At 38.4% G+C, this 61,407-nt stretch overlaps 1 protein-coding gene and 1 pseudogene across 1 annotated transcript; both read left to right on the top strand.

Moving 5' to 3' along the window:
* The first annotated feature begins 3,096 nt into the window (after nucleotides 1-3,096).
* On the top strand, nucleotides 3,097-6,871 carry LOC107617965 (putative serine/threonine-protein kinase PBL26). The gene is made up of 5 exons (XM_021111074.2): nucleotides 3,097-3,807; nucleotides 4,088-4,263; nucleotides 4,471-4,660; nucleotides 4,796-5,181; nucleotides 5,590-6,871. The coding sequence occupies exons 1-5, from the start codon at nucleotides 3,696-3,698 to the stop codon at nucleotides 6,442-6,444; spliced, it is 1,719 nt and encodes a 572-aa protein (XP_020966733.1). The 5' UTR covers nucleotides 3,097-3,695; the 3' UTR covers nucleotides 6,445-6,871.
* A 566-nt stretch (nucleotides 6,872-7,437) lies between these two features.
* On the top strand, nucleotides 7,438-40,860 carry LOC148545428 (uncharacterized; annotated as a pseudogene).
* The last annotated feature ends 20,547 nt before the right edge of the window (nucleotides 40,861-61,407 follow it).

Here is a 61,407-nt window from a genome sequence, read left to right as displayed (position 1 = left end):
ATCAAGCAAACATGCAATCAAACATGCAAATGCGACAACTAATTAACAAAGAAAATTAAACATTGGTGTTGAGAAGGAAGTAACTAACCCATGGAAGTCGGTATCGACCTCCCCATACTTAAAGATTGCACCATTCTCGGTGCATGCTAAGATGTGCAAGTGGACGGGTTGCTCCAACTGATGCTTTTCTCCAAAGGCTGTGCAGAGGGACTTGTCTATTGCCCCATGTAAAATTCTTCCGTTTCCCTTCTTGATGGCCATCCTGAAAGAAGAGAAAAGGGAAGAAAAGTAACCCCGAAACAAAGATAGAAAATAAATAAAATATGGGTGGGTTAATGCCAAATAATGAGGGTCTCAATTACATGGTAGCTACAACATGTACGTGAGAAAACAATAGAGGCAAATGGCATATCAATAGTGCAAAAATTACAACAATAGGGGAGAGAGTGTGGGTAATGCAAGATAGTATAAGTGCATGTCAATGCAAATGGAGTACAAGTATCATAAAAGATTAGCATTGACTTAAATAATATTACCCAATCAGAATAAAACAAGTTATGAAGCACCAGAGTAAATAAAAAAAATGCAACAGTTGAATAAGGATATTTAACACCAATAGAAAAATAATAAACTTAGAAAAGAAAATAAAAACATGAACAAAATTAAAATGCAAGGAAGAAAAGTATGCAAATGCAGTAAGTAAAAGAAATTGAAAGAGAATATGGATGAGAATGTAAAGAAATGAAGATGAAGAAAGTAAGAAAGGAGGAAGAAAGAAGAAGAAAGGAGAGAAGAAAGAAGAAGAAAGGAGAGAAGAAAGAAGCAAGAAATGAAAAATAGGGTGTGACGCGCACGCATGCATCACGCGTAAGCGTGAAAACTGAGTCGGCCATGCGACGCATAAGCGTCGGCCACGCGTACGCGTGGGTGGCCAAACATGCACACTGATGCGTGAGGGTGAAGCTCCTGCAGTCCATTATCCTTAGTGATCCTACTCAAAACGCCACAGACAAGGTCGAATCTTCCGGATCAGAGAATACTGCGCATTTGGTTCTAGCCTTTACCACAAAGACACTAATCTCCCCATACCTCGACTGAACTGGTGTCTCGAGAAGTCCCCAACGAAGTTGTGGATTAGCCGTCTAAGAGATGTATAATCAAGCTAGTGGTTCATCATTGTCCGATGAAAGACTCACTCTGAACCCATGTAGAATGAGATAACCTTGTGCCGGTTCAATGCATTTATAATGATAAAGAACAACGATACATCTTAGAATAGAGAATCAAACACGGATTGAGATAGAATAGTAATACTTTATTAATCCATAAAACTCAGCAGAGCTCCTCCCCTCAACCTAGGAGGTTTAAGAACTCATATTGATTGAAAATACAATGATAAACGTGTAAAGTGTCAAAAAGGTCCTTGAAAAGTATGAAATTTCTCAAATAAATACTAGACTAATGACTAAGGATTACATAAGAAGGGTAAAACAGTCTTTTGGTGCAAAAATCCACTTCCGAGGCCCACTTGGTGAGTGTTTGGCCTAAGCTTGATTGAGATCCACGTGCTATGAGGCCTCTAGGGTGTTGAACGCTGGCTAGGGGGTCCTTCTTGGGCGTTGGGCACTGGTCTCTCCTATCTTGGGCGTTGGACGCCAGAATAGGGCAGATGGCTAGCGTTGAACGCCGGTTTTGGGCCTTCAATTCTGAAGCAAAGTATGGACTATTATCCATTTCTAGAAAGACCTAGATGTTATCTTTCCATAGCCGTTGAGAATGCTCCATTTGGACTTCTGTAGCTCCAGAAAAGATCTTTCGAGTGCAAGGAGGTCAGATCCTGACAGCATCTACAGCACTTTTTCTGTCTCTGAGTCAGACTTTTGCTCTAGCTGCTCAATTTCAGCCAGAAAATACCTGAAATTGCATAAAAATACACAAACTCAAAGTAAAATCCAAAAATGTGAATTTTGCACTAAAACCTGTGAAAACATAATAAAACTCAAATAAAACATGCTAAAAACTGTATGAGAATGGTGCCAAAAAGCGTATAAAATATCCGCTCATCAGTGAGCAGAGAAGCCATTGCCTTCTTCAATATGAGAAACCTGAGTAGAGTATGACGAAAAGTGGTTGAGGGTGACCCACGATGGCGACCAGGCGACAAGCACGACGATGAACGATGGCAAAAGCGCGGCTGAGCAGAGGTAGACAAAACGACAGACGTAGAGAACGAGAAAGAAGTTGCGATTGGTGAATGAGGAAGGAGTTGGAGACTTGGAGCACGATAACCACAACCAGACGAGGTTTGAAGCTCCTGAGCGCGATGGACTGCAGGGGAAGCTGCTGTAAGCTAGGGTTTCTTTTTGGAGGAAGAAAGCTTCGTTTGAGAGAGTCAAAGTTGAGAGGAGTTCGAGTGAACATAGGTTGGAGAGCTCAAGAACGACGACGGCGTGACGGACGACAACAGTGTCTCCCTCATGCAGTTGTGGAGGCTGCTGTTAGGGTTTTGTTTTTTGGGGAAGAAAGCTTCGTTACTGAACGTCTGAAGGCTTTTGCCCTTTTTATTTTTATACAAAACGTAAAACGGTACTGTTTTAGAAAAACTGGCCGGTTCAACGATTTTCATGCAGTTTTGTGATTGACGGTTTTACAGGTTAAACCAAAACCTAAAGACGTCTGGTTTGAGGTTCGACCGGTCGCACTGACTGGTCTGGTTTGGGTTTTAGAACCATACAAAAAAGTTTTTTTATTATCCATAATAAATTATTATTTTTATAAATAGTAACCTGAGATATTTTTATTTTTGATACGTGTTTATCTCGTTAAATTGCGTCAAACTGTGATAAACAATTTTTGAATATTTCAATCACAGAAATTCTAAAAATTATTTTACAAAAAATCAAATTAATATAGATCTATTAATCATATCAAAATGCATGCTAGTCTCAGTTTCTATCTATCCTTACAAAATATAAAAATGATCACTGTTAGGTGCTTATCATAACGAAATTTACTTAAAATTAACTCATGGTGAAGTCCATAAATGATCTTAATTATTACTCAAATAATATAAGTTTAAGGGTGAAAAAAATGGCTGGATATCATGCATATATGACCTGGAGGAAGACAATAGTAATCACATTCCCCTAACTGATCTGAACCCAAATACTCGAATTTGAATTCCACAATTTTTGGAATCCATCTAAAATGACACCTCATAATTAAATCCAGTAAATTCTCCCGCTTTTTTCTCCGAGAGTTTAGAGAGAAAACCTCACTCTTTTTTTCCTTTTTCCTTTTTTTTTCTATTTTCCATTGCTAAACCAAAAAAAAAAAGAACAAAAAAACATGCATGGTTTTTAATCTTCATTTCATCTTTCTTGTTGCTTTAATTTCCTGGCCTTTTCTTTTAGTTTCCTTGCTACAACCCTCTCGTGGGGGTCCTTCAATGTGATTTGGGGGACCCTAGTCTTAATTTGATTTGGCCAATTCTTGTCAATTAAATTAACACAATACACCATCATCCAAGACAGATATTTTGTTTTGCCATTTGGTTTTTTAGAACAAATTAAAGACTTAATTCTATAGAAGAGGAACATAAATTAATTAATCATTTTGTTAATTTAATTAACTTATTAATTAATTTGATCCTCTTGGATCGGAGCTGGAGGGGTGTTTATTTAATTTGATCTAGAATGGTTGATTGCCTGAATTGCTTCCCGTGTTTTAGCTCTCAGAAAAGTAAAAAGAGTAATAGCAAGAGGGAAGGGTCTCCTGCGGAAGATAATTTTGTTGCAAAACCACCTGGTAAGTTCCTTTGCATATCTATTTATTATTCTATCAACCAACGTGATGAATAACTGAATATTAACATGCATATGGTTGGTTTTACTTTTGACGTACATGTGCTTAAGCTGGAAACTATTTTCCAGCTTGAGTTACATAACTAGGAGATAAGAAGTGGCGTAAGTGAACAAAGGGGTGGAGACAAGACAGACCAGTTCTCGTGCATAATTATAATAATTTGCGGCAGAAATTTGAATTTATTTATTAATTGAGATGTTTCTTATTAAATCTATCTTCGTAGATATGAAAAATAAAAGACCTGAAGATGCAGCCGCAATTGATCCTGCAAACATAAAGGCAAAACATTACACATTCCGTGAGCTGGCAACAGCAACAAAGAACTTCCGTCAAGAATGCCTCCTTGGTGAAGGAGGCTTTGGCAGAGTCTACAAGGGCGTCATCCCTGCTACCGGCCAGGTCATGTCTCATTTCTCTCTTGTATAATAACACAGAAAGAAACAGATATTCATATCTCTATTGTAACTAATTTTATGTAATTCATAGAAAAAGATCGTACGAGATAGAAGACAAAACTTAGGAATGGCCTAAAATAGATCGAAGCGTCTGAGACTTTTTTTAAATAACAATAATAATAATTTTGAGTTCTGTGTTTTGGGTGTTCAGACTGTGGCTGTGAAGCAACTTGACCGAAATGGTATGAATGGCAATAAGGAGTTTCTGGCTGAGGTTTATACGCTAAGTCAGTTGAACCATGAAAACATTGTCAACCTCGTTGGTTATTGTGCTGATGGTGATCAACGTCTATTGGTGTATGAGTTCGTTCAAGGCACTGCTCTAGACAAACGTCTTCTTGGTAGGTTCTCCTCTCTATATATTCACTTTATAACCTTACATCAAAATTATTAAGAGGAATTTAGTGAGATTAATAGATGCTCTCTTGAGCTGCACTTTTGTGTCTTTATTTTTCTCTATTTATAATTTGTTCCAGAGAACAAAGGGGATCAACCTCCACTAAATTGGTACACCAGAATGAAAGTGGCAGCGTCGGCGGCGAGAGGGCTAGAGTACTTGCATGACAATGCCAATCCTCCAATAATATTCAAGGACTTGAAACCCTCTGATATACTGCTGGATGGAGACAATAATGCTAAGCTGTTTGGTTTTGGTCTGGGACAGCATGGAAATGACATGAACCTTGCACCTACAAGGGTTATGGGAACTTATGGTTACTCTGCTCCTGAGTATGTCAGGACGGGTCAACTTACCATGAAGTCTGACGTCTACAGTTTCGGGGTAGTATTGCTTGAGCTCATAACTGGACGCCAAGCGGTCGACACCACAAGGCCAAATGATGAGCAAAACCTTGTTTCTTGGGTATGTTACTATTAGTGAAATGTTTATATGGCTGATCTTTCTTTCTTCATTATTTACTCGTCAGTCGTCATAGTCATAGGGAGTACTCACTTTGTATCCAGCCATACAGTTTTTATCATTCGATTACATCCGGTCAACATGAGCTTTTGGTAAAATATTTCAAGTACACAAATCAACTGTTGATATTATATATGTTAAAGATATGTTTGCAGGCCTAAAAGTGAAAACTTTCTACCGAAGTTTTTAGCCGCTCTTAAGGAGTTAGAACAAGAAGTTCTCTTCAATTAATTATAGCTACTAACTTGTTAACCACACCATAGTGTAATAGGAGGACTTTTTTAATTCTTTGTACATTCCAATTTAACGAATAAGCATTTTTCTTATATGTCGAATGAAAATATTTGTTAGGCACAACCCATATTCAAAGATCCAAAGAGATTTCCGGACATGGCAGATCCAAATCTTGGCAAAAACTTCCCAGAAAAGGATCTGAACCAAGCTGTTGCAATAGCAGCAATGTGCTTACAAGAAGAAGCCGAAGCGCGTCCTTTGATGAGCGATGTTGTCACTGCTCTGAGTTTCCTTTCCACTGTTCCTCCTCCGGGGGCTGTGCCGATTCCAAAGGCCCCCTCGGTGGCCTCCAAAAAGAACTCTAAAGGCAAAGAAGACTATAGCAAAAGCGAAAGCGAAAGGGAAAGCGAAGGTGAAAGCGAAAGTGAACGAGGAAGCCTCAGTGGAAGCGACAGCTCTTACTCCCGTGCAAGTAGCAGGAGAACAATGAGTAGAACATACACTTCAGATTCAGATGGAAGCTATTCCTCCAGCAGCTATCAGAGCGAAAGCAGCATCTCCGACCACAAAGCAAGCACCAAGATAACAAGCAGAAAGCATTCTTCTAGAGACGCCAGCAAAAAGCATAGCAGCAGAAAACATTCTACCAAAGATATAAGCAACAAGAGCACAAAGAAACCCTCTCTTGTTGAAAAGGGCGACAAAAAATCCTCTGAATTGAGGAAGAAGAGCACCAAGAAATCGTCCAAGGCTTCCGGCCACAAGAGCAGCAAAAAAACCTCTCTGAAAATCTTGAGCCAAAAGAGTAGCAAAAAGTCGGAAGATGAAAGCATCTTCATTAGCAGAAATAGCAGCAGCAGCGTGATCTCGGCCGACGAGATACTGGAGCACATGGGAAGCAGGGAATACGGGAATATATCTTTTGGTCTCATAAGCAGCGAGAGTATTACCAGCAACAGATCTGAAGATTAAAGATTGCCGTATTTTAGATCAGTGGTGGGTGAAGGTTAACATTCGCCTTTCCGCCGGTTGGAAACTTTCAAGGCATGTGCAAAATACTTTAATTTTTTTCTGTCAAAGTAGCGTCTCTTTGGTTTTTTCTCTTTCCTTTCCTCTTTTTATTTTTTTGAGCAATGCAACATGTGTGGAATTCTTCTCGAAAATGAAACTTGGAAAGAAAGAAAGAAAGAAAGAAAAAGAATCTATTTGTATTTGTTTCGTTTTAGTAGGCTTCCATGTATATTTTATCTGTTATCTACCAGTGGTTCAAGAAATAGAGTCAAGATAGCCGTGAAATACTACCTTAGGGCAAGTGTTTTGCCGTTATTGGAAGGGGTGTGATCCCGTTTTCTTTTCTCTTATCATGGCAATTCGTCTTTTCAATACCTTTTTTGTTGCATATGTGTATGTCTCTCACAATTTAATCGTTTTGCTTAGATCAATTCATGCATTGGAGTAAGTTAGCCAATAAATATGAATGAATGAATATGTGCATGGATTTTTCTGCTCTTTAAGGTAGAAAAAAAGAACGTAGTAATAATAATAAGGGTTAAATACTTTTTTGGTCTCTAAAGTCTGAGGTCAAAATCAAAATCGTTCATGATCTTTTTTGTTATTAAAATCATCCTCAACGTTATAAAACGTTATAAAATCGTCTTTTTCTATTTCAATTTTAATTTTTTTTACCAAATTACTCTTCATAAGTAATAAAAATGATAAAAATAATATTAAAAAACAAAAACAAAACACCCTCCCCTAACCCACCCACCCTCCCCCTCCCCCTCTCCCGGATATCTCTTCACTTTCTTTTCTCCCCATCCCCTTCCTCCTACCCCTCTTCGGAACCCCCCAACCCCAAAGAAGTCCTCTCAGAGACACCCAAATGGAACCCACCACCAACCTTCTCCAAATTCCAACCCAAACAACCCCACAAACCGAAAATCTTTCATACATACAGAGAACAACATGATGAAAAATTATGAGAATGACGATGCTGATGCATTATTTGCAACAATGGGCACTACCAAACTCCAAGAGATCTCCCAACTCTATGAGAAAGTTTGTAGCTTGAGCGAGAGTGTCTCCACCACAACTTTCAACAAAGAAGAAACGTGCCAAAGGGTAGTAAACAGATCACCCGCCAGAATGCAGAAAAATTGCTCCTTTTCCGGTGACTTTGCCACCAGGACGGTCGGGAAGTCTCCAGTCAGGAGGTCGGAGCAGTCTTCGGCAAGGAGGAATGGTGGGTCGGTGAGGCTTACTCAAAGCAGGGACCAAATGGGGGACGGATTATCGAGGAACCAGACTTGCCGCCGTGACGCCGGTGAAAGAGCGGAAGATTGATGGTTTAGAAGTTATGGTAAATACTCGTTGCAAGTATAGTTACTAAACCAAGCAATCAACCTTTCTTACAAACGTTTTGGTTGTCACAAGTAACAAGCCCCTTAAAATTGATAACCGAGTATTTAAACATCGGGTCGTCTTCTCAAGGAACTGCAGGGAAGTATGTTCCTATTATTGGTTATGAAGATTTTAAATTGGGGTTTCAAGAATAAAGAATAAGTAACTTAATGGCGGGTAAATTAAATGGCAATTAAAATAAATAAATAGCTACAAGGCAAACTTTTGGCAAGGTATGGGAAATTGGAAGTCCAGACTTAGTTATTCTTATCAATAACAATGAAAGTTGAATCTTAATTCCACTTAGTCAACCTTTACTAAAGTAAAGGAAAGTCAAGGGACTAATTAGTTTGATCTTCGAATCCTATTTATTTCCTGAGAAAAGGTTGGGATTATTGAAGCTCAGTTCAATTATCAAAGATAACAATTATCAATTATGTTGAGATAAGATAACTCCTGAGTTACTGCTTTCTTAACCAAGACCAAAAGAAGAAAAAGTAAATTTGCTGGAATAAAAATGCCTTCAGATGTAAAGCAACAATAACATAAATTAAAGAAAGCAATCAGGAATTGAAATACCTCAAATAACATTAATAAGGGAAATTATAATCTAACATGAAGAGTTCATAAACTAAATTGGAAGAATAAATAAAAATAAAGAACCTGGGATTGAGAGTTACTCCTAAAACTAAGAGAAGTCCTAAATCCTACGAGAGAGAGAGGAGAGAACCTCTCTCAAAACTAGATCTAAAACATGGAAAATAACTAAATTGGTGAGCTCTCCCTGAATGGATGCGTTCCCACACTTTATAACCTCTGGTCTATGCCTTCTGGACTTGGATTGGGCCAAAAAGGGCTTCAGAAATCGCTGGAAGTGTTTTCTGCAATTTCTGGTGCGTGGCCTCTGTCACGCATCCGCGTGAGTCACGCGGTCGCGTCATTCGGAACTTTTCTTGTCATGCGGTCGCGTTAGTCATGCGACCGCGTCATGTGCGTTCTGCTTAAGGCGCGCGGTCGCGTCAGTCATGCGGCCGCGTCGCTGCTTCTTTGCGCTTGGCATGCATCCGCGTCGCCCATGCGATCGCGTGGATGCCAGTTTCTTCAGAAGCTCCATTTTGTGCTTTCCTTCCATTTTTGTATGTTTCCTTTCCATCCTTTAAGTCATTCCTACCTTAGAAGATCTGAAAACTACTCAACACACTAATCACGGCATCGAATGGAATTAAAGGTGATTAAAATAATTAATTTAAAAGCATAGGAAATATGTTTTTCACATACATCACATAATAAGGAAGGGAAAGTAAAACCATGCAATTAACATGAATAAGTGGGTGAAGGATTGAATAAATCACTCAAACTAAGCACAAAATATATCATAAAATATGGGTTTATCAACCTCCCCACACTTAAACAATAGCATGTCCTCATGCTAAATCCAGGGTAATAAGTAAGGTTAAAGTGATGGAATGTCATGCAATGCAATCTAATCTAAATGCAACTACCTAAATGCATCATGCAATTCTAATTTATTCACTCATATATAAAGCTTACAGGTAGTTAAATTAATTCACATTCTCAAGGAGTCATATATGTAGCCAAGCCTTAGATAATCAATAAGCACTTTTACAATTGAGATGGGAGAAAAAGCATTTTATGAACTCGCAAGACAATTAGATAATTTAAACAGAGATAAATGTTAATGAGCTATTGAACCCTCACTGGATTTGTGTTTACTCTCTAGTCACTCAGTGTTTATTGGGTTAATCACTCTATTCCTCTTTTTTATTCTTCCTTTCTATAACCTTGTTCTTCATCTAACCAATCAACAATTATAGAATACAGTCATACCAAAAATCATGAGGTCTTTAATTAAGGTTGTAATGGGGCCAATGGTAAAGGTAAGGATATATGTATAAGGCTAAGTGAGCTAATAAGTGAATCCTTAATTAGACTAAGATCTCACCTAACATATATACTTAGTAAAACAAAACTTCTTTTACCTATTTTCCCATATTTTTCCTACTTTTGGATGTTACATGCTCATGTTTCAACTTTTGTTCTTATTCCATGTGCATTGCTTTTATTTTTGCATTTGGGGAATTCTTTTGTATCCCCTTTTTTTAAATACTGAAATTTTTATGTTTTTTTTTAATGCACATGGTAATTTAATCACTTTGATTTCTCATGAGCATGCTTTTCAAAATTTTTAATTTGAGTTATTTTATTCCTTTTAACTTTTCTACCTTTTGTTTTTATCATCCATGTTCCCAATAGGTTTCCCACATTTTAAACTATTCATAATTTTCTATCTTAAGCTAACCAAGGATTTAACTTGGGATTTTATTTTGTTTTTCTGCTTAAGGCTAGTAGTGTGGCTAATAGAATAAAAGGGGATTTAAAGGCTCAAGGGGGCTAACAAGGGTGATGTGAAAGGTAGGTTAATTTGGGATAAGTGAGCCAAAATCAAATGACGGCCTCAATCATTCTTTTGGTATGTATCTATATTCTATATTCTATATTCTATAATTGGACATATAGATTAAAACAAAGTAAAGAACATCAGAATAAATAAGAAGGGCGGAACACACAGGAATAAAAATTATGGTTTGAATGTAACCATACAATTAAGCTTAAAACTCACAGGCTATGTGTTTTCTAGCTCAAAAATCATTTATCACTTATGTATGTCATGCAGGTTTAGTTAAAAATTCTCATTATTCTCAATGTAAAACTTATATTGAATGGCTTTAAAGTTCTAGTGTTTCTCCTTGATGAAGTGTTGCTAACTAACATGTAGTGCTATATATACAAGGTGTGGGTTGTTTTGATTTTGTTAAAGTCTCTAGTTTACTTCCTTTTTCTTTTCAATCTATTCTGAGTTATCTTATGCTAAAAAGGGTAAACTATACTAATCAATCCACAATTTCTATAACTAATAAGTTAGAATTGCAACTAAGTGGCTAAAATATGAACTAAAAATGCAAAATGCAGAAGTAGAGTAAAAATACATAAAAGTAGCAATGTATAAATACTCAAAAAATAAAAATAAAAATAGAGAGAAAAATACAGAAAAATATCCAAAATAAAAGAAAAAGAGTCTGTAGTGGTTCACCAAAATAATGCGCCAGAGATGGCGACCTCCCCACACTTAAAATGAAGCATTGTCCCTGATGCTCACTCAAGCAGGGTGTGAAGGGGTGTCATCACTGGAAGGGATGGTAGCTGGTGTCTCTGTGGTGGCTGGCTGAATGTCCGGCTGCTGGAGAAAAGGGGCTGTCTGAATGGGGATCTCAGGATCTGCTGCCTGGATCTGCTAGGGTGATGCCTGCTGGGTGTCTACCTGCTCTGTCTCTCTCTGGGGATGGGTCTCTGCCTCAGGCGCATCCGCCTCCTCCTCAGATGCCTCGGATGGTGTGTCAGGCTCGGAGGGGATGTCGCCGGATCATATCATCAGCTTCAAGTGCTCATAGCGTCGCTTGTTGCGACGCTCCATCTGGTCAAGTCGTTGAAACAAGCGGTGCACCAGATGATAGACAGGCTCTGTGGCAGGTGGAGGTGCAGTGGTGGTGGCAGGGGTAGGTGGTGCAGCAGTGGAGGAAGAGGGACCGGAAGATGGTGTAGCTGTATCATCAGCAGTGGCAGTCAGGAATGGAGGTCTGTAGCCCAAGGCCAGGAAGTTCCTGCTGTGCGGGATAAGCTTCTTGCACTCTGCAACAGGTGGCCTCTCATCAGCATCCTCCCATGGCACGTCAGCTTGACGGCCCAACTGTGTAACCAGATAGGGAAAGGGAAGAGTGCCTCGGACGTGGACCCTGGCCATATAGTGCCGGATAAAGCGTGGCAGGTACAGGTCCTTGCCCTCCATCACACACCAAAGGAGGGTGATCATAGCGGCTGGTATCTTAGTCTTGTGAGTACTCGGCATAATGTAGTTGCTGAATATCTGATGCCATAGCCGAGCCTTATCGCTCAGGTAAATCCGCTTGATCCCTTTCGGCATGGTGGTGTTCTGACCCATGATCCAAGGAACTGACGGGTCAAGGGCAATTTGGGCCTTGACTGCATCCCAGTCAAATCGCATATAGCGCATATCCTCCTCAGCTTTCTGATAGCCATCTGTCTGATCAGTCTTAGGCAGAAGTTTCAGAACCTCTTCTATTGCCTCCTCAGTAACCAGAATCTGCTTCCCTCTGAGGTTCACTGCATCTAGGGAAGTTTTGAAGTAGTTGCAGTAGAATTCCCTAACCCAAGATGCATTAACCTCAATCAATGGTCTCTCCAGAAAGAACCAACCTCTTTGTTTGATCTGATCAGAGGTGTATTGCTAGAGTTCTTCTGGGATCTTCAAAGTCTGCTCCAAGTATAGGTTTCTGGAGTTTGCAAACACCGGATACTTCAGCTCACAGTATCGGTTTGCAAACTTTACTGGGTCATTGGCGGGAAGTAGCTGCTCGGCCTTCTCCTGTGGGGTAAAGGCTTTCTCCCGCGAGGAGGCATCATGCATGAGGTCGATGATAGACACAGAGGCTTCTCCTCTTTTCCTTTTGCCAGAAGTGGCCTTGCCTTTTCCCTTTCTCTGGGAATCTGACATCCTGAAAAACAAAAAATCAGGATATAATAAAAATAGGAAGGCAAATAGGCAAATAATCAAAGAAAACACAAAGTGGCAAAGGAGCAATAGGATAATGAATATGAGTTAAGTAAAATGAGCATTTAGGATTTGTATAGGAGTGAAAAGTCTGAAAAGAAGAAATCACAATCCAAAATGTAATTGAATGCAAGTTAAATAGAAAAATTAACATCATGCCTCGGTTAGAATCTTAAAAGAAAGTGAAAGAAAAAAAAAAGAAGTTTTGAAAAGGTTAGGTTGGTTAGAGTTAAAATTAGTGAGTTAGTGAAAAATGGGTTAAAGTAAGAGGCATAATGAAAATAGTCCAATTAACAAGTAATCACAGGTAGAAGCTATAGGTAACTCATATTCAAACAAGTAAAACAGTTTGATGATGATTCAAATAGAGATAAAGAAAGCAAAAATAGGAATCAAACATCAAAATTGCGATTTATGAACCAGGAGATCAAAGAAAATAAGAATGCGTGCCTAAGCATTCATGATTTGGTTTGGTGAAATTATAGGAAAGCACAGTTGAAAATGCCAAAACCAAGACATGAACAGAAATATTTTACAGAAATTTGGGCAGCATTCCGGCTAAAATAGGACTTTCCCGAAAAATAAACAGCAATCAAGCAATTCATATGAATCCAAATTAAGGCTTGCAATTACATATACGGAATATAAACATGAAAGTTCAATGTAAAGAGCAGCAAATGCAGGAAAGTACAGCATATGAACATGAACACAGCAACAGCAGAATTGTAGATTTGATAAAACAGAAACAAGAACAGTGCAAATAAACAGACCTAAATCCACTAACCACATCCTAGGCTACCTAACAACCTAAAATCTACTACAACATGCATATCTAACTATCCTAACATGAACATAAACGGAAAAATAAGAATAAACTACGAACGGATAAAATGGATTGCGTGTTGCGGAACCTGGTAGGCGTAAGAAGGGGGTTGGGGTAGATAGGTGGCTGGGGGGTGGTAGAAGTGGCGTTGAGCGTGGCGGCTGGCGGTGGTGCTGCGGTGGGGTTGTGGTTTAGAGGCAGGGAGGGGAGAAGAGGGGGTGGTTAATGGGGTAAGAGGGGAAGGGAGCGGGGGAAAGGGGTTGGTGGTGCTGGTGGGGCACGGCGGGTACGGACGGCGGCGGTGGGTGGTGGGCAGTGGCGGAGAGGGGGGGAAAGGGAAGAAAAAAGAAAGAAGAGAAGAATGGGGGAGGGGGTGGTGCGACGGTGGGGTCTGGGTGGTTGACGGGGGACGGCGGTGGTCGGAGATGGTGGTTGGGTGGTTGTTGTGATCGGAGAAGAAGAGAGGGAGGAGGGGGTTTCAGGGGGGCTGCGCGAATGTAGGGTTCGCGTGGCTGGGGGGATTATAAATTTGAATCCACGAGGCCACGTGGGGCACGCGGTCGCGTGGTTGGGGTGAAAATGGGGGTGACGCGATCGCGTGGGGCGCGCGATCGCATGGAGGGGGTAAAAAAAGGGGATGACGCGATTGCGTGGGGCATGCGATCGCGTCGCTGGAAATTGTGCTAAACGCACGAATCCAGCGTCGTTCCAGCGCAACTCTCTGTCTCCTTTTGGGATTTGTGCAATCCATGCGACGCGATCGCGTCGCTCACGCGGTCGCGTGGGATTGGTTGTGTGCATGTGACGCGATCGCATGGGGCATGCGATCGCGTGGGCCATTTTGTGCAAGACGCACAATGGCCGCACGATTCCAGCCCAACTTTCTGGACGTTTGATCTTTACGCCGATCACCAGGTCACGCGGCTGCGTGGATGACGCGGTCGCATGGGAAGTGTAGTTCGCCATTTGACGCAATCGCATGGGTGATGCGGTCGTGTCGCGCACCCCTTTTTTTATATGCAAAATGCGGAATGCAATATGCAGAATGCAGTGCTTAGTGTGAATGCTATGCATGATTCCAGGTTCAATAAAATAAAATAAAATTAAAAAACAAACAAAACTAAATAAAATTAAAATTGCAAAAAGAACGATCATACCATGGTGGGTTGTCTCCCACCTAGCACTTTTAGTTAAAGTCCTTAAGTTGGACATTGGAGGGGCTTCCTGTTATGGTGGCTTGTGTTTAAATTCATCCAGAAATCTCCACCAATGCTTGGAATTCCAATAGCCTCCGGGGTCCCAAACTAGGCATGTAAAGCTTCTGAGCAGCTTCAAACAGATTTTCAGGCTCCCGGGGTGACGAATGTCAGAATAGATTCCAGGATCCCAAGCTTTATTTTTAAATCCGCCTCCATCTTGATCTCCATGTTTCCATCCGGGCGGTTTAAAAAGTAAATTCTCACCATGGTAACCAAACATTTTCCGAGATCCATTCGATTGATTTTGATGCCAATCCATGCACTTCGAGTTGAAGCGTGGAACCTTATTGAACCTTGTGCACCAGCTCTGAGCACGAGCTATTTCCTTCTTACTCTTAAAGCCACAGAGAGCTCTAAGCTGGCCATCTGTTTCAAGCAAACCGTATTCAAGTGAAAAAGTAAAGTTAAAGGTTAAGGATTGTACCCACTTGAAGCTTGTATTAGGTGGTAATGGCCTTGGGATAGGTGTTTCCAATGGTTCTATAAGTTCTACTCCCAGGTAATCTTCTGTGAATTCCTCCACTTCTTTGCAAGGATCTTCAAATGCATCATCACCCTGGTCAAAGTCTTTTATGTCTTCCTCATCACTTGAGTCATAGATTGGAGGTTGAGAGAAATCTACCTCTGCATCATCCTTGTATTCATTTGGGAAAGATTCATCAATCTCAGAGAACTCACTTGCAGATGCAAGTTCATTACTAAGAGAACTTGACTTGTGACTATCATCATCAAGAGAATTTGCTTCTTGGATTATTCCGTCTGATTCTTCATAAACGACTTGCCTTGGGGATTGTGCGCTATCCTCCTTAGCATTAACTGTAACGTCCTTGACAGAGTTCTCCTCAACTCTGGATTCCCATGGAGGTTCAGCGTCTCCTAGATCTTCAACCAACTCTTCTTCTTGTACAATGACAGCTTCTTCTACTCGTTCTAGTACGAATTCATGCTCTGTCTTGTCCACTGGAGTTTCTAGTGTCTCCTTCATGCTACACTCTTCATTAGATTGTCCACATAGGGCTGTGGTTGGTCCTTGAATGTTCACGCGTCAAGAAGCTAATTGAATTACTGCTTGCTCCAGTTGTCGAATGGTTGTTTGAAGTTTATTTACTGTTGCCTTGAGGCGAACCTCTGATTCTCGGGGTGATAGACTTGGACATGAAACATAGGGAAGTGGTGGTGTTTGTCGGTAGTTACAAGGTTGTCCACCATATCTATCAGCTGGATATGCATTGTAGAATGGTCGTTGTCCATGATATCTTGGAGGGTGTTGGTGCCTAAAGGGTTGATTAGATCCTCTTGGCTCCATCCATCCTTGATTGGTCTGACCTTGATGCATATTCCTGCTGTAACTTCTATTTCCTTCAACAAAGTTAGAACCAAACTCAAAGCGAGAGGGGTGAGAGTCCATAGTAGCAAATAAAATTAAAAAGGAAAAACAAAAATAAATAAACAAGTAAAACAAAAATATGTACAATAACCAATAATAAGGCACACGTTAGCAGTTCCCCGGCAACGGCGCCATTTTGAAAGAGCGGAAGATTGATGGTTTAGAAGTTATGGTAAATACTCGTTGCAAGTATAGTTACTAAACCAAGCAATCAACCTTTCTTACAAACGTTTTGGTTGTCACAAGTAACAAACCCCTTAAAATTGATAACCGAGTATTTAAACCTCGGGTCGTCTTCTCAAGGAACTGCAGGGAAGTATGTTCTTATTATTGGTTATGAAGATTGTAAATTGGGGTTTCAAGAATAAGGAATAAGTAATTTAATGGCGGGTAAATTAAATGGCAATTAAAATAAATAAATAGCTACAAGGCAAACTTTTGGCAAGGTATGGGAAATTGGAAGTCCAGATTTAGTTATTCTTATCAATAACAATGAAAGTTGAATCTTAATTCCACTTAGTCAACCTTTACTAAAGTAAAGGAAAGTCAAGGGACTAATTAGTTTGATCTTCGAATCCTATTTATTTCCTGAGAAAAGGTTGGGATTATTGAAGCTCAGTTCAATTAGCAAAGATAACAGTTATCAATTATGTTGAGATAAGATAACTCCTGAGTTACTGCTTTCTTAACCAAGACCAAAAGAAGAAAAAGTAAATTTGCTAGAATAAAAATGCCTTCAGATGTAAAGCAATAATAACATAAATTAAAGAAAGCAATCATGAATTGAAAAACCTCAAATAACATTAATAAGGGAAATTATAATCTAACATGAAGAGTTCATAAACTAAATTGGAAGAATAAATAAAATAAAGAACATGGGATTGAGAGTTACTCCTAAAACTAAGAGAAGTCCTAAATCCTACGAGAGAGAGAGGAGAGAACCTCTCTCAAAACTAGATCTAAAACATGGGAAATAACTAAATTGGCAAGCTCTCCCTGAATGGATGCGTTCCCACACTTTATAACCTCTGGTCTATGCCTTTTGGAATTGGATTGGGCCAAAAAGGGCTTCAGAAATCGCTGGAAGCGTTTTCTGCAATTTCTGGTGCGTGGCCTCTGTCACGCGTCCGCGTGAGTCACGCGGTCGCGTCATTTGGAGATTTTCTTGTCACGCGGTCGCGTCAGTCATGCGGCCGCGTCGCTGCTTCTTTGCGCTTGGCATGCATCCGCGTCGCCCATGCGATCGCGTTGATGCCAGTTTCTTCAGAAGCTCCATTTTGTGCTTTCCTTCTATTTTTGTATGTTTCCTTTCCATCCTTTAAGTCATTCCTACCTTAGAAGATCTGAAAACTACTCAACACACTAATCACAGCATCGAATGGAATTAAAGGTGATTAAAATAATTAATTTAAAAGCATAGGAAACATGTTTTTCACATACATCACATAATAAGGAAGGGAAAGTAAAACCATGCAATTAACATGAATAAGTGGGTGAAGGATTGAATAAATCACTCAAACTAAGGACAAAATATATCATAAAATATGGGTTTATCAGCCGACAAGAATTCCAGTCGGCATTCTAGGCCTCCGGCAACCTGAACCAACAACGGAGCAACTAGATGTATCGTGGGTCGGAGCCCATCTAAGAGGAGAGAAACAAATCAATCCCCTGCAAGGGTGAGGCAGGCCGCTGCACCGGTAGTTGAGAGTGGTGACCGAAAAATGGATAATCCGGCCATGGAGGAGGAAAAGTGATCATCTTCAGCTAATAATGAGTCTTTGGAAGGGGATGGAGGAGGGGTTGGAGGAAGGGGATGGAAAGGAAAGAAAGTGAAGAGATACCAGGGTGGGTGGGTTAGGGGGTTGTTTTGTTTTTGTTTTTAATATTATTTTTATTAATCATTAAGGGTAATTTGGTAAAAAAAATTAAAATTAAAGTAGAAAGGACGATTTTATAATGTTTTATAACGTTGAGGATTATTTTAATAATAAGGAAAGGTCAAGGACAATTTTGATTTTGGCCTCAGACGTCAAGGATGAAAAAAGTACTTAACCTAATAATAATGATGATGATGATGATGATGATGATGATGATGATGATGATGATGATGATGATGATGATGATGATGATGATGAAGATGATGATAATAATAATAATAATAGATTTTAATAACAGAAAAGGTCAAGGACGATTTTGATTTTAGCCTCAGACGTCAAGGACGAAAAAAGTACTTAATAATAATAATAATAATAATAATAATAATAATAATAATAATAATAATAATAATAATAATAATAATAATAATAATAATAATAATAATAATAATAATAATAACAACCACAATAATAATTCATACCCTGCCTTAATAAGCAAAGCCAGGCCAAACAAACAAAAAGGTCTACCAATAAAGATGACCTTTACAAATGTACCCGAACTCTTTAAAGAGGTCGGAGACAGACCAAGAAAGCTCAACATTATCCGCCCAAAGTAGGTAACCACCTCCAGAAGCCTTGACTGGAATTCCTATCTTTCCCAAAAGATAGGCCCCAACAAACTCTTGAGAAACAGGAAACGGTTATCCACCAGATAAGATGGAACTACCACAATCAAGGAGGTCATCAACTCTACTATAAATACACTAGCACCCCCAGGTATAATTCACGTTCTAATCTACCAAAAGCAGCCTAAAGCCCTTGCTAACTTAAGAATCAGAGTCCCTTGTAGATACCATCCCCCACCTCCTCATGAGGAACTCAGACAGACAGCACATCGGCACCAAACAAGTCGGACGCTATCATCTAAAGGGATATGGACCTCACGTTCAGTCCTAAATCAGCGTTTCAGGTAACCCTCGGAATATTGGCGCCGTTGCCGGGGACCTGGGATTCACCTTTTGATAATGGCGGACCGCCAACATGAAGATGAACACACGGCGTCTGAATCTGAAGTTGAACCCCAACTAGAGGGCAACGCCATTATACTACCTCCACCACACCAAACATATGGTCCTCTTGGGAAAGGGCCATCGGCCAAACCACAGCCAAGGCAAATTCATTCAGAAATCCATCACCCCAAAAAGAAGAACCTCCGCAAACAGAAGAAATACTTGGTCTTGTCCGAGGCTGGGGAGATCGGCTAGAGCAACTCGAATACCAGACTGAACGATAGCGAGAGGCCAAATGAGAGCTACCGAGAGAAGTAAGGTGACGGAGGGAATTAGAGGAAAAGCTCTTGAAGTTGGAAACCGGTCATCAAAAGCAAACTAATCGAACAGGTTAGGAAGACAGCCCATTGGGAAGAGAAGACCCATTCTCGGAAGAGATCATACGGGCCAAAGTACTCAGGAACTTTAAAACCCGTGACATGGATCTCTACAACGGAATGGCCGACCCTGGGCACCACCTTAGCAATTTCAAAAGCAGAATGTACCTGGCTGATGCCTCTGATGACACCCGCTGCAAAGCATTCCCAACCACTCTGACCAAAGCGGCCATGAAGTGGTTTGACACCTTACCCCCCCAGATTGGCAACTAGCTTCGACGACCTATCCCGAAAGTTCCTGACCAGGTTCTCCATCTAGAAGGATAAAGCGAAACACGCGCCGTTCTTGTTAGGAATTAAACAAGAGGTCAGGAACCCCTCCGAGACTACATGGAAAGGTACAACAAAGCGTGCTTAGAGATCCAAAGCCTACTCACTGAAGCCATGATCTTAGGACTAGTTAACGACCTCAAAGAGGGACCCTTCTCCTAATCAATATCCAAGCGACACCCGGCTTCCCCAAACGAAGTTCAAGAAAGGGCGGAGAAATACATCAACAATGAGGAGAATTTCCTACTCAGGGAATCTCTTCCTCGGCCAAATCTGCCCTACAAAGCTCGAGAGAAGGAGAAAGAACCTAAAAAGAAGGAGGAAAAAAAAACAAAAAAGCCTCGTAAGTACCACAATTATACTCCCATTAGAGTCTCCCTAGTAGATGTCTACCAAAAAGTATGCCACACCGAGGAACTTCTTCCCTCTCGTCCGTTCAAACACAAAAAGGGAGGAAGTCAGACAAAATACTATAAGTACCACAAGCTCTATGGACACTCCACCAACGAATGTGACAACTTGAAGAATGTTATAAAAATGATGGTCAGAGAAGGCCGGTTAGACAGGTACCTGGCTAATAGGTCGGATGACCCAAAGAAAAGAAGGAAAGAGGAAAAGGAAGGACAACGAGAGCTGATAGAGAGAATTTGAGTTGATCTAGAATTTCTCAAAAAAGAATTTCTTTCGTTGCAAGTATAGTCCAAACCAACAACTAATTCTCAAATCAAATTTTTAAATTCAAAAGATTGTCACAATCCAAACCAAAATAACCGGGAGTTTTAAATCCCTGGGTCATTTTTTGTAGGAGTCGCAATTAAGTGCTCAATTATTGGCTATGGAGGGAAAAAGGGGGTTGTGATGGCAAGAGAAGCAAGTAATGTAAATAGCAAGAGAGTAAATGAGCATGCAATAAGTTAAATGAAAGCAATTAAATTCAAGGCAAGTAATCAAAGCAAAGGGAAATTTAAATGCTAATAAACCTCTTGGCATGGATTGAGAGCTAAGGTTACATATCCTAGCCATTGACCACAAACATATGATGATTATGAAGAGTTAATCCTACTTAGTCAACCCTACATTAAGGATAAGGCAAATAGGCATAGTTGATTTCAATCAATAAGTCCTAGTCAACTCTATTAATGGAAGACTTAGAGTCAATGGAAACTAAATCAACTAACTACTCTAATATATCAAACAAGAATGGACATTAATGACTCAAGGGTCACCAAATTCTTCAATTCCAAGCCAAGAGTGAGGAAAAACTAAACAAAAACTAAGCCAAGTATTTTTATAAACACTTGGTGTACATGTAAATAAAAGCATATTAAATTACAATCAAAGTAAAATCTAAGCTATCGAGTGCAAGAAAATAATAACAACAACTGAATTTAATAACAATAAACAAAGAAACTTTAAATTGCATTAATTGAAATTGAAATTAACAATAGTTCATTATAATAAAATAACCAAATAAAAGAAATAACAAGTAAAACTAAAAGGGGTAAGAAGCTAGAAGAAGAAATATTAAAGAAACTAGATCAAGACAAGAATTAAAGCATCAAACTAAGAGAAAATTAACTAACCTAACCTAATTCTAGAGAGAAGCGGGTGTGATGACATGTCATCATGTCATGTTTTTCTATGCTTTTTCATAGAAGAAGTTGATGATTAGTGCTTAAATATTGCATTCTTTTGTGCTTAAATGGTATATTTCTTTGATCTTGTGATTTTATATATCTTGTAGGAAATAAGTGGAAAAAGAAGAAAAAAAGCACAAATTAAGCTCAAAAAGAGAAAAGAAGAATTTTGGGGCACACTTTGAAGTTTGAGCACACTTTGGAACCTTAGGCCACACTTTTAAAAGTGTTGCCCATGACCAAGGAGCCGTGGCATTTAATGATGCCTCATGCATGCATTATTAATAATTAAAGCCAATTGGCAAATCAAGTTACGATTAATACATTGCTAAGTAATATAATAAAGTAAATATAAACATGCATGCTTGAAACATTTGATTATTAATGCCAATGAATGAACCAAGGCATTAAATGAATTAATTGGCATTACTAATTATTTAAATCAATGAAAGCATGCATGAAATTTACTTGGTAATGCCGAATTGGCCCAGCATTCATTAATGCAAAGGAAAGCAAAGCCAAGCATAGCGCTCCCAAAATGGAGCAACTAAGGCTCAAAGGGGGAGCAAGGCGCTACAAGACTAGCGCTCGAAAATCCCAACGGAGCGCTCAACAAAGGCAACACTCATCAAGGCCAGCGTTCAAATGAATGAGCGCTACGTTCAATAGTTTGAATGTTTTTGGGCCTTCATGCAAGGAAAGCCAAGCGCGCAAGGGAAGCATGTGAATGCTACGTTCACATCTCTAAACTGAGCGCTACACCAAAAGGAAACTCACAAAGGGGAGCAACCAAGGCTCGAAGAGGGAACCAAGCGCCCAAGGAATAGCGCTCACTAACGGAGCGCAACGTTCACTAAGTGAATGCTGGAGGAGGCCACATGCACACAAGGAGCACCAAATTGGCACGCCACAAAAGTAAACGCCAAGTTCACCTACCCAACGGAGCGCTCCACTGGAACAAGTGCCCCTGACCCAAGCTCCTGACCCATTCTCATTCAAATCCAAAGCAAGTAAAGCCCATTAATATGACTCAAAGGCACACAGAGAAGCTAGATTAGGAATTTCAATTGTAATTTGTTTTTCAATTTCATTTTCATTTTGTAAAGCCTATAAAAAGGCATCCGTTCCATTTTAGAAAGGAGGCTGGCTCTACTAGAGAGCAATAGGAGTAGGGTAGAATAGAAAGTTCTCTTTAAAACACTTTAATTTTTCTGCATTTTTGTACTTCAATTTAGCTTATGCAAATTTCAGTTTCTAATAATCTTCTTCCGCAAGTTTCCCTTTCTGCAATTTCACAATTCAATTTACATTGAGCTTGATTTTAATCTTCCGTTCTCATTGCTTTCTATTCCCATTGCTTCCAATTTACTTTCATGCAATTTAAATCTTCCTGTTCCTCTACATTTTACATTTGATGTTTGCTGTGAGCTTGATTTACATTTCCTGCAAATTTACATTTTCTGCAATTGCTGTAAGTTACTGATTTACTGCTTTCATTTAACTTTCCAGCACCCAGCCCCCTTTATATTTCATGCAATTTACCTTTCTTGTCATTTAATATTTGCCAATTTACATTCCTTGCTCTTTACGTTTCTGTTCATTTACTTTCTGCAACTTTAAATTTCTTGTCATTTACATTTTGTTGCTTCAAATTTCATCAAATTCACCAATGTTAGCTTGACTAAACTAATCACCTACTAAAGTTACTTGATCCATTAATCCCTGTGGGATTGACCTCACTCTAAGTGAGTTTTACTACTTGATGTGACCCGGTACACTTGCCGGTGAGTTTTGTGTAGAAATTTAATTTTTCACCCATGAAGTTTTTGGCGCCGTTGCCAGGGATTGATTTAGATCGACAATGATTAAGTGGGTGAGAAGTCTAGATTAAGCATTTTCTTTGTTTTTGTTTTCTGTTTTAAGCTGATAGCAAGGTGTTTGAGTTATTGTCTCACTAAGAAGTTCTTCTGTGTGCCATGAATTTCAATTTTCATTGGTGTTGTATTTTACAAAATTCAAATTGAGTTCAACTCATCTTGTAATCAAACAAATTTTATGGGATATTACCCACCATCATCAATTTCTAATGATGGCTAAGAATATCACCAACAAATTACAGATCCAGAGCACTCCAATCCATGGAGATATGTCTCAGAACCACAAGATGAGCAAGAGAATCATATGGGATATTTCCCACCACCACAAAATGATTCAAGTCATTATGATGGCTGGGAATATCAGCAAGAAATGATAGATGATGAAGCAATTCACATGAGATATGATCCAGAACCACACAATGATTTATGTCATTATTCTCATGGTGTCTGTGCATATCAACAAGAGTGTGAACAATCAAGTGAAAAGAATTTCCTCCCAGAGCCACAAAGTGAATCATACTGTTATGATACTAACACTAACTATGGCTGAAAAGGGAATTCTAATGCTCCATATGTTACTCAGCAAGAGACATCATCTCTTGATTATGCTGTCAATAAATTCATGCAAGATTTCTACCCAATGCAACAAAATGACCCTCACCCTGATGAGTTTACAATGATTCACATTGTGGATGGGAGAACCAGAACCAGAAAGCACTTGACAGTTCATACTCCACTTATCAAGAGACATCATCACTTGAGCAAGCCCTTAATTTATTTATGCAAACTTGTCCAATCTCACCTCCCAGCTCCTCATTTAAAAATTCTTTATCACTTGATTATGCCTCAATACACAGTTTCCTCCAAGATCCATAAAACTCATCTCACCAACCAAAAAATTCATTCCACAATTCACAAAGTTCACTCCATACCCCTCAAAACAACTTCACCACAACACATCTATGTCCACAAAATTACTCTAAACCTTTAGAGGATCTCCTTCAAAAGTCCAAAGAATTTTTGGAAAGACAAGAACAATCCTGGAAAAGGCAAGAAATCCTCCTCAAGAAGATGGATGGGCATTTAGAGCAAATAAGGAGAAACTTAGAACCATCAAACATTGAGGATGAAGACCAATTTGTGAAGAAGGAAGTGGAAGAACAAGAAGAAGAGGCACCTGTGTCAAGTAAACTTTTAATGAAGAATGAGGCAGTGATGGTATTTGAACCTAAAACTGCATATCCACATAAGTTAATTGAGGTGATAGAGGAACATGAAACTTCACTCCCAAAAAGCTTAATGGAAGATCAAGCAGAAGAAGGGGAGGAAACCAATGAAGGAGATTCACGCTCAATTGAAGCTGAGGATTACATAGATGAAGGGCTCATTGAGCCAGCAATTAAAAAGGCTCTGGATGAAGATAAAACTCTAATAATCACACAGCAACCAAATCTTGAATCCAAAGAAGTGAAGGCAACTAACAAGAGCACCAATCCTACCCCTGATCCAGCAAGCAAGCTCAATCAAGCCATTAACAAAAGGAATCTTGCTGAGGAGAGACCAAGACAGGGGACAATAGCTGAATCTTCTTCTCCCTTGAGGTCATTCCTCTTAACAAACTGGAAGAAGAGGAAGAAAGTGAAGAACATGTCAACCATAGGTAACATTTCTTCTCTTTGCTTTGTTTATTTTCTTTCTCTGCTTTGTTTAAATTTCAATAAATTGGCATATGATTACATTCTAAGTTTAGTGTTGCCATGCAACACTTTGTTTTCAATCCCTATGGATGGTTGCATCAAAAAAGAAAGTGTCACACTAAGATTATAAGTTTGGTGTGCCACTTAATTTTTTATGCAATTCATTCAGCAACACCACTTGTATGCATAATCATAATGCCCTTTACAATGCTATTTTTCTTCTTAGTTGGACAATTTTAGTTTTCTCTTTGTTTTAGTCATTTACTTGTTTTTAATGCTTTCTTTTATTAACTGTTTTTGTTAATACATCACCAAGAGATCCTTATTCATGACAGATTCTTGGCTTGGTGATTGTACTTAATATATAACAGTTTCATTTGCTTAGTTTTAGTTCAAATAAATTGATATATGATTGCATTCTAAGTTTGGTGTTGCCATGCAACAAAATTTGGTTCCAATCCTTACTAGATACTTGCATTAATTCCAAGTGAAAGTGTCACACTAAGTTTGGTGTGCCACTCATTCTTTAAGCAATGTATCATGCACACCCTCTTATTTTTGCAATCACAATTTCTCTGTTTCTTTGTGCCTTGATTGTTATTATTCATTCTGCTTGCTTAAAACACATGTACTACTAACACTTTATTGTGTAAGACACTCATGGTCCATTCTAGACCCATCACCATTGTTCTAATTGTTGCTTGAGGATGAGCAAGCATTCTGAGTATTGGTATAGGAAGAAGGAAGAATAGAAGGAAAAGGACAACAGTATAGAAGATGAATTACAAGGTTGTAAAGTTCCTTTTCCTCTCATTTGTTTTCAGCACTTTAAATTGCATGATTGTCTTTATCTTCTCTGTATGCATAGCCTGAATTTTGATTTGCAATATGTTGCTGTGACATTATGACTACCAACTTGAGTTTTGTGAATTCAAAAGCAATAAAGCATCATGATCATAAACAAACAAGGAATTAAAGAAGAATTTAGCATGGGCATACACGTATTGGAAGGCTAGTATGATTAATTGCTGCACAATTGCATTAGATTTTATTTAATTGAAGTTTTCATCTAGGACATTTTGTGAAATCTTTTGAAATCATGAAAACCTTGAAGAGACAATTGCAAATTAAGGCAAGAAAAGAAAAAGGGAAAGAATGAGAAAGCTGAAGGCTCTGAGTACCAATGACAATTTCATTGTTAAGTACTTGTGGTGTTTATGTATTAAGCAAAAAGCTTGAAAACAAAACACTTAGAGTCAAGGTTAGGCTCAAGTGCAAAAGCACTCCCTCAAAGTTCAAGGTTCTGAGCATCAATGATTAGAGAGTCAAGAAAAGAAATAAATGAGCTTAATGAAGTCCTCTAATTAAATGCTTGTGGTGCTTATGTGTCAAGTGGTAATACTTGAAGACAAAGCATTTAGAATCGCAGCTTTGTTATCAACTCATGGGGCAAAACACCCAAAAGTAGAAGCTAATAAGAGAATGTAAATCTTGTTTCAAGGATGAAATATAAGGAAAAAATTTCATAAAATGAGCTAGATAGAAGCATCAATCATTTCCATTTCTTTTGTGATTGTAGCATGCATAGAAAATTAGCCAACCATGAACATTGAGTTGCTATTCTTCTTACCTTGGATTGTCAATCTTTATTGCATGATTCTTTTCTTGCTTGGGGACAAGCAAGGTTTAAGTTTGGTGTTGTGATGACATGTCATTATGTCATATTTTTCTATGTTTTTTCATACAAGAAGTTGATGATTAGTGCTTAAATATTGCAATCTTTTGTGCTTAAATGGTATATTTCTTTGATCTTGTGATTTTATAAATCTTGTAGGAAATAAGTGGAAAAAGAAGTAAAAAAAGCACAAATTAAGCTCAAAAAGAGGAAAGAAGAATTTTGGGGCAAACTTTGAAGTTTGAGAACGCTTTGAAACCTTAGGCCACGCTTTTAAAAGCGTGGCCCATGACCAAGGAGCCGTGGCATTTAATGATGCCTCATGCATGCATTATTAACAATTAAAGCCAATTGGCAAATCAAGTTACGGTTAATACATTACTAAGTAATATAATAAAGTAAATATAAACATGCATGCTTGAAACATTTGATTATTAATGCCAATGAATGAACCAAGGCGTTAAATGAATTAATTGGCATTACTAATTAATTAAATCAATGAAAGCATGCATGAAATTTACTTGGTAATGCCCAATTGGCCCAACGTTCATTAATGCAAAGGAAAGCAAAGCCAAGCATAGCGCTCACAAAATGGAGCAACTAAGGCTCGAAGGGGGAGTAAGGCGCTACAAGACTAGCGCTCGAAAATCCCAACAGAGTGCTCAACAAAGGCAACACTCATCGAGGCCAGCGTTCAAATGAATGAGTGCTACGTTCAATAGTTTGAACGTTTTCGGGCCCTCATGCAAGGAAAGCCAAGCGCGGAAGGGAAGCATGTGAACGCTATGTTCACATCTCTTAACTGAGCGCTACACCAAAAGGAAACTCACAAAGGGGAGCAACTAAGGCTCAAAGAGGGAATCAAGTGCCCAAGGAATAGAGCTCACTAAGGTAGCGTGACGTTCACTAAGTGAACACTGGAGGAGGCCACATGCACACAAGGAGCACCAAATTGGCATGCCACAAAAGTAAACGCCAAGTTCACCTACCCAACGGAGCACTCCACTGGAACAAGTGCCCCTGTCCCAAGCTCCTAACCCATTCTCATTCAAATCCAAATCAAGTAAAGCCCATTAACATGACTGAAAGGCACACAGAGAAGCTAGGTTAGGAATTTCATTTGTAATTTATTTTTCAATTTCATTTTCATGTTGTAAAGCCTATAAAAAGGCATCCGTTCCATTTTTGAAAGGAGGCTGGCTCTGCTAGAGAGAAATAGGAGTAGGGAAGAATAGAAAGTTCTCTTTGAAACACTTTAATTTTTCTCCATTTTTGTACTTTAATTTGGCTTATGCAAATTTCAGTTTCTGATAATCTTCTTCTGCAAGTTTCCCTTTCTGCAATTTCACAATTCAATTTATATTGAGCTTGATTTTAATCTTCTGTTCTCATTGCTTTCTATTCCCATTGCTTCCAATTTACTTTCATGTAATTTAAATCTTCCTGTTCCTCTACATTTTACATTTGATGTTTGCTGTGAGCTTGATTTACATTTCCTGCAAATTTACATTTTCTGCAATTGCTGTAAGTTACTGATTTACTACTTTTATTTAACTTTCTAGCACCCAGCCCCCTTTACATTTCATGCAATTTACCTTTCTTGTTATTTAAGATTTGCCAATTTACATTTCTTGCTCTTTATGTTTCTGTTCATTTACTTTCTGCAACTTTAAATTTCTTGTCATTTACATTATGTTGCTTCAAATTTTATTAAATTCACCAATGTTAGCTTGACTAAACTAATTACCCACTAAAGTTGCTTGATCCATCAATCCCTGTGGGAACGACCTCACTCTAAGTGAGTTTTACTACTTGATGCGACCCGGTACACTTGCCAGTGAGTTTTGTGTGGAAATTTAATTTTCCACCCATCAGGGAGCTTCTCTCTCTAGAAAACTAAGACAAAAACATAGCAAAACATAAAACCAAATGCTCCCCCTTGCCTCTTCTTGGACTAGGGTTGAAATAGTTTCAGAAATGAGTTGGATTGGGTTTTGGGGCCCAAAATTCGCAACCAGTGAATTGCATTAATGAGGTCACGTGCTGGTACCTGTGCGTACACACAGACATGTGTGTACGCACACTTTCTATTTTTCCGCTTGTGCGTGCGCACATGAGGTTGTGCGCGTGCACATTTGCTGACTCTCACTTGTACGTGCGCACACTGCTAATTTGCTCCAAACTCCATTTCTTCATGGTTTCTCCACTTTTGCATGCTTTTCCTCATTTCTTCAATCCATATTAGCCTTGTAAACCTGAAAGCACTCAACAAATACATCAAGGCATCAAATGGAATTAAAGTGAATAAAATTTAGCAATTAAGGACCTAAAAAGTATATTTTTACTTTTGAGCATAATTTATGGAGAATTGACAAAACCAAGCTATTTCATTGAATAATTACAAGGAAAGTTGATGAAATCCACCCAATTAGAGAAAATAAATACCATGAAATGTGGATTTATCACATCCCCACACTTAAACAATAGCATGTGCTCATGCTAAACTCAAGGAAGAAACAAGGGGTATTACGTTTATTCAATGCAACGAAACTACCTATATGCAATCTATCTAAATGAATGCAACTACATAGTTAAAATAAATCAAATTCCAAGAATACATATATAAGCATGAGGGCTAAAGCAATAACAATCAAATCAAGTCCACATTTGAACTGAGTTCTAGAAGAGAATTTACAAACTTGCAAGAAAGGAGATAATTAAGGGTGGAAACATAGAATTTAAGCAATCGAACCCCTCACCGGATGCGTATACACTCTAATCACTCAAGTGTTTATGGTTGATTCACTCAATTCTCTTCTAATCAAGCTTTCTAAGATTTTTTTTCCAACTAGCAATCAACAATCAATGAATGTATGCATACAATTATCATGAGGACTTTTCATGGTTGTAATGGGGCTAGGGTAAAGGTAAGGATGCATATGGTCAAGTGAGCTTAAAATTTAGATCTCTGACTAACTTAAGCTCTCACCTAACCTACATAACAACCTATACAATTCAAATGCAAATCTAGCTATCCATTCTTCACTCTTCTTAGACACTCATGCATTCTTTTCAATCACAACTCATATGCATTGTTATTATTAATTTACTTTGGGACATTTTGTCCCCTTGTTATTATTTTCTTTTTATATATATATATACAAGAGTGTCAATGCATAAGGTTTAAGCATTTGAGGCATGAGTATGTACCCAATTCCCTAGATTTTCAACAAAAGTACAAAAATCCACTTTTACCTCAACCAAAGTTCCCAAACTTCCCCACACTTAGATGATACACGCTCTCACTAGCCTAAGCTAATCAAAGATCCAAATAAGAGACATTTATTGTTTTTCACTTAGGGGTAGTGATGTGTTAAAATTAAGAACAAAAGGGGATTAAAGTAGGCTCAAAATTGGTTAACAAAGGAAGATAAAATGGTAGGCTATTTGGGACAAGTGAGCTTAATGAAAAGATGGCCTCAATCATATAAATGCATATATACATCAAATGATGGACATAAAGAATCAAACAAATCAAAGATTGCAATCATAGAAAGAGGATAATACACATAAGATTGAAAATAGTGGTTATATGATGTAACCACACAATTAGGCTCAAAACTCACATGCTTATGTGTTCTTTGCTCAAAGGCATGTTCCACAATATATTTCAAGCAAGTTTCAATCAAAATTTATCACTCGAATCAATTAGGATGTCAATGCCTTATCAAAAATGTTTTTCTTAGAAAATTTTATTAAATTAACTAAGCTTATTATATGTATGCAAAGACATGCAATAAGCTAAGAAAAGATGTGATTAAAGCTCTAAAATATATACAACTAAGAAAGATAAAAGGTGAAAGTGTTTGGGATTAGAGTATGTCACCCAAAGTTGTTGATCATTGATATCCTCCCCACACTTAAAGGGTTGCACGGTACTCCGTGCATTCAAAGGTGACCAAGGGGGGTACGGCAACGTCACGAGTTGCCACCTTCAGCTGGTGGATCAACCGACTGCTACGTGCTCTTTTTTCCGCTTTCCCTTATTGCTTATGGTGGATCACTCATGAAAGATAGAAGATAGGATAGTAAGATGAGTGAATGCAAAAACAGGGAAGCATAAATTGTTGGGATGAGGCAATAATCACTAAAATGAGTGAGTGAATAAGTTTGTGACATGAAGGGAACAAGTGTGTGTGTTCTAAGTTGCGCGGTTTAGAACATACACACTAGTATGGAAAGCTATGTCACAATTACACAAAAGAACATGCACTTCACTCATTGTAGTGTGCTTGAAGTACTTTAAAGAGGAAACTTGTAGGTTAAGATAAACAAACAAGCAATAAAGGAGCATAAAAGTATTCAAGCAAGAATTAAGAAATTGTGAAATGGATAATGAAGCAACACCTAATTGACATGAAGTGGAAGACATGGCAAGCATAATCCACAAAGCTTAAAAAGCTCAAAAAGTATCATTAGGTAAGCTTATGATCCAATTTCACAATTCTTAATGTTAATGCATCAAATATGTGACTTAAATAAAAATCCATCATAACAAGTATCACCTAAAAAAATGCATCAACTAAGAACAAATTGCCTATTTATAGATAATGAAATCAAATTACATGGTGGCCAAAACATGCAATTTAGATATCTAAAGACATTTTCAAAGGCAATGTTAGGATTACTTGGTATGCACAACAGTCCAATCATTCAAAATTCAATACCAAGTAACAAAGTATGACCTCAATGAAGATATCCAATAATATTTAGCAACAACAATATCAATAATTCAGTAGCAATATCTCAATAGAATCAACCAATCAACTCGATCATCCAACATTTAGCACCAAAGCAGAAAATTAAACTAACTAATGTAATAAATAACTAACTAACTAAACATTAACTAATTAACTAACTAACTAAAGGTGAGCATGGCGGGTGGTGAATGATAGTGGTGGATGATGGTTGGAGAAGAGAAAGAAGAGAGGGAAAGAGAAAAGAAGGGAATAAATCGAGAGAAGAGAAGAAAAGAAGTAGGGTGGTGTGAAAATAGGGGCGTGTGTACGCACACAGGGCTGTGCGTACGCACAAGAGGTAAAAGATGGGTGTGCGCACGCGCCAAGGTGTGCGAGCGCTCTGGGCAGAATGTGAAAATTGGTGTGTGCGTGCGCACAAGGCTGTGCGCGCGCACAAAGATTTTTTTCGAGAAAATGAAACGTCAAAATTGCAAGCTATCTTGACGTATGTGCGTACGCACACAGGTCCATGCATACGCACAGAACGCAAAAAGAAGGGGGATGTGGACGCACAAGGTGTGCGAGCGTTGCGAACAGGAGAGGTATAAGCTGGCGTGTGTATGCGCAGGGGATGCGTGCGCACAAAATGCAAAAATTGGGATTGTGTGCGTGCGCACAAGATGTGTGAGCGCTCTGAACAGGGGATGTGAACAGGGGCATGCGTACGCACAGCTGGGTTTGCGCACACAAGGTGCAAAAATTGGGGTGTGTGCGTACGCATAGGTGTGTATGCACGCACATGCTCTGTTTTTTTCAAAAAAAATTTTAGAGCTCTAAGCACCAAATTTGAGCTCAACAATGGGATTTTAACCCCAAAACATCGAACATTGCACAATTACATTATCCAAACTAAAATTTAACCTAACTAAGCTTGAAATTAAACTAAACATAAGCAATCGACAAAAAACAAAATGCAATGAATTAAAGCTATATACAAAGAGAGGGTTAGAAAGGTGTTACCATGGTGAGGTGTTGATAAACCACTATTTTATGGTTTATCTTGTACTCAATTGAGTGGTTTTTATCAACTCTTTACCCACTTATTCATACTATTTGCATGTTTTACATTTTCCTTCCTGGTTTTGTGCTATGATTGAAAACATGCTTCTTTGATCTTATATTTTCTTATTATTAACCCTTTCTTATTACCATTAGATTCTTTCATATGTGTGTTAAGTGTTTTCAGAGATTACAGGGCAGGAATGGCTCAGAGGATGGAAAGGAAGCATACAAAAGTGGAAGGAATACAAGAAGTTGGAGAAACTGCTAAGCTGTCCAGCCTGACCTCTTTGCACTCAAACGGCTATAACTTTAGCTACAGAGGTCCAAACGACGCGGTTCTAGTTGTGTTGGAAAGCTAACATCCGGGGCTTCGATTTGATATATAATATATCAAAGTCGCTCTGACGCTAGCGACGCGAACGCGTGATCCACGCGGACGCGTCGCATCTGCGAATTTCAATCCGCGTGGCCGCGTGGACGACGCCTCCGCGTCACTTGTCCGCGACCTGAACATACCAGAATACGCAGGACAGATTGGAGGCTATAAAGTGGGGGAATGCATCCATTCAGAGAGAGCTCGTATTTTTCCTACTTTCCATGATTTAGATTTAGTTTGAGAGAGGTTCTCTCCTCTCTCTCTTAGGATTAGGATTAGGATTTAGGACTTCTCTTAGTTTGTAAGAGTGACTCTCGATCCAGGTTTAATATTTACTTTAATGCTTTTATTCGTACCTACAAATGTTGCCAACTTGACTTATAAACCCTTTCCATGTTATGATTTGAATTAATGATTATTTGAGGTATTTCAGTTATTGATTGCTTTCTCCTTAATTTGTGTTACCATTGCTTTCCATCTAAGGACATTTTTATTCCAACAATTTTACTTTTTCCCTTTTGGTCTTGGTTAAGAAATCAGTAACTCAACATTATTAAACTCAGCATAATTGATAATCGTTATCTTGCTAATTGAACTAAACTTCAATAATCCCAACTTTTTCTTAGGAAATAAATAGGATTCGAAGGTCAAACTAATTAGTCCATTGACTTTCCTTTACTTTAGTAAAGGTTAACTAAGTGGAATTTAGATTCAACTTTCATTATTGTTGAGAGAGATGACTAAGTTGGACTTCCAATTTCTCTTATCTTGCCAAAAGATTGCTTTACAATATTTATTTATTTTAATTGCCATTTAAATTATTTGTCATATCTACTCTTCACTCTCAACCCCGATTTTACAACCTCCATAACCAATAATAAGAACATACTTCCCTGCAGTTCCTTGAGAAGACGACCCGAGGTTTGAATACTCGGTTAACAATTTTTAAGGGGTTTGTTACTTGTGACAACCAAAACGTTTGTACGAAGGGATTTTTGTTGGTTTAGAGACTATATCTACAACGCGACTGTTTTTATGAACTTCTATACTGACAAAAATCCTAACGTCAAAAATGGCGCCGTTGCCGGGGAACTGCTAACGTGTGCCTTATTATTGGTTATTGTAAATATTTTTCTTTTGCTTGTTTATTTATTTTTGTTTTTCCTTTTCATCTTTATTTGCTACCATGAATTCTCACCCCTCTCGCTTTGAGTTTGGTTCTAACTTTGTTGAAAGAAATAGAAGTTACAACAGGAATGTGCATTAAGGTCAGACCAATCAAGGATGGATGGAGCCAAGAGGATCTAATCAACCCTTTAGGCAGTAACACCCTCCAAGATATCTTGGACGAAGACCATTCTACAATGCATACCCAGCTGAAAGATATGGTGGACAACCTTGTAACTACCAACAAGCCCCACCCCGTGCATATAAACCATCCTTTCAACATAACCTCGAACCACCACACTCACAAGCTTCTCTTCACCATTCGCCACCATATGATCCTTCCTTACCCTAGTACCAATCCAATCACTCCCAACCACCACCACTTCTCTATATGTCATGCCTAAGTCCGGCAACCCGAGAAGCAGAGGTTCGCCTAAAGAAAACAGTAAATAAACTTCAAACAACCATTCGACAACTGGAGCAAACAATAATTCAATGGGTTTCTAGGCGCTCAAATACACAAGGATCAGCCACAGCCCCATGTGAACAGTCTAACGAAGAGCGTAGCATGAAGGAGATACCAGAAACTCCAGTGGACAAGACAGAGAATAAATTCGTACTAGAACAGGTAGAAGAAGCTGTCATTGTTCAAGAAGAAGAGTTGGTTGAAGATCTAGGAGTTGCTGAACCTCCATGGGAATCCAGAACTGAGGAGAACTCCGTCAAGGACGCTACAGTTGATGCTAAGGAGGATATTGTACAATCTCCAAGGCAAGTTGTTTATGAAGAATCAGATGGAATAAACCAAAACACAAATTCCCTTGATGATGATAGTCACAAGTCTAGCTCTATTAGTAACGAACTTGCATCCGCAAGTGAATTCTCTGAGATCGAAGGATCTTCCCCAGATGAATACGAAGATGATGCAGAGGTAGATTTCTCTCAACCTCCAATCTATGACTCGAGTGATGAGGAAGACATAGAAGACTTTGACCAGAGTGATACTACATTTGAAGACTCTTACAAGGAAGTGGAGAAATTCACAGGAGAGCACAAAGGAGTAGAACTTACAGAATCACCAGAAACACCTACCCCAAGGCCATTACCACCTAATACAAGCTTCAAGTGGGTATAATCCTTAACCTATAACTTTACTTATTCACTTGAATATGGTTTTCTTGAAATAGATGGCCAGCTCAGAGCTCTTTGCGGCTTTAAGAGTAAGGGGAAATGGCTCGTACTCAGAGCTGGTGCACAAGGTTCAATAAGGTTCCACGCTTCACCTCGAAGTACACGGATTGGTATCATGCTCAATTACATGGATCACGGAGAACGTTTGGTCACCATGGTGAGATTCTACTCTTTAAACCGCCAGGATGGAAACATGTAGATCAAGACGGAGGCGGATTTAATAGCAAAGCTTGGGATCCTAGAATCTATTCTGACATTCGTCACCCCAGGAGCCTGAAAATTTGTCTGAAGCTGCTCAGAAGCTTTACATGCCTAGTATGGGACCCCGGAGGCTATTGGCATTCCAAGCACTGGTGGAGATTTTTGGACGAATTTAAACATAAGCCGCCATAGCAGGAAGCTCCTCCAATGTCCAACTTAAGGACTTTAACTAAAAGTACTACGTGGGAGACAACCCACCATGGTATGATCGTTCCTTTTGCAATTTTAATTTTATTTAGTTTTGTTTGTTTTTGAATTTTATTTTATTTTATTGAACCTGGAATCATACATAGCATTCACATTAAGCATTGCATCCTGCATTCAGTTTTAAAAAAAAAAACGCAACGCGACGCGACCGCATCAGCGACGTGTTCGCGTCGCATGGAGAGGGGAGAAAATAAAAACGAACAGAGAGTCACGTTGGAGCGTGACTGGAGGCGTGCCCGTGGCACAAATCATCCCACGCGACCGCGTCGTTGACGCGTCCGCGTCGAGTGGGAATACTGGCCTCCCACGCGACCGCGTGACCAGGATTTCGACGTAATAATGGTGCACAGCCGAAAGTTGTGCTAGAGTGGTGCTGGACTGGCGCTGGACGCGCAGTCCATCTCACGCGACTGCGTGCCTTACGCGACCGCGTCACATCCTACTAAGTGCCCACTCACGCGATCGCGTGCCCCACGCGATCGCGTCACCCAATATTTGGCAATTAATGATTTTTGAACAGAGAGTTGTGCGAGAGCGAGGCTGCCCTCGCGCTAGCAGCATAAAACGTGTCACGCGACCGCGTGCCCCACGCGTCCGCGTCGCTTGCGCCGCACAGCTTATCCTAATTTGCCAAATATCTTATCTTTTCTTCCCCAATCCTAATTTTTCCTCACTCCTTTCTTACTTATTTCTTCTTCCCTTCTTTCCCTTCTCATTCTTCTTCTCTTTTATTTTATTTTAATTAAATACTTTCATCTATTGCATTTTAATTGTGTGCATATTTTTTTTTCTTTTCTAAAATTATTATTTTTCCATTGGTGTCACTTGTTCTTATTCAACTGTTATATCTTTTCTGGTATTATCTTGGTGCTTATGACTTATTTTATTCTAGTTAGGTAATATTATTTAAATCAATTCCAATCTTTTATACCTGTATTACTTTTTACATTGACATAAATTTATATTATCTCTCTTTCCCCACTCTCTTCTCCATTGTTGCAATTTTGCACCACTGGTATGCCATGGCTTCTATTGTTTTCTCACTTACATGTTGAAGCTTCCATGTAAATGAGACCCTTATCATTTGGCATTAACCCACCCATACTTCTTTTATTTTCTTATCTCTATTTCTGGGTTACTCTTCTTCCCTTTTTCTTTCAGGATGGCCACCCGGAAGGGAACCGGAAGACGTTTACATGGGGAGACAAACAAGTCCATCAGCACAATCCTTGAAGAAAAGCATCAGTTGGAACAGCCCGTCCACCTGCACATCTCAGCATGCACCGAGGACGGTGCAATCTTTAAGTGTGGGGAGGTTGATACCGACTTCCATGGGTTAGTCACTTCATATTTTAGCACTAATGTTTAATTTTCTTTGTTAAATTAGTTGTCGCATTTGCATATTTGTTTGATTTTATGCATCTAGTTACTACTTGGTTAAAGTAATAAAATTCTTTTAAAGACCCTATTTTTGAAAAATTTTACTAATTTAAATTGAAAAATTTTTTGAAGTTGTATTTGGAACATGGTTTTTGAGCCAAAGAACACACAACCTGTGAGATTTTGAGCTTATTTACATGGTTACATTATTTAACCATAAATATTTTATTCTTGTGTGTTTACTTCTCTATAATTGTGATCTTTACTTTGTTTCAGTCTATATGTCCAATATTTAGTGTATTTACATGCTTGCATATGATTAAGGCCATTATTTGATTTTAGCTCACTTATCCCAAATAAGCCTACCCTTTAAATCACCCTTATCAGCCACTTTGAGCCTTGAAATCCCCATTTGTTCTATATCTTACCACATCACTAGCCTTAAGCGGAAAACAAATTAATTATCCCAATTGAATCTTTGGTTAGCTTAAGATAGTGTGTTAATTAAGTGTGGGGAAACTGTGGGAACATGGGTTAATAAAGGAAAAGTATAATGTTTCTAATTTATTTAAAAATCAGGAATTTGGGAACCTACTCATGAAAAACCAAAATAGAAAAATAATAGAAAATCCATGTGCATTGATAAGTTATGTTTGTTTCTCTACAAAAAAAAAAGAGAAAAAAAAGAGAAATATCCAAAAATACACAATACATAAGTAAATAAGGGGACAAAATTACCCCAATATTAAGTTTAATAAAAGATCAATGCACATGTGATAAAAATTAAAGAAAAATTTGGTACATGAGTATGGGAATTATACAAAAGTGAGAATTATGGGTAGCTAGGCATGAATTTAAAAGTATATAGAGTATATGTATATTAGGTGAGAGCTTAGGTTAATTAAAGATTCAATTTATAAAGCTCACTTAGCCATATATATACCTTTACCCTTACCTTAGCCCCATTACAACCTTGAAAAAGACCTCATGATGTTTGCATTGGTATATTAAATATTGTTGATTGGTTAGATGAAGAACAAGGTTTAGAAAGCATGACTAGAGAAGAGTAGAGTGATTGACCCTAGACACCTTAGAGTAAGAGTGATATACACTACCAGTGAGGGTTCAATGCTTGATTCTATGTTCCCTGCTTTCATTAGCTATCTTCTTACAAGTTTACTTGTCCTTTATTGTATAATTTGAATTAGTGAAATCTGATTTATGTTTGTCTTGGAGAACTTATTTATTTTTAACCAAGTAGGTAGAAACATTTTGCATGTAGTTGCATTCATATAGATAGGATTGCATTTCGTATATCCTACCATTCCTCTTCATCTTTATAGCTTCTCTTGAGCTTAGCATGAGGACATGCTATTGTTTAAGTGTGGGGAGGTTGATAAACCACTATTTTATGGTTTATCTTGTACTCAATTGAGTGGTTTTTATCAACTCTTTACCCACTTATTCATACTATTTGCATGTTTTACATTTTCCTTCCTAGTTTTGTGCTATGATTGAAAACATGCTTCTTTGATCTTATATTTGCTTATTATTAACCCTCTCTTATTACCATTAGATGCCTTGATATGTGTGTTAAGTGTTTTCAGAGATTACAGGGCAGGAATGGCTCAGAGGATGGAAAGGAAGCATGCAAATGTGGAAGGAATACAAGAAGTTGGAGAAACTGCTAAGTTGTCCAGCCTGACCTCTTCGCACTCAAACAGCTATAACTTTAGCTTCAAAGGTCCAAACGATGCGGTTCAAGTTATGTTGGAAAGCTAACGTCCGGGGCTTCGATTTGATATATAATATGTCATAGTCTCCCTGACGCTAGGCGATGCGAACGCGTGATTCACGCGGACGCGTCGCATCTGCGAACTTCAATCCGCGCGGCCGCGTGGACGACGCCTCCGCGTCACTTGTCCGCGACCTGAATGTACCAGAATACGCAGGGGGCGATTTATGGGCTATTTCTGACCCAATTTTTGGCCCAGAAAGCACAGATTGGAGGCTATAAGGTGGGGAAATGCATCCATTCAGAGAGAGCTCGCATTTTTACTACTTTCGATGATTTAGATTTAGTTTGAGAGAGGTTCTCTCCTCTCTCTCTTAGGATTAGGATTAGGATTTAGGACTTTTCTTAGTTTGTAAGAGTGACTCTCGATCCAGGTTTAATATTTACTTTAATGCTTTTATTCGTACCTATAAATGTTGCCAACTTGACTTATGAACCCTTTCCATGTTATGATTTGAATTAATGATTATTTGAGGTATTTCAGTTTTTGATTGCTTTCTCCTTAATTTGTGTTACCATTGCTTTCCATCTAAGGACATTTTTATTCCAACAATTTTACTTTTACCCTTTTGGTCCTGGTTAAGAAATCAGTAACTCAACATTATTAAACTCAGCATAATTGATAATCGTTATCTTGCCAATTGAACTAAACTTCAATAATCCCAACTTTTTCTTAGGAAATAAATAGGATTCGAAGGTCAAACTAATTAATCCCTTGACTTTCCTTTACTTTAGTAAAGGTTAACTAAGTGAAATTTAGATTCAACTTTCATTATTGTTGAGAGAGATAACTAAGTTGGACTTCCAATTTCTCTTACCTTGCCAAAAGATTACTTTACAGTATTTATTTATTTTAATTGCCATTTAAATTATTTATCATATCTACTCTTCACTCTCAACCCCGATTTTACAACCTCCATAACCAATAATAAGAACATACTTCCCTGCAGTTCCTTGAGAAGACGACCCAAGGTTTGAATACTCGGTTAACAATTTTTAAGGGGTTTGTTACTTGTTACAACCACAACGTTTGTACGAAGGGATTTTTGTTGGTTTAGAGACTATATCTACAACACGACTGCTTTTATGAACTTCTTTACTGGCAAAAATCCCGACGTCAGGTGTCTCCCACCTAGCACTTTTATTTATTGTCTTTAAGTTAGACAATTGGGAGAGCCTATGCTATGGTGGCTTGTGCTTGAATTCTTCCTTGATTCCCCACCAATGTTTGCATCTTTAATGGCCTCAGGGATCCCAAATCTTGCGCACCCGATCTTCTTGTTGATCCATGAGATCCCATCCGGGTGGCAAGCATCTAGAGTTCTCACTCAAACAACCAAACACTCCATCCAATTGAGAATTACACCAACCATTCATGCAAAATTTTAAAGATTCAACCTCTATGAACCTAAGATTATGTTTCCAACCACTACCTAATTTTCCTTTATTTGCCAATCCACAAATATTCTTAAGTTGACTATTATTTTCAATCAAACCATATTCAAGTGGAATAATGAAGCTCAAGGTTAAGGATATTACCCACTTAAATGGAGGAGGTGATAGTGCTTCTTGTATGATCTCCACCTCTTCAAGTCTTTCAACCACTTCTTCTAATTCCTTGAATTCAACCTTCTCCACTTGCAACTCATGCTTCAATTCCTCTTCTTTCTCTTGTTGTTCAGAGCTCTCTTCCACTCCATAAGCTTGAATTGAAGTTGATTCTTTACTTTTATCCATGGAAGTGATTGAATTGTCGGAATAGTGTAGTGAGGCTAAGTGGGATAGGGCTCCGGCTAAGGTAGCCATGATATTGTCTTGCCTCTTTTGGTACTCTTCTTGCTCTTGAAGGAAGAATTGGAATGCTTCTTCCGTTGAAGGTTGTGGGGGAAAAGAAGGTTCATCATGTGGGAGAGGGTCCTCATATATGGAAGGTGGTTGGTATTGATGAGAGTATTGAGGTGGAGTAGGGTATTGGTATTGGAATTGTGGTAGTTCTATGTGTGGTTCATAAGGTTGTTCATTAGGCACATAAGGTTGATGGTATGGTGAGTATAGTGGTGAGTATTCATGTGGAAGAGTTTGGCAATAGTGTGATGTGGTTTGTGAGTAAGGTTGATCATAGTGTTAAGGGTTTGATTGGTATTGATATGAATCAAGAGGTGGATAGTAGCTATAAGAATGTGGAGGAGGTTCTTGCTAAGAAGGTTGCCTAGAAGCATATAGCTCCTCACTCAATTGATCCAACCATTCATGATGCATTCCATCATTGAGGTTCTCATTTCCTACAACATCATAACAACCAAACTCCAAGCCAAAAGGGTGAGAATTCATAGAACAAAGAGGAAATAAAAACAAAAGCTACTAAGAAAAACTAAAACAAACTCATAACAACTAACAGAATCAAGCAAACAACCAAAAAGAAGCAAAATATTTACATATTAACATCTTTACAGTATCCAAAAAATATAACACCATTGTAACTCCCCGGTAATGGCGCCAAAAATTTGATAGAGAGAATTTGTGTTGATCTAGAATTTCTCAAAATAGAATTTCTTTCGTTGCAAGTATAGTCCAAACCAACAACTACTTCTCAAATCAACTTTTTAAATTCAAAAGTTTGTCACAATCCAAACCAAAATAACCGGGAGTTTTAAATCCCTGGGTCGTCTTCCCTAGGAGTTGCAATTAAGTGCTCAATTATTGGCTATAGAGGGAAAAGGGGGTTGTAATGGCAAGAGAAGCAAGTAATGTAAATAGCAAGAGATTAATTGAGCATGCAAGAAGTTAAATGAAAGCAATTAAATTCAAGGCAAGTAATCAAAGAAAAGGAAAATTCAAATGCTAATAAACCTCTTGGCATGGATTGAGAGATAAGGTTACCTACTTAGTCAACCCTACATCGAGGATAAGTCAAATAGGCATAGTTGATTTCAATCCATAAGTCCTAGTCAACTCTATTAATAGAAGACTTAGAGTCAATGGAAACCAAATTAACTAACTACTCTAACATATCAAACAAGAATGGACATCAATGACTCAAGGGTGACCAAATTCCTCAATTCCAAGCCAAGAGTGAAGAAAAACTAAACAAAAACTAAGCCAAGCATTTTTATCAAATACTTGGTGTACATGTAAATAGAAGCATATTAAATTGCAATCAAAGTAAAATCTAAGCTATCCAGTGCAAGAAAATAATAACAACAACTGAATTAAATAATAATAAACAAAGAAACTTTAAATTGCATTAATTGAAATTGAAATTAACAAGAATTCATTACAATAAAATAACCAAATAAAAGAAATAACAAGTAAAAGTAAAAGAGGTAAGAAACTAGAAGAAGAAATAGTAAAGAAACTAGATCAAGACAAGAATTAAAGCATCAAACTAAGAGAAAATTAACTAAACCTAACCTAATTCTAGAGAGAAGAGGGAGTTTCTCTCTCTAGAAAACTAAGACAAAACATAGCAAAACATAAAACCAAATGCTCCCCCCTTGCCTCCTCTTGTATTAGGGTTGAAATAGCTTTAGAAATGAGTTGGATTGGGTTTTAGGCGCCCAAAATTTGCAGCCAGCGAATTGCATTAATGAGGTCACGTGCTGGTACTTGTGTGTACGCACAGACGTGTACGTACACACACTTTCTATTTTTCCGCTTGTGCGTGCGCACATAAGGTTGTGCGCGCGCACACTTGCTGACTCTCACTTGTGCGTACGCACACTGCTGATTTGCTCCAAACTCCATTTCTTCATGGTTTCTCCACTTTTGCATGCTTTTTCCTCACTTCTTCAATCCATATTAGCCTTGTAAACCTAAAAGCACTCAACAAACATATCAAGGCATCAAATGGAATTAAAGTGAATAAAATTTAGCAATTAAGGGCCTAAAAATCATGTTTTTATTTTTGAGCACAATTTATGGAGAATTGACAAAACCAAGCTATTTCATTGAATAAGTGCAAGAAAAGTTAATGAAATCCACCCAATTAGAGAAAATAAATACCATGAAATGTGGATTTATCAAGAGCATCCACCTCAGACCTCGAAGTGACACATACACATGATCAATGGGAGATTCGCTGGGGGAGGGACATCGAAATCATCATGGAAGAGGCACCTCTTGGAGGTGTACCAAGTCAAGGAGGGAGCTAAACTACCCGACATGCCTACTATCTCGTTTACCAAAGAAGATGCTGAAGGAATAACACCTGGACATGATGACCCCGTGGTGATAACGATGATCCTGCAAATGCCAACCTCCACAGAACTCTGATAGACCAAGGTAGCTCGGCAGATATCCTATTCAAATCCGCTTTTGATAACCTTGTGTTGGAAGAAAAGGATTTAAAGGCCTACCCATACATCCTATTCGAGCTGGGGGACATACCAATCCAACCCTTCGGGACATCTCCTTATACACTACTGGTGCACAAAACTGGCTCCGCAGAATTTGCATAGATAGACCGGCAAGTATACTGGGTCGTCCAAGTAATACCTCAGGTGAGTGAGAGTTGATCCCACAGATATTGTTGGTTTGAGCAAGCAGTGGTTACCTTGCAGATCTTAGTTAGGAGGATAGAAAATATAGTTTGTCACGGAAAACACATAAAACAAAATAAATAATTAAAACGTTACTAGATAGACGAGAAATCAATAGTATGAGAACGGTTGAGGCTTCGGAGATGCTTTGTCTTTCTAGATTAACTTTTTTTACTGTCTACTTCAATAACTTTCTGATTCCTTCAATGGCAACCGTAAGTGATTAACTCATGTCCTCTCATCAAGTTAACCTCCTCCACTGCAGCAATCCACCATGTTGAGATGACTCATGTCCTTTCATCAAACCACCTTTAGGTTTCTCACTGTAGCAGAAGATGAAGCTCTAAGCAATCCACTCCCCTTCACGATCCTACTCAAGGTGCCACAGACAAGGTAGATTTTTCGGATCAGAAAGTGCTACTTCTCTGACTCTAGCCTTAGTGCCATAGAGACCTCACTTACCCATGGTCAACAGGATTTTATGTCATGTATCCAAAGTTGCCCAAGTACTCTATTGGAATCTGCAATGCAAACTCTAGCTTTGGTTCAATGCTATCCGGGTCAGGACTCGCAGAAAACCCATGTAGAATAAGGGTAATTGTCACGGGTCACCCTCAATTCATGAGATCAAGAACGAGAATGCATAAGAGAATAGAATCAGACATATTGAACTAGAATGGTAATATTATTAATCCATGAAACTCAGCAGAGCTCCTAACCTTAACCTTAGGAAATTAGTGACTCATACTGAACAAAAATACAATGGAAAACGTCAAATTGGGCAAGAGTCCCGGTAGAAGATCCTAAACATGGATGATCTTCTCCTATATATACTAATCTAATAACTCAGAATTAAAGAAATAAGATAAACTAGTACCCTTTAGGGGAGTTGAACACTGGCTTGGGACTCCCTTTTGGGCGTTGGACGCCAGCTGCTCCCCTGTGGGCGCTGGACGCCAGGAATGGGGCTGGTGGCTGGCGTTGAATGCCAGTGTTGGGCCTTCATTTTCAAAGCAAAGTATATACTATTTTATATTTCTAGAAAGCCCTGGATGTTAGCTTTCCATATCCGTTGAGAGCGCACCATTTGGACTTCTGTAGCTCCAGAAAAGCTCCTTTGAGTGCACGGAGATCAGATCCTGACAGCATCTACAATCCTTTCTCTGTTTCTGAATCAGACTTCTGCTCAAGCTCCTCAATTTCAGCAAAAAAATACCTGAAATCACCATAAAACACACAAACTCAAAGTAGAATCTAAAAATATGAATTTTTCACTAAATCCTATGAAAACTTAATATAACTTACACAAAACATAATGAAAACTATATGAAAATGATGCGAAAAAGCGTATAAAATATCCGCTCATCAGAACACCAAACTTAAACTATTGCTTGTCCCTAAGCAACCAAAAACAAAGTAGGATAAAATGAAGAGAAGGATACAATAAATCTCAGAGTTCTCGATGAAGCTCAGTTTCAATTAGATGAGCGGGACTAGTAGCTTTTTGTTTCTGAATAGTTTTGGCATCTCACTTTCCATTGAAGCTCAGAATCATTGGCATCTTTTGGGAACTTAGAATCCAGATGATACTATTAATTCTCCTAGTTTAGACCACGACTTTAGCTGCTCAGTCTCAAGCTTTTCACTTGACACCTTCACACCACAAGCATATAGTTAGGGAAGCAGTTCATTTGAACTTTTTAGGCCAAGATTGTGTTTCTTTTAGGACCTCCTAACCATTGATGCTCACAGCCTTGGATCCTTGCTCTTGCTTTTTGGTTTAAAGAGATATTGGCTTTTTGCTCTTGCCTTTTGGTTTAAAGAGCTACTGGCTTTTTCTTGTTTTTATTTCATTTCTGCTTGCTTCCTCTTTTTTTTCGCATATTTTTTTGCTTTTTACTGCTTTTTATTACTTCAAGAATCAATTTTAGGATTTTTTAGATCACCAATAATACTTTTCTTTTATCATCATTCTTTCAAGAGCCAACATTCTTTAACTCCAACATCAAATATGCACTGTTTACTCATGCATTCATAAAACAAAAGCAATGCCACCACATCAAATAATTGAACTATTCTTAGTATATAACTCGAAATTCATGCATCTTACTTTTCTTTTTTCAATAAAATAATTTTTCTTTTAAGCAAGGTGAGAGATGCATGGAATATTTCGTAGCTTTAAGAGATAAAGACAGATGATCATGCACTAAAACAGACAATAGAACAAAATACATGAAAAATAGAAAAATAACATAGGCAACAGGGGATTAAGGGAACGAATCCACCTTAGTGATGGCGGCCACTATTCCTTTTGGAGGATCCAATGGAGTGCTTGATTTCCTCTATGTCACACCCCTGCCTCTGTTGTTCTTCCTTCATGGTTCTTTGTTCTTCCCTCATGGCTCTTTGATCTTCTCTTATGTCATGGAGGATGGTAGAATGCTCTTGATGTCCCATCCTTAGTTGATCCATGCTGGAGCTTAATTCTCCTAGAGAAGTGTGTAATTGGTCTCAATAGCCTTGGGGAGGAAAATGCATCCCTTGAGGTATCTCAGAAATTTCTTGTTGAGATAGCTTCACATGCTCTTGCTGTGGTCCATGTGCTAGCTCTCTAGTTTGCTCCATCCTCTTCTTAGAGATGGGCTTGTCCTCCTCAATAGGAATGTCTCCTTTTATGACAATTCCAGATGAATTGCATAGGTGATAGATAAGGTGGGGGAAGGCCAACCTTGCTAAGGGGGAAGGCTTTTCAGCTTTCTTGTATAATTCTTGAGGTATTACCTCATGTACCTCCACCTCACTTCCAATCATGACGCAATGAATCATGATGGCTCTGTCAATGGTCACTTCTGACCGATTTCTAGTAAGGATGATAGAGCATTGGATAAATTCCAACCATCCTCTAGCTACGGGCTTGAGGTCAAGCCTTTTCAGTTGGATAGGCTTGCCTTGAGCATCCCTCTTCCACTGAGCTCTTTCCACACAAATGTCTAAAAGGACTTAGTCCAGCCTCTAGTTAAAATTGACTCTTCTAGTGTAAGGTTGTGGATTTTCTTTCATCATTGGCAAATGGAGTGCCAACCTTACACTCTCTGGGCTGAAATCCAAGAGACGCCTTTAGACCATGGTATGCCAATTTTTGGGACTTAGGTTCACGCTTGTATCATGATTTTTCGTGACCCATGAATTGGCATAGAACTCTTGCACCATCAAGATCCCAACCTCTGGGAACTCATTCTTTTGGATCCTAAAGTGGACTTCAGGAATCACCCTCTTCTTTGCCACTACTTCATAAAAGTGGTCTTGATGACCTTTGGTGATGAATCTCTCCATCTCCCATGGTTCAGAGGTGGAAGCAACTGCTTTTCCTTTCCTCTTTCTAGAGGATTCTCTGACTTTGGGATGCCATATGTGTGAATGGAAAGCAAAAAGCAAGGCTTTTCCAACACCAAACTTAAAAGTTTTGCTCGTCTTCGAGCAAAATATAAAGAAAAGAGTAGAAGGAGAAGAGAATAGAAGAAATGGAGGGAGAGAGGAGAATTTGGCCAAGTGGAGCTTTAGTGTATGTATGGTATGTGTATGAAGGGTAGGAAGAAGGGGTATTTATAGGAGTGGGATAGGTAGGGTTCAAATGAATGGGTGGGAATTGGGTGGGAAATTTTGAATTTGAAGTGGGTGGGGCTTGGTAGGAGTTATGGTGGTTTTGGGAAGTGATATAAATGTGATTGGGTTAGGGGTTATATGTAAGAGTATGTGGAAAACAGTGAAAGTAAGAGAGAGAGAAGAAGGTGGGGTAGGTGGAGATTCTATGGGACCCATTGATCCTGAGAGGCTAGGGAATTTGAGTTCCCTGCCCCCTTGTGGGCATTGAATGCCCACCTCTTACTCTTGGATGGTATTCAACGCTAGCTATCTGCTCCTTGGTTGCCGTTCAATGCCAACAATGTGCTTCCTGGCTGACGTTCAATGCCAGCTTCATGCTCCCTGGCTGGCATTCAACGCTAGCAAAGCTGCTCCTCATGGGCGTTGAATCCCCACTCTGGCATCTCTGGCTGGCGTTCAACGCTAGCAAAGGACCTACTCCAGGGTGTTCTGTTTCTGGCTTTGACTGTTTCTGTTTCTATTCTAACTGCTGCACATGATCACAAACTTAAACAAATATGAAAATTAAATTGATATAACTCGAATAAACTTAATAAAAAACAGAAATAACTTTAATTATGGTTGGGTTGCCTCCCAACAAGTGCTTCTTTAACGTCACTAGCTTGACGGTTAGCTCCTTACGAAAATGGATAGGGGCTCAGAATTTTGCCTGTTACAGTGAACTTCTTGCCTATGCTCTCATGGATAAGTTCCACATGTACTAGAGACAGGATGTTGTTCACAGTGTGTGGAATGACTAGATTGTCAGTGAAGATGACTCTCATGCCAGGTGAGAGGCCTTAAGTGGGGATTTTCTTATCCCTCTATCCCTTGGGCACTTTCTTACTGCCATTCCACTCAAAGCTTGATAATGGTTGCCCAACACTAAACTTAGGATTGGTGTTTGGGGGCTCTGTATAACTTTGCACTGAGAGAGAAGGTTGGAATACTAGGTGTTGCACAACTGTTTCTCTTTTGTCAGTGGGAGAGTTAGGGCTAGGCATCTTGGACAAGATGTAGTCTTCCAATAACTATAAAATCAGCTCTCCTTTTGCTACATCAATGATGGCATTAGCAGTGGCTAGGAAGGGTCTTCCAAGGATGATGGATTCATCCTCTTCCTCCCTACTATCCAAGATAATGAAATCTACAGGGATGTAAAGGTTATTAACCTTTACTAAGACATCCTCTACACGACTGTTCCGAGGGTTACCTGAAACTGAAGGTCGATCTCGGATGAGATCTGCTTTGGTGGCCGGAGCTATCGTGTCTGACTTGTTGACTTTGGTGGTGCTATTGATCCTTGATCACCGGAGGTTGCTGGTACCTGCAAGAGACTCCGATGCTTAAGTTAGCATGGGCTTTAAATAGTTTTTTATGTAGAATCAGAGTATGAGTTATACCTGGGTGCTCCAGTGTATTTATAGTAGCGGGGAGTGACCTTTCTTCAAGATAAGTTAGTTATCTTATCTTACCTTTGAGTGAAGTCATCTTATCTTTTAAGGGGAACCGCCTTTGTCTTTCTAGGCTTTGGCTACCTTTAGATTGGACTGTGTCACTTCATTTAGGCCTACTTGGGCTTCTTATGGCAATTTGGCCGAACTCTTTAAAGGAGAGGTCGGGGCGACCCAACCTGAAGAGGTCGGTCGCTTTTATCATTAATCAGTCTGGGTCAGATAACTCGACCCAGGGTATGAACAGTACCCCTGCTTGCTCGGTCTTTCCTTTGAGGTCGTCCCCTTTTGGGGAAGCCGTGCTCGAGCATTTTGCCTTTTGTCGATCTCCCATATAACTCTTGCTGGGACTCCTTGAATGCCAAGCATTTTTCTTCTTTTTCCTTTTAAATTGCAACGCGTGTTTTGCCTTCCTTGGAAACGTGCGAGGGTTTTAAAGGCCCATTAATTCCCTTCATTGTTTCCTTTTTCCCTCTTTTGTACTTTCATTTTGAAATCTAGAGAATCATTTTTACAGTTGCTTTCTCTCCTTTCTCGTTACTTGCTGTAGCACTTTGTCTTCTTGTTTTCGCGCCTCCAAACCCTCTATTCTCTTTTCCTCGAAGCGACTATTTGGTGTAGATTTTGTCATTCTTGACTTGAGCCGTTATCATCTTCTCCTCTATAGGTTAGGAATTCTTTTCTTTCTTTTCTATATTTACTTTCGACAACTGTGCATGCTTTTGATGTAAAGTTTTGACTTTGTATTTGGGTTTTGCTCTAAAAAACATTAATTCTTTCTGTGAAAAGGTTGCGTCTTTGTGTCTTGATCGTTTGCCGTGATGTGCGCCTTTTTCTAGTAGTTTTTTGCTTCCTTAGGGTTTTTCTTGTCGCCACTCCTGTTTCATTTCATTCTTGCATGACCTCCTCCTCTCTGCTGATATAGAAAGTGGCTATCTTTCGGTCATTTTTATGTGGTCTGTTTGATGATAACGGTTTTCTTTGCTGCTTGTATGTGGTGATGTTACCAGAAAAGGTTTTATTTCTCTGTGTCTTTTATTGAGAGGTGTTAGGATATAGACTGTTGATTTTCCTTTTTTCTGGGTTTTTGCCTTGTTGCTGCCTCCAAAGGGTGCCCCTGGGCTTTGGTGTGAGTCCTGGGGTTTCCCTTTTACTGCCGTATCTGACACTTGATGTTTTGCTGTTATTGTCCGAGTTGTTTCCTTATTTTGCCCGAGTTGTTTGGTAGTAATCCAATTTTTATTTTTCTTACTGTAGGAATAGTTGGCCTATGTCTTCCCGCAAAAATATGGTTGAGATGTCTACTAATATCCCCGATGGGATGTCTGACTAGCTGGACTCCATAGTTTTAATGTGTGTTATTAATGCGTGAGCATCTTTTCTATCTTTTCCTAGTGAATTTGCATTTAATTTGTTGAGTTTAATCAAGAATTAATTATCTTTTAGCCACTATGGATGCTACTTTGAGTCTTGAGCAATTCTGTTTATTTTAGGTAGCATTCGGCTGGATTTGATGGAGTTTTGTAGAAGAAGAGATAACCAGCGAGGAGCGACGTGTACACGCACCTGACGTGTGTGCGTGATTTGAAGATATGCACGGCGACGCGTGCGCGTATCTGACGCGTACACATGACACGCTAAGAAGACCATCGACGCGTACGCGTGATTGACGCGTATGCGTGATATGCGCCACATGCAGAAAATGCAGAAAACGCTGGGGGCAATTTCTGGGCTATTTTTGACCCAGTTTTCAGCCCAAAAAACACATATTAGAGGCTGCAGAATGGAGGACTCAGGGAAACACTTCCCGTTAGTTCCCAAGTTAGGCATGGATCCTACGAAGCAAGTGGTCCCCATCCATCAATTGAAGACTTGTTGATTATTTAATTAATTCTGATTTAAACTTTATATTTTTTAAAAAGAGGAAAAGATATTATTTTTTTAGTTTTAGAAATTAGATTTTAAATTAATTAGGATTAGATATAAAAGAAAAAAGAAACTACTTTTCTGGGGGATTATTCTACCTCAGTCCAATTTATAGTTTTTCAGAATCCTTATTTTTCTCTCTGAACCATGAGCAACTAAACCTCCACTATTAAGGTTAGGAGCACTGTCTATTGTATGGATTGATTCTATTGTTTTTCTATTTTAATTCATGTATTGATTTATAATTTAAGAATTGTTTTCGCTCTTTATCTTATAAATTTGGGTGGAACGGAAGTATGATCCTCTTTCTAATTGAGTTCTTGTATAACTTGGAAAAGCTCTTTACTTGAACAACAGCTTGAAAATAATTTCTCCTAATTTCTAATTATCTAGACTTAACGGGATACGTGACATATAATCCTCTTATATTTGGATGATTAGGATTTTTGTGGCATAATAACTAGAATTAAACTTCACCCCCTAATTGGAATTAATTGACCAAGGAATTGGCGGTTGATGAAAGTTAGAGGAGACTAGAAAGGTCTAAGGAATTAGGGTCTAGTCACATATAGTTTGTCATGAATTAAATCTTGCATGATTAAAATAAATTAATAAGAAAAGTCAATCCAGAAAATAGATAATATGAAGCCTTAACTGTTTTTCCACACATATTTCACAACCTGTTTACTGGTTGCTTTATTAAATTTCTGAATTATTGTTTAATACTTTTGAATACCAAAACACTCTCTTCTGTTTGTCTGACTAAGCCAATCACTCAACCATTGTTGCTTGATCCATCAATCCTCGTGGGATCGACCCTCACTCACTGATGAGCGGATAATTTATACCCTTTTTGGCATTATTTTTACATAGTTTTTAGTATGTTTTAGTTACTTTTTATTATATTTTTATTATTTTTTATTCAAAAATTACATTTCTGGACTTTACTATGAGTTTGTGTATTTTTTTGTGATTTCAGGTATTTTCTGGCTGAAATTGAGGGACCTGAACAAAAATCTGATTCAGAGGCTAAAAAAGGACTGCAGATGCTGTTGGATTCTGACCTCCTTACACTCGAAGTAGATTTTCTGGAGCTACAGAAGCCCAATTGGCGCTCTCTCAATTGCGTTGGAAAGTAGACATCTTGGGCTTTCCAGAAATATATAATAGTTTATACTTTACTCGAGATTTGATGGCCGAAACTGGCGTTCAAAGTCAGCCTAAAATTTCAGGCGTAAAACGCCCAAACTAGCACCAGAATTGGTGTTAAACGCCCAAACTGGCACCAAAGCTGGTGTTTAACTCCAGGAATAGACTAAGCACGAAGAAGTTTCAATGCTCAGCCCAAGCACACACCAAGTGGGATCCAGAAGTAGATTTTTGCACTATCTGCACTTAGTTACTCATTTTCTGTAAACCCTAGTTACTAGTTTAGTATAAAAACTACGTTTAGAGAATTATTTTAAAGCTTTTAATCTCTGGACGTTTAATCCTGAGACTTTACCATTGTACACGTTTGGAGGCTGGCCTCACGGCCATGCCTAGACCTTTCACTTATGTATTTTCTACGGTGGAGTTTCTACACCCCATAGATTAAGGTGTGGAGCTCTGTTGTTCTTCTTGAATTAATGCAATTACTACTGTTTTCTATTCAATTCACGCCTACTTCTTCTCCAAGATATACTCTCGTACTTAATTCAGTTAAGTCAGAATGAAGGGATGACCCGTGACAATCACCCACTATCTTCGTTACTCGCTTAGCCAAGATCGCGTGCCTAACAACCACAAAGCGGTCTACATGATGTTCAACGTAGTCATTGGACGACAGCTGGAGTATACTCTCTTGGATATCTAATACACAGACCGAGTCCGTGAGATTAGTATCTTCGTGGTATAGGCTAGAACAATTGGCAGCATTCCTGGGATCCGAAAAGTCTAAACCTTGTCTGTGGTATTCCGAGTAGGATCTGGGAAGGGATGACTGTAAGGAGCTTCAAACCTGCGAATGTGGGGCACAAGTGACAATGTGCAAAAGGACAATGGTCCTATTCCGACGCTAGCGGGAACCGACATATGATTATCCGTGCGATGACAGCGCATATGGATTTGTTTTCATCTGAGAGGATCATACAGCTTGCCATGGAACGAGGTAACGCATGATTGGAAGAAGGCAATAGGAAAGCAGAGGTTCTGAAGCAACAAAGCATCTCCAGACGCTTGTCTGAAACTCCCACCAATGAATTACATAAGTAACTTTATCTTATTTTATATTTTATTTATCATTTAATTATCAAAACCTCATAACCATTTGAGTATGCCTGACTGAGATTTACAAGGATGACCATAGCTTGCTTCACGCTGACAATCTCCGTGGGATCGACCCTTACTCACGTAAGGTATTACTTGGACGACCCAGTGCACTTGCTGGTTAGTTACGCGGAGTTGTGAAGAAGTGTTGAGATCATGTTACGCACACCAAGTTGTTAGCGCTGTTTAAATAGTAACAAACAATTCGCGTACTAAGTTTTTGGCACCGTTGCCGGGGGTTGTTCGAGTTTGGACAACTGACGGTTCATCTTGTTGCTTAGATTGAGTATTTTTATTTTATGTTTAAAGCTTTTTATTTTAATTTTCGAAAAATTCAAAAAAAAATATTTATATTTTGTTCTTCAGAATTTTTAAGAATGAATTCTAGAGTTTCAGATGATATGTTAAGCCTGGCTGGCTGTTAAGCCATGTCTAATTTTTGGACTGAGGCTTCCACTTATCATGGCAAGAGCCTTTGGATTCCCATCTATTTGGCTGTTGTATGTCTGATTTGTATGCTGAAGCTTGGCTGGCCATTTGGCCATGTCTAATCTTTTGGACCGAAGCTTTCACATAAAGCTTGGCTGGCTATTAAGCCATGTCTAAAATTTTGGACCGAAGCTTTAGACTAACATTGCATGATTCCTGGAATTCTTATTAAAAATTTTGAATTTCTTATTTTTCTTTTTCCAAATAATTTTAAAAAAATCCAAAAAAAATTAATAAAATCATAAAACCAAAAATATTTTGTGTTTCTTGTTTGAGTCTAGTGTCAAATTTTAAGTTTGGTGTCAATTGCATATTTTGATTTTTTCTTTAAATTTTCGAAAATCCATGCATTGAGTTTTGTTCTTCATGATCTTCAAGTTGTTCTTGATGAATTTCTTTGTTTGATCTTTAAATTTTTCTTGTTTGTTGTCTTTTCTTGTTTTTCATATGCATTCTTGAATCATTAGTGTCTATAGTTTAAAAATTTTTAAGTTTGGTGTCTTGCATGTCTTTCTTTTCTTAAAAATTTTTCAAAATTATGTTTTTAATGTTCATCATGATCTTCAAAGTGTTCTTGGTGTTCATCTTGACATTCAAAGTGTTCTTGTATGCATTATTAGTTTTGATCTTAATTTCTTATGTTTTGCATCATTTTTTTTTGTTTTTCTCCCTACTCACTAAAAATTCAAAAATAAAAAAAATATCTTTCCCTTATTTCACTCATAAATTTCGAAAATTTGAATTGATTTAGTCATAAAGTTTTAAAATTTAGTTGTTTCTTGTTAATCAAGTCAAAGTTTCAAATTAAAAATTCTATCTTTTTCAAATCCTTTTCAAAAATCAAATCTTTTTCAATTTTTTTCTCAATATTTTCGAAAATTTCAAAATTGATTTTCAAAATCTTTTTCTTATTTTTATTTCAAATTTTCAAAATTAATGCTAACAATTAATGCTTTGATTCAAAAATTTTGTCAAGTTGTTACTTGCCTATTAGGAAAAGATCAATCTTTAAATTATAGAATCATATCTTTTAGTTTCTTGTTAGTCAAGTAATCAACTTTAATTTCAAAAATCAAATATTTTTAATTTCCTTTTTAAAACTTTTTCAAAATAAATTTCAATCATCTCTTTTTCAAAATCAATTTCAAAATTTTTTCTAATTTCTTATCTTTTCAAAAATTGATTTTCAAATCTTTTTCAATTAACTACTTGACTTTTTGTTTGTTTTACTATTTCTTACCTTTTTCAAATTCACCTAACTACTTTTCTCTCTCTGATTTTCGAAAACCCCTCACCACTTTTTCAAAATTCTTTTTAATTAACTAATTATTTTAAATTTTAATTTTAATTTTATTCCTTTTTATAATTTTTGAATTCTAACTAATAATTAAAATAAAAACAAAAATATTTTCCTTTTATTTTAATTTAAAATTCGAATTCTCTCCCCCTCTCATCTCTCTCTATTTATTTATTTATTTACTAACACTTCTCTTCTTCTTATAATTCGAACCCTCTCTCCCTCTTTGTGTTCGAATTCTTCTTCTTCTCCCATCTTCATTCTACTCTTCTATTCTTCTACTCACATAAAGGAATCTCTATACTGTGACATAGAGGATTTCTATTCTTTTTTGTTCTCTTATTTTTCATATGAGTAGGAGCAATGATAAGAACATTCTTGTGGAAGCTGATCCGGAACCTGAAAGGACTCTACAGAGGAAGCTAAGAGAAGCTAAGGCACAACACTCTAGAGAGGACCTGACAGAATTTTTCGAAAAAGAAGAGGAGATGGCCGAACCCAACAACATGGTGGAGATGCAAGGAAGATGCTTGGTGACTTTATTGCACCCTCTTCTGACTTCTGTTGAAGGAGCATCTCAATTCCTGCAATTTGAGCAAACAATTTTAAGCTTAAGCCTCAATTAGTATCTCTAATGGAGCAGAATTGCAAGTTTCATGGACTTCCATTGGAAGATCCTCATCAGTTCTTAGCTGAATTCCTATAAATCTGTGACACTGTTAAGACCAATGGGGTTAATCCCGAGGTCTACAGACTTATGCTTTTCCCCTTTGCTGTAAGAGACAGAGCTAGGACATGGTTGGACTCACAACCTAAAGATAGCCTGAATTCTTAGGAAAAGTTGGTCAATGCTTTCTTGGCCAAATTCTTTCCACCTCAAAAGTTGAGCAAGCTTAGAGTGGAAGTCCAAACCTTCAGATAGAAGGAAGGTGAATCCCTCTATGAAGCTTGGGAAAGATACAAGTAATTGATCAGAAGGTGTCCTTTTGACATGTTTTCAGAATGGAGCATCATATGTATATTCTATGATGGTCTATCTAAATTATCCAAGATGTCAATGGATCACTCTGCTGGTGGATCTCTTCATCTGAAGAAGACGCCTGTAGAAGCCCAGGAACTCATTGAAATGGTTGCAAATAGCCAGTTCATGTATACTTCTGAAAGAAACCCTGTGAATAATGGGACAACTCAGAAGAAAGGAGTTCTTGAGATTGATACTCTGAAAGCCATACTGGCTCAGAACAAAATATTGACTCAGCAAGTCAATAGAATTTCTCAGAGTCTGACTGAAATACAAGCTGCATCAGGCAGTACTAAAGAAGCCTCCCCTGAAGGAGAAGCTTATGATCCTGAGAATCCTGGAATAGAAGAGGTGAATTACATGGGAGAATCCTATGGAAACACCTATAATCTTTCATGGAGGAATCATCCTAATCTCTCATGGAAGGATTAACAGAAGCTTAATCAAGGCTTCAATAATAATAATGGTGGGAGAGCACGGTTTGGCAATAACAAACCTTTTCCATCATCTTCTCAGCAACAGACAGAGAATTCTAAGCAGAGCCCCTCTGACTTAGCAACTGTAGTCTCTGATCTATCTAAGACCACTCTCAGTTTCATAACTGAAGTAAGATCCTCCATTAGAAATTTGGAGGCACAAGTGGGTCAGCTGAGTAAAAGAGCTACTGAACTCCCTCCTAGTACTCTCCCAAGCAATACAGAAGAGAATCCAAAAAGAGAGTGCAAAGCCATAACTCTAACCAACATAGCCGAACCTGTAGAGGAGGGAAAGGCAGTGATTTCCAGTGAGGAAGACCTCAATGGACATCCATTGGCCACCAAGGGGTTTCCTAATGAGGAACCAAAGGAATCTGAGGCTCATATAGAGACCATAGAGATTCCACTGAACTTACTGTTGCCATTCATGAGCTCTGATGAGTATTCTTCCTCTGAAGAGAATGAAGATATTGCTGAAGAGCAAGTTACTCAATATCTGGGAGCAATCATGAAGCTGATGCCAAGTTATTTGGTAATGAGACTTGGGAGGATGAACCCCCATTACTCATCAATGAACTAAATGATTTGGTTTAACTGAAATTACCTTAGAAGAAACAGGATCCTGGAAAGTTCTTAATACCTTGTATCATAGGCACCATGACCTTTAAGAAGGCTCTGTGTGACCTTAGTTCAAGTATAAACCTCATGCCACTCTCTGTAATGGAGAAACTAGGGATCTTTGAGGTGCAAGCTGCAAGAATCTCACTAGAGATGAAAGACAATTCAAGGAAATAGGCTTATGGACTTGTAGAGGATGTCTTAGTAAGAGCTGAAGGCTTTTTACATCCTTGCTGATTTCATAATCCTAGACACTGGGAAGGATGAAGATGAATCCATCATCCTTGGAAGACCCTTCCTAGCCACAGCAAGAGTTGTGATTGATATAGACAGAGGAGAGTTAGTTCTTCAATTAAAGGAGGACTACCTTGTGTTTAAGGCTCAAAGATCTTCTTCTGTAACCATGGAGAGGAAGCATGAAATGCTTCTCTCAATACAGAGTCAAACAGTGCCCCTATACTCAACTTCTAAATTAGGTGTCAGGAGGCCACCATTTAGCTTTGAATCTCTGTGAAGCTCTCTAAGAGCTCACTGTCAAGCTATTAAAATTAAAGAAGCGCTTGTTGGGAGGCAACCCAATGTTATTTAATTATATTTATTTGTTTTCCATTGTTATTTTATGTTTTCTTTAGGTTGATGATCATGTGAAGTCACAAAAACAACTGAAAAATCAAGAACAAAATGAAAAATAACATGAAAAATAGCACACCCTGGAGGATAGGCTTACTGGCGTTTAAACGCCAGTAAGGATAGCAGAATGGGCATTTAACGCCCAGCCTGGCAGCATTCTGGGCGTTAAACGCTAGAATGGGTAGCACTCTGGGCGTTTAATGCCAGAAAGGGCTATCTAGCATTTGGCTGGCGTTAAACGCCAAAATGGGCAGCAGAGTGGCTTTTAACACCAGGAAAGGTAGTAGAGCTGGCGTTAAACGCCAGATTTGGCACAGAATGGGCGTTTAAACGCCAGAACGGTCGAGGGACTCAAATTCCTTGACACCTCAAGATCTGTGGACACCACAATATCCCATCCTATCCCACCTCTTCTTCTCTCCTCTTCACACCTTTCCATAACACTCTTCCCCAAACACCATTAACCAATCCCCTCAACACCTCTTCTCCAAACACCATTCACCTATCAAATCTTACCCTCTTCCCCATATACTCTTCACCATTCACATCCATCCATCATTAAACCTCACCTACTGGTGCACGAAATTGTGATCGTTCATTCCTTGGTAACGGCGCTGAAAACTTAATAAGCACATTTATAATCTTAATTCTTTGTCACAACTTCGCACAACTAACCAGCAAGTGCACTGGGTCATCCAAGTAATAAACCTTACGTGAGTAAGGGTCGATCCCACGGAGATTGTCGGCTTGAAGCAAGCTATGGTCACCTTGTAAATCTCAGTCAGGCGGATTTAAATGGTTATAGGGTTTTAATAATTAAAATATAATTAAAGTATAAAATAAAGATAGAGATACTTATATAATTCATTGGTGAGAATTTCAGATAAGCGTATAGAGATGCTTAGTTCCTTCGTAATCTCCGCTTTCCCACTACTTTCATCCAATCCTTCATACTCCTTTCCATGGCAAGCTGTTTGTTGGGCATCACCGTTGTCAATGGCTACATCCCGTCCTCTCAGTGAAAATGGTCCAAAATGCACTGTCACCGCACGGCTAATCATCTGTCAGTTATTGATCATGCTGGAATAGGATTCAGTAATCCTTTTGCGTCTGTCACTACACCCAGCACTCGCGAGTTTGAAGCTCGTCACAGCCATCCCTTCCCAGATCCTACTCGAAATACCACAGACAAGGTTTAGACTTTCTGGATCTCAAGAATGGCCACCAATAATTCTAGCCTATACCACGAAGACCCTGATCGTAGATCAGGAGGCTAAGAGATATGCATTCAAGCTTGCTTCCATGTAGAACGGAAGTGTTTGTCAGGCACGCGTTCATAAGTGAGAATGGTGATGAGCGTCACATAATCATCACATTCATCATGTTCTTGTGTGTGAATGAATATCTTAGAGAAGAAATAGGCTTGAGTTGAATAGAAAAACAATAGTACTTTGCATTAATTCATGAGGAACAGCAGAGCTCCACACCTTAATCTATGGTATGTAGAAACTCTACCATTGAAAATACGTAAGTGAAAATAGGGTAGACTTGGCCGAGTGGCTAGCCTCCCATGGAGGTCTAGAGATCTAAAAATGATCAAAAGATCCCAAAATGATCTAAAGGTTTCTAACACAATAGTAAAAAGTTCTATTTATACTAAACTAGTTACTAGGGTTACATAAATAAGTAAATGATGCAGAAATCCACTTCCGGGCCCACTTGGTGTGTGCTGGGGCTGAGCATTGAAGCTTTCACATGTAGAGATCTTTCTTGGAGTTGAACGCCAGTTTGTAACCTGTTTCTGGCGTTTAACTCTGCTTTGCAACCTGTTTCTGGCGTTTAACTCCAAAATAGGGCAGAGAGCTGGCGTTGAACGCCAGCTTGCGTCGTCTAAACTCGGGCAAAGTATGGACTATTATACATTGCTGGAAAGCCCTGGATGTTGACTTTTCAATGCAATTAAGAGCGCACCATTTGGACTCTTGTAGCTCCAGAAAATCCCCTTTGAGTTCAGGGAGGTCAGAATCCAACAGCATCTGCAGTCCTTCTTCAGCCTCTGAATCAGATTTTTGCTCAAGTCCCTCAATTTCAGCCAGAAAATATCTGAAATCACAGAAAAACTCAAAAACTCATAGTAAAGTCCATAAATGTGATTTTTATTTAAAAACTAATAAAAATATACTAAAAACTAACTAAATCATACTAAAAACTATGTAAAAACAATGCCAAAAAGCGTATAAATTATCCGCTCATCACAACACCAAACTTAAATTGTTGCTTGTCCCTAAGCAACTGAAAATCAAATAGGATAAAAAGAAGAGAATATACTATGAATTCCAAAATATCAATGAAACTTAGCTCCAATCAAATGAGCGGGACTAGTAGTTTTTTGCCTCTTGAATAGTTTTGGCATCTCACTTTATCCTTTGAAGTTCAGAATAATTGGCATCTATAGGAACTTAGAATTTAGATTGTGTTATTGATTCTCCTAGTTCAGTATGTTGATTCTTGAACACAGCTACTTTATGAGTCTTGGCCGTGGCCCTAAGCACTTTGTTTTCCAGTATTACCACGAGATACATAAATGCCACAGACACATAACTGGGTGAACCTTTTCAGATTGTGACTCAGCTTTGCTAGAGTCTCCAATTAGAGGTGTCCAGGGTTCTTAAGCACACTCTTCTTTTTGCTTTGGACCTCGACTTTAACCACTCAGTCTCAAGTTTTCACTTGACACCTTCACGCCACAAGCACATGGTTAGGGACAGCTTGGTTTAGCCACTTAGGCCAGGATTTTATTCCTTTAGACCATCCTATCCATTAATGCTCAAATACTTGGATCCTTTTTATTAACCTTGCCTTTTGGTTTTAAGGGCTATTGGCTTTTTCTGCTTGCTTTTTCTTTTTCTTTATATTTTTTTTCTTTATTTTTTTCGCATTTTTTTCTGCAAGCTTTATTTTTCACTGCTTTTTCTTGCTTCAAGAATCATTTTTATGATTTTTTAGATCATCAAATAACATTTTTCCTTTTCATCATTCTTTCAAGAGGCAACAATTTTAACATTCATAAACAACAAATTCAAAAGACATATGCACTGTTCAAGCATTCATTCCGAAAACAAAAACTATTGTCACCACATCAAAATAATTAAACTAATTTCAAGGATGAAGTCAAAACCATGTACTTCTTGTTCTTTTGTTTTTAGAATAGTTTTTATTTAAGAGAGGTGATGGATTCATATGACATCCATAGCTTTAAGACATAGACACTTAAACACTAATGATCATGTAATAAAGACACAAACATAAATAAACATAAAAAGCATAGTAAACGAAAAAAAGAAAAATAAGAACAAGGAGATTAAGGAACGGGTCCACCTTAGTGAGGGTGGCGTCTTCCTCTTCTTGAAGAACCAATGGTGCTCTTGAGCTCCTCTATGTCTCTTCCTTGTCTTTGTTGCTCCTTGATGAGATATTTTGATGAGAAACGAATCTCTCCCAAAACACCACAAATCTAACCGGCAAGTGCACCGGGTCGCATCAAGTAATAAAAACTCACGGGAGTGAGGTCGATCCCACAGGGATTGAAGGATTGAGCAATTTTAGTTTAGTGGTTGATTTAGTCAAGCGAATCAAGATTTGGTTGATGGTTTTGTGACTTGCAGAATTTAATTGCATTGAATTAAAAAGAACAAGAAATTAAATGGCAGAAACTTAGAGTGCAAGAAATGTAAATTGCGGAATCTTAAAGTGCAAGAAATGTAAATTGCTTGAAATGTAAAGGGGATTGGGATGTGGATTTGCAGAAATTAAACAAGGAAAAATTAAATTGCATCAAACAGAAGGGAAAAAGGGAATTGGGATTGAACCGGATATGTAGCAGAAAAGTAAATGAACATAAGAAAGCACGAAACAGAATGTAAATTGGAGATTTGGATCTCAGGACCCAGAGACTAGAAAACCAAGTCTAGATCTCAATGCCTTCCTAGATCCAACAAGAACAATAGCAAGGAAATTGTAAATTGCAAAGAAAAGAGATGAAGAACAATGAACCGGAAATGGAATTCAATTAACTGTAAAGAAACAGAGAGATCCAAGATTGAGATTGAAATAGAATTTCTTCAATTCTCCAATCCAAGATCCAAGACAAATGTAAAATGAAATTGAAAGTAATGAAAGCAAGAAATTAAAGTTCACTCAAGTTCAAAAGCTCTCCGAAAACTATTATGAAAACTCTAAAAGGAAAGCTCTAAAAGAAAACTCTCCCCAAAAAGCTCCCTAAACAAATTGAATTCTATCCTATTTATACACTTTCCAAAATGATCTTCAAGCCTTGAGTTGGGCCTTTGTTCTTGGTGGAAT

This window comes from Arachis ipaensis, chromosome B9 (genome assembly GCF_059453495.1).
Source record: "Arachis ipaensis isolate K30076 ecotype BB chromosome B9, ASM5945349v1, whole genome shotgun sequence".
Taxonomy (NCBI): domain Eukaryota; kingdom Viridiplantae; phylum Streptophyta; class Magnoliopsida; order Fabales; family Fabaceae; genus Arachis; species Arachis ipaensis.
The sequence above is the reverse complement of the archived record's forward strand: the minus strand, read 5'-3'. Positions and strand labels throughout refer to the sequence as shown.

Excerpts from the sequence above, each read along its gene's own strand:
- LOC107617965 (XM_021111074.2), top strand. The coding sequence starts at position 3,696 with ATGGTTGATTGCCTGAATTGCTTCCCGTGTTTTAGCTCTCAGAAAAGT. Across the intron at positions 4,661-4,795 it reads TCTAGACAAACGTCTTCTTG|AGAACAAAGGGGATCAACCT; the intron begins GTAGGTTCTCCT and ends AATTTGTTCCAG. Across the intron at positions 5,182-5,589 it reads AGCAAAACCTTGTTTCTTGG|GCACAACCCATATTCAAAGA; the intron begins GTATGTTACTAT and ends AATATTTGTTAG.